Source organism: Gorilla gorilla, chromosome 1 (genome assembly GCF_029281585.2).
Source record: "Gorilla gorilla gorilla isolate KB3781 chromosome 1, NHGRI_mGorGor1-v2.1_pri, whole genome shotgun sequence".
Classification (NCBI taxonomy): domain Eukaryota; kingdom Metazoa; phylum Chordata; class Mammalia; order Primates; family Hominidae; genus Gorilla; species Gorilla gorilla.
The window spans coordinates 97499488-97571576 of record NC_073224.2 but is presented as its reverse complement, the minus strand read 5'-3'; the positions used below and the strand labels follow the sequence as shown (position 1 = coordinate 97571576).

At 38.0% G+C, this 72089-nt stretch overlaps 3 protein-coding genes across 3 annotated transcripts; 1 reads left to right on the top strand and 2 right to left on the bottom strand.

Annotated features, from left to right (window-relative positions):
* Window positions 1–31511: 31511 nt before the first annotated feature.
* Window positions 31512–32444, bottom strand: LOC101125739 (olfactory receptor 10J1-like). The gene has a single exon (XM_004027063.5). It carries the CDS (start codon window positions 32442–32444, stop codon window positions 31512–31514), a length of 933 nt encoding a protein of 310 aa, XP_004027112.3.
* A 3610-nt stretch (window positions 32445–36054) lies between these two features.
* Window positions 36055–60700, top strand: FCER1A (Fc epsilon receptor Ia). The gene is made up of 7 exons (XM_004027064.5): window positions 36055–36376; window positions 42198–42235; window positions 54797–54910; window positions 55345–55365; window positions 56420–56674; window positions 58481–58738; window positions 60246–60700. Exons 3-7 carry the CDS (start codon window positions 54847–54849, stop codon window positions 60428–60430), a joined length of 783 nt encoding a protein of 260 aa, XP_004027113.1. The 5' UTR covers window positions 36055–36376; window positions 42198–42235; window positions 54797–54846; the 3' UTR covers window positions 60431–60700.
* A 5468-nt stretch (window positions 60701–66168) lies between these two features.
* On the bottom strand, window positions 66169–67147 carry LOC101126460 (olfactory receptor 10J3). The gene is given in 3 exon segments (XM_019025133.3): window positions 66169–66911; window positions 66914–67036; window positions 67039–67147. Coding segments are annotated over 3 exon segments (975 nt in total).
* Between the last annotated feature and the right edge of the window lie 4942 nt (window positions 67148–72089).

Below are 72089 nucleotides of genomic sequence, written 5' to 3'. Positions count from 1 at the left end.
TTAGACCCCCATACATACCCCTAGGAAAGAGGCTGAATCCAGAGGCTGAACAGTGACAGCCTGCAGGCCCCACTTCCACAGCACCTCCCAAGATAAGACTCACTGGCTTGGAATTCCAGCCAGCCACTGGTAGCCGCATTGCATCTCTCTAAGAAGGAGCTGAGTTGTAGGGGAGGGCTGCCATCTTCGCTGTTCCGGGGCCTTAGCCTTTCTAGCCTTCAGGCTTTGAAGAGTCCAAGCCCACTGGGGCAGAAGGGATCCCCAAGCACAGCACAACACAGCTGCTCTAACAAAACGTGGCCAGACTGCTGCTTTAAGTGGGTCTCCAATCCCATGCCTCTTCACTGGACAGGATCTCCCAACTGGGGTCTCCAGCCACTCCCACTCATGTTCGCCCCTCAACAGAGATTTTATTTTTTTATTTAATTTATTAATTTATTTATTTTTGAGACGGAGTCTTGCTCTATCGCCCAGGCTGGAGAGCAATGGCGTGATCTCGGCTCACTGCAACCTCCCCCTCCCGGGTTCAAGCCATTTACCTGCCTCAGCCTCCCAGGTAGCTGGGACTACAGGTATGTGCCACCATGCCTGGCCAATTTTTGTTTGTATTTTTAGCGGAGATGGGGTTTCACCATGCTGGCCAGACTGGTCTTGAACTCCTGACTTCAAGTGATCTGCCTGCCTCGGACTCCCACAGTGCTGGGATTACAGACGTGAGCCACCGTGCTCTGCCTCAACAGATATTTTATTCCCCCTGGGGTGGCGCTCCCAGAGGGAGGGACAGGCTGCCATCTTTGCTGTTTGGGCAACTTAGCCAATTCAGCCTTCAGGCTTTGGAGAGTCTGAGCTGACCGGGGCAGAAGGGATCCTCCAGCACAGCGCAGCTGCTCTACCGAAACACGGCCAGACTGCTTTTTTAAGTGGGTCCCTAATCCCATTCCCCCTCACTGGGCAGGACCTCCCAACCAGGGCCTCCAGACACCCCCACTGGTGTTGTCTGGCAGACAGAGATTTGTAATCTCCCTGGGACAGAGCTCCCAGAGGGACGGGTAGGCCACCATCTTTGCTGTTTGGACAACTTAGCCATTCCAGACTTCAGACTTTGGAGTTTTTAAGGTGACCAGGGGTTGAAGCAGATCCCCAGCACTGCACAGCTGCTCTACCAAAACATGGCCAGACAGTATTTTTAAGTGGGCCCCCAATCCAGTTCCCCCTCAGTGGGCAGGACCTCCCAACTGGGGTCTCCAGTCACCTCCTACAGGTGCCTTTGGGCCTGCAACCTCCCTGGGACAAAGCTCCCAGAGGGAGGGGCAGGCTGCCATCTTTGCTGTTTTGTAGCCTTCACTGGTGATACTTCCAGGTACTGGAAAATCCAAGTTGACTAGGGACTGGAATGGGCCCCAAGCATACCATGGCAGCCCTGCAGAAAAGTGGCCAGACTGTTATGTGGATGCCCATTCCCATATCTCCTCACCAGGCAGGTCCACCACGCCCAGGCCTCCAGCCACCCCCAGCCAGAGCTATTGAGACAATAACAACTTGGCAATGCTCTGGACAGAACCTCCAGGAGCAACTGAAACCCTCTGCCACTATGTCTGCAATGGAACTAACTGCCCTTGCCATCCTTAGACAAAGGAGCAAAGACCCTAAGTGCCTTGTCCATATCTCCAACAAGCTGTGGTCAACCCAAGGAGAGGAGGCCAGTCCATCTCCCATAGGTTCCCCACACCCCTGACTGGTTGTCATAAGTCAGGGAACCCCTGGCACACATTTCCTTCTATAACCCTCCACCTTGGGCTGATTGCACTGAGCTATTGCTGACCTGCATCTCTCTGGGGTGGAGCCCCCAGGAGACAAGCAAATGACACTTTACAGATAGCAATGAAGAGCATTGAGATTCAGGAGATGGCAAAACCCAGTCTAAGGAAAATAAGAATCACAATAAAGCAATACAGGAGCTGAAGGATGAATAGCTGGTGTTAAAAAGAACCTAACAGGTCTGACAGAGCTCCATAACACAATACAATGATTTCACAATGCAAACACACATATTAACAGCAGAATAAACCAAGTAGAGGAAAGAATATCACTACTTGAAGACTAGTTCTCTGAAATAAGACAGACAGTTCTTAAAAGTACAGTTCTTATAAGTAAGAACATGTAGCAGTTGGCTTTCTGTTAAGAAACCAAAATTTGGTTAAGAATCAAATACTGCATGTTCTTACTTATAAGTGATAGCTAAATGATGAGGACACATGAACACATAGAGGGGAACAAGGCACACTGGGGCCTACTGGAAGGCAGAGTGTGGGAGAAGGGAAAGGATTAGGAAAATCAGGAAAAATAAATAATGGGTACTAGGCTTAATACCTGGATGATGAAATAATCTGTCCAACAAAGCCCCATGACATACATTTAACTGTGTAACAAACCTGCACATCCTGCATATGTACCACTGAACTTAAAATAAAAGTTAAAAAAAAGAATAAAAATTAATGAACAAAAGCTCTGAGAAGTATGGGAGTATGTAAAGGGGACCATACTATGAATCATTGGCATCCCTGAAAGGGAGGGGGAGAAAGCGAACAACTTGGAAAACATATTTCAGGATATCATTCATGAAGACTTCCCCAACCTTGCTAGAGAGGCCAACAGTCAAATTCAGGAAATACAGAGGACTTCTCCAAGATTCTACACAAGAAGATCATCCCCAAGACACATAATGATCAGAAATAAAAGAATGTTAAAGGCAGCTAGAGAGAAAGGGCAGGTCACCTACAAAGGGAGCCCCATCAGGCTAACAGCAGACCTCTCAGCTGAAACAAGCCAGAAGAGATTGGGAACTTCATATTCAATATTCTTATAGAAAAAAAATCTTTAACCAAGAATTTCATATTAAGCTTCCTAAGTGAAGGAGAAATAAGATGTTTTTCAGGTAAGCAAATTTGAGGGAATTCATGGCCACCAGATCTGCTTTACAAGAGATCTTGAAAGGAGCACAAAATATAGAAAGAAAAAACCAATACCAGCTAATACAAAATACACTTAAACACACAGTCTGGTGTTACCATAAAGCAACCACACAAACAAGCCAAAATAATAATCAGCTAACAGCACAATGACAGGATCAAATCCATACATATTAATACTAACCTTGAATGTAAACAGGCTAAATGTTCCACTTAAAAGGCAGAGTGAGGCTGGGCGTGGTAGCTCATGCCTGTAATTCCAGCATTTTGGGAGGTTGAGGAAGGTGGATCACTTGAGGCCAGAAATTCAAGACCAGCCTTGCCAACATGGTGAAACCCCATCTCTACTAAAAGTAGAAAAAAATTAGCTGAGTGTGGAGGTGCCTGCCTGAAATCCCAGCTAGTAGGGAGACTGAGGCATGAGAATCACTTGAACCCAGGAGGCAGAGGTTGCAGTAAGCTGAGATCATGCCACTGCACTGCAGCCTGGGTGACAGAGTGAGACTCTGTCAAAAAAAAGAAAGAAAAGAAAAAGGCATAGAATGACAAACTGAATAAAAAAGCAAGACCTAATGCCAATGGTATGCTGTCTTCAGGAGATCCATCTCACACATAATGATACTTATAGGCTCAGAATAAAGGGATGGAGGAAAACTTGCAATTACAGAAACATTAAACAACTACTCCTAAATGAAGTTTGGATAAATAATAAAATTAAGGCAGAAATTAAAAAGTTATTTGAAAATAATGAGAATAAAGATACAACATACCAGAATCTCTGGGACATAGCTAAGGCAGTGTTAAGAGGGAAATTCATAGCATTAAATACCCACATCGAAAAGTTAGATGTCAAATTAACACTCTGACTTCACAACTGAAAGAGAAGAAACCTCAAAGCTAGCAGAAGGTGAGAAATAACAAAATCAGAGCTGAACTGAAGGAATTGAGACAGAAAAAAAATTCAAAAGATCAACAAATCCAGGAGTTGGTTTTTTGAAAAAATTAATAAAATAGACCACTAGCTAGGCTAATAAAGAAGAAAAGACAGAAGATTCAAATAAACACAATTAGAAATGATGAAGGGAATGTTACACTGACCCCACAGAAATAAAAACAACCATCAGAAACTACTATGAACACCTCTGTGCACACAAGCTGGAAGTGATGGATAAGTTCCGGGACACATACACCCTCCTGAGACTGAGCCAGGAAGAAATTCATTCCCTGAATAGACCAATAACAAGTTCCAAAATTGAGTCAGTAATAAATAGCCTGACAACTGAAAAAATCCCAGGACCTGATGGATTCACAGCTGAATTCCACCAGATGTACAAAGAAAAGCTGGGGCCATTCCTACAGAAACTATTCCAAAAAATCAAGGACGAGGAACTCCTCCCCTTGTCTATGTGACCAGCATTATCTTTATACCAAAGCCTGGCAGAGACAAAACAAAAAAGAAAACTTCAGACAAATATCCTTGATGAACATCAATGGAAAAATTCTCGACAAAATACTTGCAAACCAAATCCGACAGCAAATCAAAAAGCTAATCCACCATGATCAAGTAGGCATCATCCCTGGATGCAAGGTTGCTTGAACATATGTAAAGGAATAAATGCAATTCATCACATAAACAGAACTAAAGAAAAAAAACACATGATTATCTCAATAGATGCAGAAAAGGCCTTCAATAAAATTCAATATCCCTTCATGTTAAAAAACTCTCAATAAACTAGATATTGAAGGGATATACCTCAAAATAATTAGAGACATCTATGACAAACCCACAGCCAATGTTGTAGTGAATGGGCAAAACCAGGAAGCATTCTGCTTGAAAGCTGGCACAAGAAAAAGATGCCCTCTCTCATCACTTCTGTTCAACATAGTATTGGAAGTCCTAGCCAGAACAATCAGGCAAGAGAAAGAAAGAAAGTCCATCCAAAAAGGAAGAGAGGAAGTCAAACTCTCTGAGTTTGCAGATGACATGATTGTATATCAAGAAAACCACATAGTCTTGGCCCCAAAGCTCCTCCAGCTGATAAACAACTTCAGCAAAGTTACAGGATACAAAATCAATGTACAAAAGTCACTAGCATTCTTATACACCAGCAATAGTGTATAGGCTCTCAAAAACACAAACAAACAAACAAACAAAACACAAAACCTGAGAGCCATATCAGAAAGGCAATGCCATTCACAGTTGCCACAAAAAGAATAAAATATCTAGGAATGCAGCTAACTAGGGGCAAGAAAGATCTCTACAATGAGAATTATAAAACACTCCTCAAGGAAATCAGAGAAGATGCAAACAAATGGAAAAATATCCCATGCTCGTGGATTGGAAGTATCAATATAATTAAAATGGCCATACTGACCAAAGTAATTTCCAGATTCAATGCTATTCCTATCAAACTCAATGACATTATTCACAGAAGTAGAAAAAAACTTTAAAAAATTCATATAGAACCAAAAAAGAGCACAAATAGGCAAGGAAATCCTAAGCAAAAAGAACAGAGCTGGAGGCATCATATTACCTGATTTCAAACTGTACTACAAGGCTAAAGTAACCAAAACAGCAGGATACCAGTACAAAAACAGGCACATAGACAAATGGAACAGAATAGAGAGCCTAGAAATAAGGTCACACATCTACCACCATCTGATCTTTGACAAAACTGACGAAAACAAGCAATGAGGAAAAGACTCCCTATTCAATAAATGGTGCTGGGATAATTGGCTAGACATAGACAGAAAATTGAAGCTGGAAACCTTGATATACAAAAATCACCTCAAGCTGGATTAAAGATGTAAATGTAAAATCCAAAACTATAAAAACCCTGGAAGACAATCTAGGCAATGATAGACTGGATAAAGAAAATGTGCTACATATACACCATGGAATACTCTGCAGCCATAAAAAGAATGAGATCTTTTGTTTTTTTTTTTTTTTTGAGGGAACATGGATGAAGCTGGGGACTATTATCCTTAGCAAACTAACACAGAAACAGAAAACCAAATATGGCATGTTCTTACTTATAAGTGGGAGCTTAATGATAAGGATTTATCAACGAAAGAAGGAAAGAACAGACACTGGAGCCTACCTGAGGGTGGAGGGTGGGAGGAGGAGAGAAGTAGGAAAGATTGGGTACTGGGATTAATACCTGGGTGATGAAATAATATGTAAAACAAACTCCCCGTGACATGTGTTTACCTATGTAACAAACCTTTACATGTACCCCCAAACCTAAAAGTTTTTCAAAAAAAGGAAGAACATCAAAGACTGAACAAATGAACACAAAATAAAATATTCTATTTTTATTAATTCTAATTTATCTAAAAGATGACTGCCTAAAGGAATAATAGTAACAATGTATTAACTGATTATAGCATATTACTGAAATAAATGACAACGATGTCATAAGAGGAATTGGAAATACTCAGCTATAAAGTACCACACCACATGTGAAGTGTTATTTTGTTACTTGCAAGATGGACTTAGGTTAGTAAAAATTTATATTGCAAATTCTATTGACAACCACTAAAAGATTTTTAAAAGAAACAATTGATATGCTAAAAGAGGAGATAAAATGCTCAATTTAAACTAGACAAAGCAAAAAAATAGGAAAAAAAGAAACAAAAACAAATGCAACAAGCAGAAAACAGATGAAAGTATCGTAGATATTAACCCCAATTTGTAAATAATTACTTTAATAGCAATACACCAATGACAAAACAGAAGTTATCTTTCAATATCAGCAAAAATATTAACTTTTCCCACATTGCTCTACAGATTCATCTCAATTTCAGTCAAGATTTCAGCACGATATTTTGTAGGAAACTGAACTTTGACAAAGGAGTAAAGGCAATTCAAAGCATAAAGGATACTCTTTTCAACTAATGATGATGCCACAACAGCTGGATGTCCATATACAAAACATTGGGCCTAATACAAGACCTTGCATCTTTTAAAAAAAAAACTCAAAGTGGATCATAAATCTAAATATAAAATGCCAAACTATAAAACTTCTAAAAGGAAACATAGGAGAAAATCTACATGACCTTGGGTTTGGTGATGAGTTTGTAGATTCAGCAGAAAACACATGATTCTTGAGAATAAATACTGATAAATTTGAATTCATTAAAATTTTAAAAAACTGATAATTTGAAAGTTGTGATTCAGAGAATGAAAAACAGGCAGCCACATATTGGGAAAAAATATTTGCAAAGCCCATATCTGATAAAGAATTTTATGCAAATTACATAAAAATTCTTAAAACTCAACAATAAGAAAACAAACAACCCAATTACAAAATTGACCAAATATCTGAAGAGATCTATCACCAAAGAAGATGGAATATAACTCTCTACTCCTGAAGTGTGGGCTAAGCATAATAACTTCCTTCCAAACACTAGAATATGTAAAGAGAGGAAAAAGAGGAACTTTACTGTGGAAAAACTTGACAAACTCTTGCTCTTCACATGGCCTTCTTCTCATGTTTGTCTATGTCTTCATTTCTGTCTCTTAGAAGGACACTAGTCATTAGATTTAGAGCCCACCTTAATTCAGGATGAATCTTATTTCAGGTCCTTCACTTAATTATATCTGCAAAGACCCTTATTCCAAATAAGGCACATTCTGAGGTGGCCCTATCTTTTAGGTAAGCACCATTCAAACCACTATAGTAATTATTGTTAAGTTCTGGCTCTGATTTAGAGCCCAGAGGTTTTGCCTGGTGAAGACCACAAGATTATTTTCTATGTATTAAGTGTCCTGAAAGAATTTGTATTTTTATCTTCTGCAAGGTAGCATAAACTAAACAGATGTTAACTTTTCCAGGAGGAAATACAGGCATACCTCAGAGAGATTGCAGGCTTGGTTCCAGACCACTATAATAAGGCAAATATGACAACAAAGTAAGCCACATTTTGTTTTGGCTTCTCAGTGCATATAAAAGTTATGTTTACATTATACTGTATTCTATTATGTGTGCATTATGTCTAGGAAATGTGTATAGCTTAATTAAAATATGCATTATTACTAAAAAATGCTAGCAATAATCTAAGCCTTCAGTGGATTGTTATCTTTTTGTTAGTGGAGTGCCTTGCTTCAGTGTTGATGGCTGCTGACTGATCAGAGTGGTGGTCCCTGAAGGCTGAGCTGGCTCTGGCAATTTCTTAAAATAAGACAACAATAAAGTTTGTCTCATTGATTGACTACCTTTCATGAAAGATTTCTCTGTAGCATATGATGCTGTTTGATAGCATTTTACCCACAGTAGAATTTCTTTCTAAATCAGAGTCCATCCTCTCAAATCCTGCCACTGCGTTATAACCCAAGTTTATGTACTATTCTAAATCATGTGTTGTCATTTCAACAATGTTCACAGCATCTTCACCAGGAGTAGTTTTCATCTCAAGAAACTACTTTCTTTGATCATGCATAAAAAGCAACTCTTCTTTCATTAAACTTTAGTCATGACACTGCAGCAATTCAGTCACATTTTTAGGCTTCACTTGTAATTCTTGCTGTCTTGCTTTGTCTACCACATCTTCAGTGACTTCCTCCACTGAAGTCTTGAACCTTTCAAAGTCATCTATGATGATTGCAATACACTTCTTTCAAAATGCTATTAATGCTGGTATTTTGACTTCCTCCTCCTAATCACAAATGTTTTTAATGGCACTTAGAATGGTGAATCCTTTCCAGAAAATTTTCGATTTACTTTGCCCAGATCTATCAGAGGAATCAGTAGCTATGGCAGCTATAACCTTACAAAATGTTTTTCTTAAATAATAGGACTTGAAAGTAAAAAAGTATTCCTTGATTCATTGGCTGCAGAATGAATATTGTGTTAGCAGGCATGAAAACAACATTAATCTCTTTGAAATGACTCCATCAGAGCTCTTGGGTAAACAGATTCATTGTCAAGGAGCAGTAATATTTTGAAAGGCATCTTATTTTTTTTTCCTGAGCAGTAGGTCTCAACAGTGGGCTTAAAATATTTAGTGAACCATGGTGTAAACAGATGCACTATTGGTCAGGCTTTGTTCCATTTATAAAGCACTGGCAGAGTAGATTTGGCATAATTCCTAAAGGCTCTAGAATTTTCAGAATGGTAAATGAGCATCGGCTTCAGCTTAAAATCACCAGTTGCGTTAGCTTCTAACAAGAGAGCCTGCCTGTTCTTGAAAGCATTGAAGTCGGGCATTAACATCTCATCTCTAGCTATGAAAGTCATGTATTAAATTTTCTTCCCATGTAAGGTTGTTTGTCTACATTGAACATCTGTTGGTTAGTGTAGCCACCTTCAATTATTCAATTAGCTAGATTTTCTGGATCACTTGCTGCAGCTTCTACATCAGTACTTGCTGCTTCATCTTGCACTTTTGTGTTATAGACACAGATTGAAAAACAAACAAAAATAAAACCAGAAAGCTCATGAACCAACCTCCGCTGGCTTCAGACTTTCTACTGTAGCTTTCTCATCTCTCTTGGCCTTCACAGAATTAAAGTTAGGGTCTTGTCCGGGATTAGGTTTTGGCTTAAGGGAATGCTATGGCTGGTTTGATGTTCTATGTTGACCACTAAAAGTTTCTTCATATCAGCAATAAAGCTGCTTTGCTTTATTTTCATTTGTGTGTGCACTGGAGTAGCACTTTCAATTTCCTTCAAGAACTTTATCTTTGCATTCACAACATTGCTAACTGTTTGTCACAGGAGACCTAGCTTTTGACCTGTCTTAGCTGTTGACATGCTTTCCTCACTAAGCTTAATTATTTCCAGCTTTTAAGTTAAAGTTAAAGAAGTGCTATTCTTGCTTTAACTTGAACTCTTAGAGGCCATTGTGGGGTTAATTGGCTAATTTCAATATTGTTGTGTCTCAGGAAATAAGTAGGCTGGGGGAGAAGGAGAGAGATGGGGGAAATACACACAACATTCATTGATTAACTTTGCTGTCTTACCTGGATACAGTTCATGGTGCCCCAAAACAATTACAATAGTAACATCAAAGATCATTGATCACAGACCACCATAACAGATGTAACAATAATGAAAACATCTGAAATACTATGAGAGTTACCAAAACATGAAACAGAGACATGAAGTGAGCACACACTGTTGGGAAAATGGTGCCAAAAACTTGCTTTATGAATTGCCACAAACCTTCAATTTGTAAAAAGCGCAATATCTGCAAAGTGAATCACAATAAAATAAGGAATGCCTGTAATAAACAGAACACTTTTCTAAAGGTAATAAACCCAAGATAACAATTTGATAAGCATACTATCTATATTTTATACTAGCACTTAACAACTAATTCTTGTCAATATAAAAAATGTAAAGGAACTCCCAGTAAAATAAAACAGTTACCTGATACAATGGAAGCCAATTCATCTTAACTGCAAAGCTGAATGAGAAATTGTGTGTTTAATCAGTAATTTCTATGAATTTTGATCTTACTGATAAGAAGCCTTTCATGACTTGGTTGCTAGTCTACACCAACCTCAGTTTGGATAATCTCTGATCCTTACTAAATACTTTCCCCTCCCACCCCTGAAGTTAATAAACTCATTTGGAACAAAAACTTTTAGTAGGAGTTTTGGATATTTGAGAGACATAGTTATCTTCAAAGTCTGGTATGCTTCTCTGTCAATGGAAGTTGGTGGCAACAGGTTTCTCTGCTTAAGACTTAATTGAGATGAAGAATCAGGAAGACCCTGAAGAATTAGCATTCTGTCTGGATAGGGGAAAAATCATATTCAGGGTAATCAAAGAATTTTTTTGGGGAAGAAAAAAAGGCAATACTTCGGAATGCCAAAAAAAGAGTGTATTATATATAGTCAGTAAGCCATGGCTATGATCAAAAACACTTACTGATGACAGAAATAATAGACCACCTACTGAAAGCAAAATAAAACAAAAATGGATGTCCTGTAAGAAAGATAAATGGAAGGGCTCAGTCCTAAAAGGCTGGCCAGCATTTGAGAGATAGTGGTTTGAACATTTTGCGTGTAAAGAATTTAAAACATAAACTTCTCAGAGTCACTTTGTATTAATGGAAGAGCTGTCACTTGAACCAAAGTCTCCCAGCTTTTAGCATGGTACTCCTTCTACTGATCACTCTGTTTTTCCATGCTGTGGCTACTTCACACCTTTCCAAAGAGGAAGACCATTTCCTCTCCCCAATGCCCATTGATATCCCCTCCGGTACCCCAGGGAAGGTAATCTCAACATTTACTAAACTATTTGCTGGTTGTTAAATGTATGCTTATTCTTTCACATACATAGTCATCACAGATGTCAGTTGAAATCAACCTGTCCTTTGACATACACATATAATTCCTTAAAATTGGTTCAAATCTACTAATCTATGTCTGATGGGAAGTAAAAAATCCTCTTATAATTTTCAAAAATTCACTAGAAGTTTTATTTATTTTTATTTATTTTTATTTTTTAAATTATTATTATACTTTAAGTTTTAGGGTACATGTGCACAATGTGCAGGTTAGTTACATATGTATACATGTGTCATGCTGGTGCGCTGCACCCATTAACTCATCATTTAGCATTAGGTATATCTCCTAATGCTATCCCTCCCCCCTCCCCCCACCCCACAACAGTCCCCAGAGTGTGATGTTCCCCTTCCTGTGTCCATGTGTTCTCATTGTTCAATTCCCATCTATGAGTGAGAACATGCAGTGTTTGGTTTTTTGTCCTTGCGATAGTTTACTGAGAATGATGATTTCCAATTTCATCCATGTCCCTACAAAGGACATGAACTCATCCTTTTTTATGGCTGCATAGTATTCCATGGTGTATATGTGCCACATTTTCTTAATCCAGTCTATCATTGTTGGACATTTGGGTTGGTTCCAAGTCTTTGCTATTGTGAATAGTGCCACAATAAACATACGTGTGCATGTGTCTTTTGTGTGCTTCCTTCTAGTTCTGATTTCTTGATTTCACTTCACCTCCCTTCACCTTACTTCCTGCGGCTATTGTCTTTTTTTAATCTCACTCCAACACAGAAGAGGAACTCAGCCTATTTTCCTCATTTGCCACAAAGCAGCAGTCCAGCAGATACTTGTTTTTTTTTGTTTTGTTTTGTTTTTGAGATGGAGTCTCTGTCTCCCAAGCTGGAGTGCAGTGGCACGATCTTAGCTCACTGCAAGCTCCACCTCCCGGGTTCACGCCATTCTCCTGCCTCAGCCTCCCGAGTAGCTGGGACCACAGGCACCACCATGCCTGGCTAATTTTTTGTATTTTTAGTAGAGACAGGGTTTCACCGTGTTCGCCAGGATGGTCTCGATCTCCTGACCTTGTGATCCGCCCGCCTCGGCCTCCCAAAGTGCTGGGATTACGGGCATGAGCCACTGCGCCCGGCCAGATACTTGTTTTTAATAGCAGAATTTGTAGGAGGAAAGGATAAAGAAAGGTTACATTACAGCACCACACTGCAAACTGTTTCTATATTAATATCTGATAATTCTTAAAATTCTTTAACCATCACCACTCATTACAATCTCTCATTGTACCAAATTTCTCCATAGGTTGTCATCTATGTCATGTTACTCAACCTCTTCCTGCAGCTCTTCCTCTCTTATTTTCTCTACTTCCAGAGGACCACCAAAATCCAGGTTAATTTTTATGCAGAGAAACTTAAAATCTCTTTGCATATTTATTACTCTATAAACAAGGACCTGGGGTGTGCAGGAGGGAGAGGAAGGGGGAGCTCCACATTACAACACTGTGGCCTAAATAGGCATTTTGTTATGGAAAAGATAATTTGCTCCAAAGAGGAGGGACAAGTGGTTGAAGAAAGAAATTTCTTTAAATGACATTGTTTTTGTGATTTTTTTTAAATATATCACATCATAAAATTCTGAGACAAGAACCTAAGATAAAATCCTAAAACCGGGATTTTTTTCTCATCAAGTAAAATAGGTAGACCAGAATTTGACTTCAGTTCTCTGTACAGGTACCTACAAAGGGTGGATTCAGATTTTGAATACATGAATATTTAGTTAGAATGAGAAAAGATGATTTTGTATAAGCGGTCTGTGCCAATGAGAGAGAAGTTTTATTAGCTTCTCATTACATCCACCTCTGAGCCTAACCAGAACCTTAAGTCTATAAGTTCATGTAAGGCTCAGCCAGATGCGTACATTTAACTACAATAAAAATAAGTCATCTTCTCAACTGATCTAACCCAGCGCACCCAGGTGCCCTATTGTACTTACAGAAAGCTATTCTGTATACAACTTTGACACTGATTAATTTTTAAAAAGTAAATTAAAAATTATCTCAGTTGGAATAGAACTTAACATTAGTACAACCCCCCTCCCCGTGCTGGCCTTGCTTTTAAAGGCCTTGTTTAGTGAACAATCTTCTTAATTAACTGATTTTCAACAAAGGTCCCAAAACAATGGAGAAAAGACAGTGCTTTCAATAAATGGTACAGGAAATACTGGAGATACATGAAAAATAATGAAGTTCGACATCATGTACAGAATTAGAATAGATGGAAGACCCAAGTGTAAGAGCTAAAACTATACAATTCTCAGAAAAAGATGAAGTAAATCTTCATAACATTGGATTAGGCAATGATTTCATAGACATGCACTAAAAGTACGGGCAACAGAAAAGAAAACAGATAAATTGGAATTCATCAAGATTAAATACTTTTGTGCATCAAAGGACACTAACAAGAGAGTGGAAAGACAACCTACAGAAAGGGGGGAAATATTTGCATATCATACATCTCAATATCTGATAAGAGATTAATATCCAGAATATGTAAAGAACTCCTACAACTAACTTTTTTAAAAAGCAAAAAAAATTCCAGCAGTTAAAATGTGAGCAAATAACTCAAATATGTATTTCTCTCATGAAAATATACAAATAGCCAATACAAGCACATGACATGATGTGCAGCATCACCAGCCATCAGGCAAATACAAATCAAAACCACAATAAGATAGCACTTCTTTGGCATTAAGATCATTATTATATTAATAGCAACAGAAACAATAGAAAATAGTAAGTGTTGGGGAGGAAGTGGAGAAATTAGAACCCTTGTGTGTAACTGATGGGAATGTAAAATGATACAGCAACTGTGAAAAACAGTCTGGTGGTTCTTCAAACAGTTAAAAATAGAATTACCATATAATTCAGCAATGCTACTCCTGGGTATATACCCAAAGAATTGAGAACAGAGAATCAAACTGACACTTGTACACCAATGTTCATAGCACACTCACAGAAGCCAAAAGGTAGAAACAACCCAAATGTCCATCAAAAGATGAACGAATAAATAAAATCTGCTACATACACAATGAAGTATTATTCTACCTTAAAAAGAAATGAAATTCTGGTACATGCTGCAACATGGAAGAACTCTAAAAACATTATGCTATGTGAAGTAAGCCAGACACAAAAAGACAAATATTTTATGATTCATTTAAATGAAATGTTTAGAGTAGGCAAATCCATAGAGACAGAAAGCAGGTTAGTGCTTGCCCAGAACTGGCAGTCAAGAAGAAATGGAGAGTTATTATTTAGTAGGTACACATTTCCTGTTTGAGATTATGAAAATGTTATGGAAATAGTGATGGTTATACAACACTATGAATGTACTTAACATCACTGATGTACACTTAGAAATTGTTAAAATGATACATTTTATATTCTGTATATTTTATCACAATAAAAATTAAGTATCTGGGAAGGTTTTTTTAATTTTTCCTGCCATTTTTCTGTAAATCCAAAATTATGTCAAAAGAAAAGGTCGTAAGAATAAAAGAAAGCCTAATAGTTTAGGATGATGTCATCACAATAGGTGGTGCATATCTCCTTTGACAAGAGCACATAATTCTACAGGGCTAATCCCAAATCTCTCCATTAAAGGACTATCTCTACCAAACTTGCCCCCAAATGAATGCTGCTTCCACTTCAGGGTGATCTTTGTTTTCTGTTCAATTGCGTATCTCTTTCTCTCCTGGGGCTTCTCTTCTACCTAGGAGTTCTACAGTGCCGCCAGCTGGTGCACATGGATTGAAACAAAAGAGTCTTAGGATGGCTTAACAATGCCCTCTCCATAGCCAATAGACAGACTGTAGACTTCAGTTTTATATGGATATAGAAAGACCTTATTGTCTTTGTCCAAGTGCTGTAGAACAAGGGGCTTTAACCATAGGTGAGGTTGATATGTAAGATTTCTCTGGAACCAGGAGAAATACTATAAAATTCATATTAATCATATGTTAACATCTGACTAACTCCACATAGGGCTTATTACTGATAGGGCTTGCAAATATGGGTTATTTACATATGATATTGCAATGAAAGATCTTACATGGTGAATTCTTTTTCCTAACTTACTTTTTTGGTTCTGTCAACTCTATTCCAGGGACATAAAAAAGGTTAGTTTATTGAGTGTAATGAGCGAAGGTTGTGAAGCCCTATCTGTTCTTTTTTTCCTTTCATACCTAGTCCCTGGGCATTTTACCCTTATACTCAAAAAATTCTTCCTGTGGAGATGGATGTGGCTAATGACAAATGCATTGATTATTTCTGTTGGTCTATGATTTGGTTTTCCTGAGTCTCTATCATTCCTCTTCGGGTAAGAAATAGAAAACTTGAATTAATAGGTGTAAATATTACTTTTTTGTGTCATATCCTCCCCAATCCCTGGTTATCTGTTCATAAGAAAGGGGTCAAACCCCTGTTTGTTCAATGTACTTGAAGCTGTCATCTCAGATGCTGAGGCTCAATCTCATGGACTTACCCCCTTTTAAGGCAGAGATGGGTGTGTAATCATTTTGCGCTCATCCACTTAATTTTATTTTGTAGGAATAGAAGGAATACAACTTTCTTCCAGCCAATTGTGACTGGAAGTACACATTCATCTATAATTTGCTAAACCAACGTGTTCCCTTTCAAATGAAGCATATTTAGTGAGTTTTTTTCTCCTTTCTCTAAAATGAGATAATCATAGCAAGAGTTGTTTTTGAGAGAACAGAAAGTTATATTCATTATGCTGCTTTACAAACAAGAAAATTAACACAGGGAGATGAAATGACTGACTCAAGGTCACATAGTGAGTCAGTGGCAGGGCTGGAAATAAAATGCAAATAATATAGAATAGGCATGCTATTATCCTTTCTGCTTTGAAAAATTTTTCCTCCCCTCACCTCCCTCATTTTTTATTGTACAGATTTAGGGTATACAAAAAGATATTTTGATATACATATACATGGTGAAATGATTACTACATGTACACAACTAAAGATACCCATCACCTTCCATAGTTACCTCTTTCCCGCATGCATGCGCGCATGCATGCATGTGTGTGTATGTGTGTGTAACAGCACCTAAAATCTACTCTTAGCAAATTTTAAATATAAAATTTAATATTATTAACTATAGTCCTGCTGTACATTAAATCCCTAGACTTATTTATCTTACATAACTGAACGTTTGTACTCTTTGACTTACATCTCCTCATTTTTTCCCCCTCCCTTTCCCTAGTAACTAACCACTGCTCTATTCTCTGTTTCTTTGTATTTGACTTAAAAATATTCCATATGTGAGATGGCACAGTATTTTTCTTTCTGCATCTGGCTAATTTCACTTAGCATAATGTCCTCTAGCTCGATTCATGTTGTCACAAATGGCAGTATCTTTTTAAAGGCTGAGTAATATTCTATTTTGTGTGTGTATGTGTGTGTGTATCACAATATCTTTATTCATCCATCGACAGACACTTAGACTATTTTCATATCTTGGTTATTGTGAATTATATTGTAAGAAACATGAAAGTGCAGGTATCTCTTTGAGGTATTGATTTCATTTCCCCTAATACCCAGAAAGGGACTGCTGCATTATATGGTAGTTCAATTTTTATTTTTTTGAGGAACCACCATACTTTTTTGCATAACGTATGTCCAAATTATAGTTCCACAAATAGTTTACAAGGGTCTTCCTTTCTCCAAATCCTCAACTCCATATCTTTCATTTTTTGGCAGTAGCCATCATAACAGATATGAAGTAACGTATCATTGTGGTTTTGATTCCCATTTCCTCAATGATTAATAATATCAAGCACCTCTTCATATACTTGCAGGCCATTTTTATGTCTTCTTTGAATAAGTATCTATTCAGATTCTTTGCCCATTTTAAAATTTGATTTTTTTTTTTTTGGCTAGTGAGTAGTGTGAGTTCCTTATATGTTTTGAATATTAGCCCTTATCAGATATATGGTTCACAAATATTTTCCCCCAATCCATAGGCTGCCTTTTGATTTTTTTGATTGTTTCCTTTGCTGTGCAGAAGCTTTTTTAGTTTGTTGTAGTCCCACCTGCTTATTTTTGCTTTTGTTGCCCGTGCTTTTAGGGTGATATTCAAAAATGACATTGCCAAAGTCAGTATCAAGGACCTTTCCCCCTAAGTTTTCTTCTAGGAGTCTTTTTTTTTAATACTTTAACTTTTAGAGTACATGTGCACAATGTGCAGGTTTGTTACACATGTATACATGTGCCATGTTGGTGTGCTGCACCCATTAACTCGTCATTTAACATTAGGTTTATCTCCTAATGTTATCCCTCCCCCCTCCCCCCACCCCACAACAGTCCCCAGAGTGTGATGTTCCTCTTCCTGTGTCCATGTGTTCTCATTGTTCAATTCCCACCTATGAGTGAGAACATGCGGTGTTTGGTTTTTTGTCCTTGCAATAGTTTGCTGAGAATGATGGTTTCCAGCTTCATCCATGTCCCTACAAAGGACATGAACTCATCATTTTTTGTGGCTGCATAGTATTCCATGGTGTATATGTGCCACATTTTCTTAATCCAGTCTGTCACTGATGGACATTTGGGTTGTTTCCAAGTCTTTGCTATTGTGAATAGTGCCAAAATAAACATATGTGGGCATGTGTCTTTATAGCAGCATGATTTATAATCCTTTGGGTATATAGCCAGTAATGGGATGGCTGGGTCAAATGGTATTTCTAGTTCTAGATCCCTGAGGAATGGCCACACTGACTTCCACAATGGTTGAACTAGTTTACAGTCCCACCAACAGTGTAAAAGTGTTCCTATTTCTCCACATCTTCTCCAGCACCTGTTGTTTCCTGACTTTTTAATGATTGCCATTCTAACTGGTGTGAGATGGTATCTCATTATGGTTTTGATTGGCATTTCTCTGATGGCCAGTGATGATGAGCATGTTTTCGTGTGTCTTTTAGGAGTTTTATGGTGTCCCATCTTACATTTGGGGCTTTAGTCCATTTTGTGTTGATTTTTGTATATGTTGTAAGATAAGGGCCCAGTTTCATTCTTCTGCATGTGGAGATCCCGTTTTCCTAAGACCATTTATAGCAAGATTCTGATGAATATTTTCCACATGAAGATGAAATCAGCTCTTCTTTCCTTATCTCCTGAAAGCAGATCATCATGAGTGGTATTTTCAGAACATTCTAATTATTTTTTATGTTACTAATTGTTTCCCTGGAAGAGTTTGTGCACCGGTCAGAGTTCCCATTTGAAGGAAAGCCAGAAATGGTAGCTGTTTTGGGAAATATACCATGTGGGAAAAGAGTAGCTCATTTCTGAGCAGATAGTACAGAAATATTAAAGCTTTTAAAACTACTATTTTATAACTTTTAAATATCTAATGTCATAATTAATCTCATTCAACATTTATAAAACTTTATGAGGTAGCTTTTTTTTTAATAAAAAATCCCATTTTACAAATGAAGAAACTGAGGCTCATGGAAGTATATAACTTCCTGAAGTTCACACAGTTAGAAAGTGCCTAGCCAAGGCTGTTAGCTCTGCAGCATCATCTCTTCTTCTGGCAAATAGGCCTCGGACCTTTTCTCATTCTCATAAAGTAGGGATGATGGTGTTCCCTTTGTGCAGGTAAACCAGCTCTCCTTTCTCTGGCTCTAGGAATTTCTGCTATTTGAAAAATCATTTCTCCCATTTTCTAACACCCCTCGCTCTTCCCACCCTAACTCTCTCTCCCCATAAAGAACCCTTTAGTCTATCTCTACTACTGTTTTTCTAGGTTGGGAGCATCCACCTAACTGAACTCAGCAACTACTTGACTGTGCCATTCCTCCCAAGTAAACATGGAGAGCTGGGAGGACTCTTGGGGACTGCAAAAGTCCTAGAAAGGGAAAGACACCTACCACCTGGCTTCCTACACTCTTCTTTGAAGGACAAAGTCTTTGTTCCAGCTGATAGGATTCAAGTTTATATATAAACGAATAGAAATGCTTTTTCCTCCTTGAGCACTTGTTTCAGGTGTTGTGACTGCACCACTTCCTGTAACTTCTCATTTCCTGTTTTCCTCTAAGAAAGCCTAACATGTTAGACAAGGAAACAGACTCTATGTCTGCATGAGGGTACAGCCTCTCTAATACTTACTATCTGTGTTTCCAGATCTTGGGAAAAAGTGAATATGAAGGACTACTATCTTCTCAGAAAACTGACATAATTCCCTACATAAGGCCACGGTGGGCTTCGAAATGGAAGAGATAGATAAGGGCCTCCGTTTCTTGACCTTGCTCCTTTAATGTGGAACCTAAAGACATCCAAGTGCATATCAGTTGAGCAAGTCTGTTAGTGGAGATCAGAAGCGCCAGCTCATGACTAAGCCACTTGGAGAGTTTACCACAGCAAGGAGGTTTTGACTGTTATACCACTTTACATGGTTTTTATTCTTATTCATACATTTGTTTCATATATGTCCATAATAGTTCATTGGTTAAGGCTATAGATCATAAAGAATATTCATGTTGAAATATAAGCTAATGAAGAGGGGCACATGTTCTCAGAACCTCCTGAGGGCTGTGTCATGGGCAAAAAAATTATATTTTAAAGAAAAAAGTTAATGAGGAACATAAAAATGATCACTTAGAAAATCCATGTGATGATTAAAATTAAAATTAAAAATAATTATAAACATTTTAAATTTTCAAAAAGTAAAGTTATAAAACTATATAGTAGATACTATGTATTCACCATGCCATATTTGTCATAATTGTTTCCTACCTCTTTTTTTATAAGTAGTAATATTTATAGATGTAGTCAGAAATTCACCTCCATCCTTTCCCCTTCCTTACTTCCTCCTTTCTCAGAGGTAACTACTATATTAAGTGTATATAGATTATTCCTTTGCATGTTTATACCTTAGTACATATGTCTATATCTATAAATATTCTATCTTAAGTTTATGTATGTATTCTATTTCTAAAATTTTTCCATATTGTCAAAAATATCTTAATCTAAAAAATATTTTATAGTACATCAAGATGTTAACACTTAACTAAACCCTAGTAAATTAAGCACTTGAAAACTCAGCATGAATATTATTAAATAAAATTTTGTAGGCTCTAAGTGCCAGAAACAAAAATCAAAATCCTCAAAGAAATTTGTGTACATTTCTGAGATAATATAAAGTAGTTAAATTTCAATCTTCATTTTAATGCATATATTTTTATCCCCAAACTTCACAGATACCTTATTTGAGTCCCTGATTTCCTAGCTTATGGCCCAATTCTAGGTGAAGAGCACCACCTTAACTCCCAACAACCAGGAACTCCCTGTATTGAGAACTGTGCAACTTCATCATCAAGAGCTCAACAGCAAGATCTCCATTCTGTCATGAGCCAAGATGTCTCCATCTCACAACTATGTTGAACTCCACAACCATCTAAATCAGTTAATGTCCTTAGTCTACTGATGATACCCAAGCCCCTAAACACATGTCGGAAATTGATTCCTCCCATGGGTCCACAAGTATGCTTATCTTATAGTCCTAACATACACTGCCATGATTTCCTTACACACATAAGGTAATAAAATGTCCTTCAGGAGAACTTAGGGCCTTTCTTTGAAGGGGAAGGGCAGTGGAGTAGGAAATAGAATAATTAAAAGAGAAAGGAAAGATCCAGTAATGAAAACAATAGATCAAAAGGTAAACAAATTAGTTTTTTAACCATATCCTGGTTCAGTTAATATTTACCATCTATGACTTTGTGTTTTGTTGCTAGAACAAAGACCTTGCCTGTAACAACACAGTATAAGAAGCCAAACAGTGAGTGTCTCTCCACTGTGATAACTGCTGCTATCCCTTTCAGTACTCCTGAAAACCCATGGAGAGTGTGATGGAGAGGCATCTTCTGGGTATCCTGCTCCTCACCACTCTCTCGAGATATGTGACAGTGAGGTAGGAACTGAGCTAATGAGCTAATTGTGAAGTTTCCTCCACATCCCAAGAGAACTAGAATATAAGACCTATTGTTGGTTTTGTTGCTGCTGCTGCTACAGTTTCAGAAAGGTATGAATGAAGGTTGGCATATGAGTAACCTATTATTCCAAAACAATCTGCCACAAAATTTAACAGCTTGAAACAACAAATATTTATTAACTCTGGTTTTCTATGGGTCTAGAAATATAGAGTAGCAGGGCTAGTGATTCTGAATGAAGATCTTTCATGAAGTTGAAGTCAATAAATGAGCGCTGTAGTCTCATCTGAATGCTTGACTGGAGAAGAATCTGCTTCCAAGCTCACTTACGTGGTTGCTGTCAGGATTCAGCTCTTTACACGATGTTGGATTGAAGGCCTAATTTTATCACTTACTATGGGCCATAAGTCTCCCTTAGTTCCTGGCCACATGGGTCTTCCCATAGAGCAGCCTGCAACATGGCAGCTGGCTTCTGCAATGATGAGTGATTTGACATAGGGAGAGAAAGTGCCCAGCACAGAAGGCTCAGCCTTTTCATAATCTAATCTTAGAAATCACATACTTCACTCCCACTGTATTCTATTCATTAGAAGTGAATCAGCCCAGCATCAGGCCAGTGCCACTCTGGAATGAAGCTTTCAGAGGAAGGAGCAGGCAGCAATCTTTGCTGTTCTGCAGCGTCTACTGGTGATACCCCAGCAAAGAGGTTCTGGAGTGGACCTCCAGCAAACTGCAGCAGACAGGCCTACAGAAGAGGGGCCTGATGGTTAGAAGAAAAACTAACAAACAAAGCAACAGCATCAACATCAACATCAACATCAAGAATCCCCACACAAAAACCCCATCCAAAAATCATCATCCTCAAAGATCAAAGGTAGATAAATCCATGAAGATGAGGAAAAACTAAGGCAAAAACACTGAGAATTCCAAAAACCAGAATGCCTCTACTCCTCCAAATGATCGCAAATCCTCTCCAGGAAGGGCACAAAACTGGACGGAGAATGAGACTGACGAATTGACAGAAGTAGGCTTTGGAAGGCGGTAATAACAAACCCCTCTGAGCTAAAGGAGCATATTCTAACCCAATGCAAGAAAGCCAAGAACCTTGATAAAAGATTACAGGAACTGTTAACTAGAATAACCAGTTTAGAGAGGAAAATAAATGACCTGATGGAGCTGAAAAACACAGCACGAGATCTTCGTAAAGCATACACAAGTATCAATAGCTGAATTGATCAAGTAGAAGAAAGGATATCAGAGACTCAAGATCAACTTACTGAAATAAGGTGTGAAGCCAAGATTAGAGAAAAAAAGAATGAAAAGGAATGAACAAAGCCTCCAAAAATATGGAACTATGTGAAAAGACCAAACCTATAATTGATTGGTGTACCTGAAAGTAACAGGGAGAATGGAACCAAGTCAGAAAACACACTTCAGGATATTATCCAGGAGAACTTCCCCAATCTAGCAAGACAGGCCAACGTTCAAATCCAGGAAATACAGAGAACACTACCAAGATACTCCTCAAGAAGAGCAACCCCAAGACACACAATTGTCAGATTCTCCAAGGTTGAAACAAAGGAAAAAATATTAAGGGCAGCCAGAGAGAAAGGTAAGGTGACTACAAAGGGAAGCCCATCAGACTAACAGCAGATCTCTCTACAGAAACCCTACAAGCCAGAAGAGAGGAAGAGAGTGGGTATCAATATTCAACATTCTTAAAGAAAATAATTTTCAACCCAGAATTTTATATCCAGCCAAAAGCTTCGTAAGTGAAGGAGAAATAAAATCCTTTCAAGACAAGCAAATGCTGAGGGATTTTGTCACCACCAGACTTGCATTACAAGAGCTCCTGAAGGAAGCACTAAATATGGAAAGGAAAAACTGTACCAGCCACTGCAAAAACACCAAAATATAAAGACCGATGATACTGTGAAGAAACTACATCAACTAATGTTCAAAATAACCAGCTAGCATGATGATGACAGGATCAAATTCACAAATAACAATATTAACCTTAAATGTAAATGGGCTAAATACCCCAATTAAAAGACACAGATTGGCAAATTGGATAAAAAGTCAAGACCCATTGGTCAGGAGACTGATCTCACATGCAAAGACAAACATAGGCTCAAAATAAAGGGATGGAGGAATATTTACCAAGCAAATGGAAAGGAAAAAAAAAGCAGAGGTTGCAATGCTAGTTTGTGATTAAACAGACTTTAAACCAACAAAGATCAAAAGAGACAAAGAAGGGCATTGCATACTGGTAAAGGGATCAATGCAACAAGAAGAGCTGACTATCCTACATATATATGCACCCAATACAGGAGCACCCAGATTCATAAAGCAAGTTCTTAGAGACCTACAAAGAGATTTAGACTCTCACACAGTAATAGTGGGAGACTTTAACACCCCACTGTCAATATTAGATCAACGAGACAGAAAATTAACAAGGGTATTCAGGACTTGAACTCAGCTCTGGACCAAGCGGACCTAATAGACATCTACAGATCTCTCCACCCCAAATCAACAGAATATACATTCTTCTCAGCATCACATTGCACATATTCTAAAATTGACCACATAATTGGAAGTAACACACGCCTCAGCAAATACAAAAGAACAGAAATCATAACAAACAATCTCTCAGACCACAGTGCAATCAAATTAGAACTCAGGATTAAGAAACGCTCTCACAATGGTGCAACTACATGGAAAATGAACTACCTGCTCCTGAGTGACTATTGGGCACATAACGAAATTAAGACACAAATAAAGAAGTTCTTTGAAATCAATGAGAATAAAGAGACAATGTATTAGAATCTCTGGGACACAGCTAAAGCAGTGGGAAATTTATAGCACTAAATACCCACAACAGAAAGCTGGAAAGATCTAAAATCAACACCCTAACATCACAGTGAAAAGAACTAGAGAAGCAAGAGATAACAAATTCAAAAGCTAGCATAAGACAGGAAATAACTAAGGTCAGAGCAGAAGTGAAGGAGATAGAGACACGAAAAGCCCTTCAAAAAATCAATGAATCCAGTAGCTGGTTCTTTGAAAAAATGAACAAAATAGATAGACTGCTAGCTAGACTAAAAAAGAAGAGAGAAGAATTAAATAGACAAAATAAAAAATGATAAAGGGGATATCACCACTGATTCCACAGAAATACAAAATACCATCAGAGAATACTATAAACACCTCTAAGCAAATAAACTGGAAAACCTAGAAGAATTGCATAAATTCCTGGACACATACACCCTCCCAAGACTAAACCAGGAAGAATCCCTGAATAGACCAATAACAAGTTCTGAAATTGAGGCAGTAATTAATAGTCTACCAACCAAAAAAAGCCCAGGACCAGATGTATTTGCAGCCGAATCCTACCAAAGGTACAAATAGGAGCTGGTACAATTTCTTCTGAAACTATTCCAAACCACAGAAAAAGAGGGACTCTTCCCTAACTCATTTTATGAGTCCAGTGTCATCCTGATACCAAAACCTGGCAGAGACACAACAACAAAAAAAGGAAATTTCAGGCCAATATCCCTGAAGAACATCGATGTGAAAATCTTCAATAAAATACTGGCAAACCAAATCCAACAGCACATCAAACAGTTTATCCACCATGAACAATTTGCCTTCATCCCTGGGATGCAAGGCTGGTTTAACATATGAATATCAATAAATGTAATCCATCACATAAATAGAACCAATGACAAAAACCACATGATGATCTCAATAGATGCAGAAAAGGCCTTTGATAAAATTCAACGTCCTTTATGCTAAAAATTCTCAATAAACTAGGTATTAATGGAGCATATCTTAAAATAATAAGAGCAATTTATGACAAACCCATAGCCAATATCATATTGAATGGACAAAAGCTGGAAGCATTCCCTTTGAAAACTGATCAATTTTCAAGGGCATCAAGGATGCCCTCTCTCACCACTCCTATTCAACACACTATTGGAAATTCTAGCCAGGGCAATCAGGCAAGAGAAAGAAATAAAGCATATTCAAATAAGAAGACAGAAAGTCAAATGGTCTGTGTTTGCAGACGACATGATTGTATATTTAGAAAGTCCCATCATCTCAGTCCAAAAACTCCATAAGCTGATGAGCTACTTCAGCAAAGTCTCAGGATACAAAATCAATGTGCAAAAATCACAAGCATTCCTATACACCGACAATAGACAAGCAGAGAGCCAAATCATGAGTGAACTCCCATTCATAATTCCTACAAAAAGAATAAAATACCTAGGAATACAACTTACAAGGGACACAAAGGACCTCTTCAAAGAGAAGTACAAACCACTGTTAAAGGAAATAAGAGAGGACACTAACAAATGGAAAAGCATTTCTTGCTCATGGATAGGAAGAATCAATATCGTGAAAATGGCCATACTGCCCAAAGTAATTTATATATTATATGCTATTCCCATAAATCTATCAGTGGACTTTCTTCACAGAATTAGAAAAAACTACTTTAAATTTCATATGGAACCAAAAAAGAGCTTGTATAGCCAAGACAATCCTAAGCAAAAAGAACAAAGCTGGCGGCATCATGCTACCTGTCTCCAAACCATACTACAAGGCTACAGTAACCAAAACAGCATAGTACTGGTACCAAAACAGACACATGGACCAATGGAACAGAACAGAGACCTCAGAAATAACACCACACATTTACAACCATCTGATCTTCAACAAACCTGACAAAAAAAGCAATAAGGAAGGGATTCTGTATTTAATAAATGGTGCTGGGAAAATTGGCTAGCCATATGCAGAAAATTGAAACTGGACCCCTTCCTTACACTTTTACAAAAATTAACTCAAGATTGATTAAAGACTTAAATGTAAAACCCAAAACCATAAAAATCTTAGAAGAAAACCTAGGCAATACCATTCAGGACATAGGCATGGGCAAATACTTCATGACTAAAACACCAAGAGCAATTGCAACAAAAGCCAGAATTGACAAATAGTACCTAATCAAACTAAGGAGCTTCTGCACAGCAAAAGGAACTATCATCAGAGTGAACAGACAACCTACAGAAGGGAGGAAAATTTTTACAAGCTACCCATCTGACAAAGGTCTAATATCCAGAATCTACAAAGAACTTAAACAAATTTAGAAGAAAAAAACAACCCCATCAAAAAGTGGGCAAAGGATATGAACAGACACTTCTCAAAAGAAGGCATTAATATGGTCAACAAACATATGAAAAAAAGCTCATTGCCACTCATCATCAGAGAAATGCAAATCAAAACCACAATGAGATACCATCTCTTGCCAGTTAGAATGGCAATTATTAAATAGTCAGGAAACAAGAGATGCTGGTGAGGCTGTGGAGAAATAGGAACACTTTTATACTGTTGGTGGGAGTGTAAATTAGTTTAACCATTGTGGAAGACAGTGTAGTGATTCCTCAAGGATCTAGAACCAGAAATACCATTTGACCCAGCAATCCCATTACTGGGTATATACCCAAAGGATTATAAATCATTCTACTATAAAGACACAAGCACACGTATGTTATTGTGGCACTGTTCACAATAGCAAAGACTTGCAACCATCCCAGATGCCCATCAATGATAGACTGGATAAAGAAAATGTGGCACATATACACTATGGAATACTATGCAAGCATAAAAAAGAATGAGTTCATGTCCTTTGTAGGGACATGGATGAAGCTGGAAGCCATCATTCTCAGCAAACTAACACAGGAACAGAAGGCCAAACACTGCATATTCTCACTCATAAGTGGGATTAGGACAATGAGAACACATGGACACAGAGAGGGTAACATCACACACTGGGGCCTATTGGGGGGTGGGGTGCAAGGGGACGGAGAGCATTAGGACAAATATCTAATGCATGCAGGGCTTAAAACCTAAATGATGGATTGATAGGTGCAGCTAAGCACCATGGCACATGTATACCTATGTAACAAACCTGCATGCTCTGCACATGTATTCCAGAACTTAAAGTAAAAAAAAAAAAAAAAAAAAAAGAAGTGAGTCAGACCACACCCAAGGGGAAGAAAATTATTTTTTGACTTATTTTTAGAGCCACCACAGATGATGTTGAATAAGGATATGCCTCACATAAGGAACTCTTACAGCTGGAGAAAGGAGAACTGGCTTTGCTTGTATGGAAATGTTATTACCTCTCAACTGAGAAAATAAGAAGAGGTATGTGGTATTGGCTGGAAAAGAGAACTTGTTACAGTGGTTAGGGCATTATCCTTCTGATCCTTCTCAAATGCTCAGTCAGGATAACGTGAGAGAAAATATGAAATCTAAAAAGTAGGTTGGAGTTTAAATCAGATAACCAGTTTCTACCAAACTGAATTGAATAATCTTTGTGAAATTGCTGAACTTTGATCCTCAGAGTCTTCATCTATACAGTGGGAATGAAAACAACATCCATTTAGCAAAGAGTTGTCATGAAGATTGGGTGAGATCAATTAAAGGCAATATGTACTTTGTGATACATACATGTTATAAAATTATTTTTTATTAGCCATAAAAGCCTTAATGTTTCAGTACCATTTTTTTTCTTTTTATTACTGCCACTAAGGACAACCTCATCTTCTGAAGTTTGAGACATCATTTCTTTATAGCATTACTATCAGTAATGAGTTTTTCAAAATCTCACTCTCTGGCTAAGCATGCTATTTTGCTCTAGGTTTGTATACTGACAAGCTTACAAATCACAAGCAGGTAGATAATTAGATCACAGGGTACAAATGCATGGTTTACCTTTCCATCCTCGTAGTTCCTGTTGTACTGACTGAAGTTCTCCCTCTCTTTCTCTCTATCTTTATTAAAGTGTGTCATCTCTTCCTAGCTTCCTCTTCTTAAGTGCTCTGTTAACTATTTTTCATCCAGGATGAGCATTCTAAAAAAGGCCTGTATCTAAGGAAATAGAAATTCATGCTGTTTTTCCATTTCCTGCAATGAAGCAAAACTAACTCAATTCAAGACCCCATAGTGCTTCTAGGTTCTGTCTCCCTTAATTCAGTTAGTCATTTTTCTCTAGTTTATTTTCTAGACCGTAGTATTTGTTAAATTTGCTTTCCTAAGCAAGAAAAAATAGTTGATTTTATAATGATTAAGCCCTTCTCTTCTCTTATGGATCTTAAGAGGAAATAAGTCAATGATAAGTAATTCCATGATCCTAGTGTTGCAGCTGCAGGTAAACAAACAGTGGAAAACTTGTCCTGCCTTAATTGGCATACAAGAGCAAACAGGGATTGGAGAAGAAGGCAAGAATACTATAACGGTCTGGGCCATGTGGTTTGCACACTATTCTATTCCTCAGACTTGGCACTGACCACAAGTGTTGGTTCATCATTGCCAAGCCAGGAATCAAGATGAGCCATTGAAAGTCTATCTAACTTCAGCCACAACTGTGCCATGGGAGAATCTCAGAATTTGATCAGTGGTGGGAGAATGGAATACTATCCATTACACTCAATGAGTTAGCTGTGTTTCATTTTCTGTGACTGGTGTTTGCTATTTTATCTGGATAAAATCTTCAAGGAAGATGGAGCTGGGAGTTGATACAGAATATCTTTAACTTACCCTTCTAACAGGACAAGTGGACGAAAACATGGCTTTTTAACACTGGTATTTTGCTTATACGGTCATTGACATAATGCACTCACAGGCACTTTGCAAACTCTAGCATGCTAACTTCCCTCTGTTAGGAGACAGCCTAGGGTTCACAGTGAGAGCAAATCCGAATTCACTAAATTTTTTTACATTATCTTTTCTCCACAGACATGTGAGGGAAGGCATTTATTTTCCCTCAAGAATCAGCTACAGTCTATGTGTCCCTGATTCCCAAGGTGAAGAAGCCCCTGAAGAACTTCACGCTTTGCCTGAAAACCTTCACAGACTTCACCTGCCCTTATAGCCTCTTCTACAGCACTCGGTCCCAGGACAATGAGCTGCTTCTCCTTGTCAACAAAATGGGAATGTATCTGCTGCACACTGGAAATGCTGCGGTCACTTTCAATGGCCCCACCCCCTGCCCTCGATCTCCTTATGCTTCGACCCATGTCAATGTGAGCTGGGAGTCTGCCTCTGGAATTGCTGCACTCTGGGCAAATGGGAAGCTGGTGGGGAGGAAGGGTGTGTGGAAGGGGTACTCTGTGGGGGAAGAGGCTAAGATCATCCTGGGACAAGAGCAGGATTCCTTTGGGGGTCATTTTGATGAAAATCAATCCTTTGTTGGGGTGATATGGGATGTGTTTTTGTGGGATCATGTGCTCCCTCCAAAGGAGATGTGTGACTCCTGTTACAGTGGCAGCCTCCTGAATCGGCATACCCTGACTTATGAAGATAATGGCTATGTGTAACTAAGCCCAAGGTGTGGGCTTAAGTCTCATTCTCTTCGGTCATGATTTGTGTTTTGTGATAATCACATACTCTTTGAAATTAATGCATTGATTTTGTTTTCTTTTTCTGGCTCTGTTACGATAGTGTAAACCATATTTTAAAAAGACAAGGGATAAGTAGGATTTCAATATACATTGTTTATTGTTGCAAAAATTATTTTGGGTGAATTGCACCATAATTTTCTGCAGTGCCAAACTATAGGAACTCAGGGGAACACACTACTTTCAGTACTGGTCACCAATCTTACAGAGCCCTGTACCACTGTGGGAGGTCCTATGGGGGTTCTGCGCACTCACATTCAGCAATCTATAAAACTGATGTGACTACTGGGAGAGGCTTTCAGAAGTGGGCTAATATAGTGAGCAGGAACCCCAAAGAGGGAGTCTCAAAAGGGGTTCTCACAGGAGCAGGGTTGTGAGAGTATTTCCTTGGTACTCACTGCAAGGGAACTCAGAGATCTCCCGGGAGAACACCTAGATAAAGGCAAACATAAGCTGCCCTGGAGGTTTCTCATTATATCCACTCAGCTTGCTCTCCTGCAGGTAGTGCTCTGAAGGAGCAAATCTTTTACTGTTTCAGGGAATGTTTCATAAACATGAAAGTTTCCTTTCTTGGGTCTTCCACCTTTAGGGATTCCCAGATCCTTTATTTTAAAGGCACTTTCAATGCATATTCAAAGGGGACACTTGGACAGTTTTGGTAGGTGACAGATACAGATTGATGTTTTTTCACCAGCCCTTTATGGACCGGAAGGCATATGGCAAGTTCTGTCTTTTTTTCTCCAGGCCAAATAAATCTAAAATCTTAATCCTTTCTCACAAATCAAAATAACTTTCTCCTTTAGAAGACAATAAACTCCCAGACTCTTGTTTAGAACTGTATTTAAACTGTATTTAAACTGAATTTAAACTAGGTACCCAACTATACACAGAAAATAAATTCATCCACCTTAGAAATGAAAAGGGTAAAGGCAAGGCATGGACTTCCGTGTAGAAATGAAAAGGGTAAAGGCAAGGCATGGATCAGATTATGTTCTACACAGAGAAGAATGAAAATCATGGGCTAATTTCCAGATCTAAGTCAGCAAGCGTTAGTTGGAAGGCGATAAAAATAAACTCAATTACAAAAAATCCTCAGATATCAGATATCCCTATATTTGTGAATTCAATATAGCATGTGTTACTCCCACAGAAAGCATATATAAGCATAGTGAAAATCAGAGGTTGGATGTGACCATGTTGCTTACTAACACTGAACATACTGGTAACAGAGTCTCACCAAGGAAATAGTTCTAATGTGAGCCTCAACAAAATTGGAAAGCAATTTCATGGGTCTCCAAGGCAGATGAGAATGTTTAAAGCTTATAATATGTTTTCTGGAATGTCAAAATCTGCTACTCTTGTCAATGCTTAAAGTCGAAAGTGATGATAAGTGGGAAGGTGGTTTTGACTGTTTTGAAGACACCCTGTACACCAACCATGTCCTCTTTAAAGTTTTAGAGCACAATATCTATATGACATTTAGGTTGACCTGTCAACCTAGTACTTCAAATAGGTGTTATGCAACCCACTTTTCTGCTTTCAACAAACGATAACAATCAGCTACTCCTTGCTTACGATTCCCTACAGCTTTGCCCCTGTGAGCAGCAACTGACCACTCGCCTGGTGGTAACCTGTGTGGTTAGTAGAAGGTAGAGGAGAATGATGGTAAAAACAAAGTCAAATCATGGAGACTCTTGGTTCCTTAATGTCGCATTACCACCAAATTTTGCAACTCTCTTTGGTTAGAGCATGAATGATAGGATTCAATTTTCTCGAGCTTAAAAAAATACCCAGACTATGATTAACTATATGTCAAACTGACAAAGATTCTAGGCAAAAGGTTTTTTGCCAATAGCACGGTGAAGGGCATTCTTGACCTCCTTGTTCCTCAAAGTGTACACAACAGGATTAAGTAGTGGAGTAAAGACGGTGTATGTCACTGAAATTAGCTGGTCCTGATCCCTGGTGTTCTCTGACTTGGGCTTGAGGTAGGCAATGGAGGCACAGCCATAGTGGATGATAACCACAGTGAGGTGGGAGGCACAAGTTGCAAAAGCCTTCTTCCGGCCCTCAGGAGAGGTGACCTTGAGGATGGTAGAGATGATGAGGATGTAGGAGATGAAGACCAAACCCAGCGGCACCACAATAACCAGGGAACTAACAACAAAATTAATTAGGTCATGTAGAGTGGTATCAACACAGGAAAGTTTCATAACTGGGTGGATATCACAGAAATAATGGGCCACCTGTTTATCACAAAAAGGCAGCCTGAACACAGATGAAATCTGAACTATGGCCACAAGCAGCCCAACACTGCAGGCCCCACATACCAGCTGGGCACACACTTTCTTGTTCATGATGATCATGTACCTCAAAGGGTTACAGATGGCCACATAGCGATCATACCCCATTGCTGTGAGCAGAAAGCAGTTGTTGATGGCCAAGGTAATAAAAAAAAACATCTGGGTGGCACAGCCAGCCAAAGAGATAGGTTGGCTTAGACTTAAGAGACTGGAGAGCATCCGTGGTACAATGACTAATGTGTAGACAGTCTCTGAAGTGGAAAGCATACTAACAAAGAAGTACATGGGGGTGTGAAGGTGACGATCAATGCTGATAATTGTCACAATTATGACATTGCCAGCCAGGGTTAAAAGATACAGGGTAAGAAATATCACAAAGAGGGTGAGCTTGTGTTCATGAAAGCTGGAGAAACCCTGGAAAACAAACTCCCGTATCACTGTGTGGTTCTCTCTCTTCATTGGATAAATAAACAGATTGAAAATACAGACTTAGGTCAATTAATCAGAAGACATCAGTGCCCAATGCTTTGAGCAGGTGAATCATCTAAGAAGATAATAAGGATTCTGTTCGTGGATGGATGCCAAGTTATTGGGGACGACTGTTCACCTATAGATATAGATAGAAAAACACAATAAGAAAACAATTTCATGCATGGCAATGTGTGTGTGTATATATATATGTATAGGAATAAATAGGGATGAAAAAATGGAAGAAAAGACACCCGGGGTAAGTTTGAAAAAGATTTCTTGGTGACCTAACACATAAGTGTTAGAGAAAAACTAGGCTAAAGAAATAGGAAATGCATAGTTAAATTTGAAAGGAATTTTCTTTTATATTACAGTTTCAGATTTTGTTTACCTAAAACAAATTTTTCAACCTCTTCCACTTTGTTTAAACCACAATTTCAATTGTCTCTTTAAAGATCTTTCTTTCTGGGTTGCCAAACAAGACAATGTTCTCTGCTCCAACATAAGTGTTTACTTTCTCCCTGTTGCTCTTGTCTGCTTGTTTCACAAACTCTTTTCATAAGTCATCAAACAGTTTCAAACCTGACTGTCCCCCCAGATTTTTTAAAACAAGAGATGTTCCTCTCTTTTTTCAATGCTTGACTTGAGTCTCCTCCTCCTCAGAAAGTCTTCTCAGGACTAAATACAACCTGTCAATCCAATTCCCCGTAGTGTTGGTAAGTGTTTCCCAGTAGCTTGGTTCCGGGGACTGTGTTTATTTCTATGCATTTTCTAGCTTATACTTAGAGGAGAATTTTCACAGGTACTCTGCCTCACTAGTAGAGTAAACTGTCTTTTACAATTTCTTCAGAATTTTAAACTTTAGGGAACCGAGTTTACACATTTCTCCCTCTGTCCCCTATCTGGGGAGTTATTGGGCATCAAAAATCTCTCATTTTCAAAAAAAGTATAACAATAATAAATAGTTCCTATGGCACTTTCTAGTTTATAGAGTTTTTACATGTATTATGTAGCATCATAACAATCCTGTGTTTTAGGTAATTATTATCCCTCTCTTGGTAAGACACCCAGGGTTAGATGATTGCACAAATTAACTCAATCTTTTAATTCTAAGACTAGTGTGATTTGCCCTATACCACAAGTGCCTAAGAAGCAACATAATCACAAAATAAATGAGAAAGAAGATACTTTTTGTTGCTTTTATCAAAAAGAATTAATGCATTTATCCTTGCTCTTGAGAATGAGATTACATTGGGAAAAAAATGAAAAACTGGAGAATCTTAGAATGCTTTCTCTAGATAAATAAATATTATTACATTAGTGACAATCCATGTCCATTCTTCTTGGCTTGATATTTTCGCTTCCAATTATTTATTTTAAGGAAATAATCAGAGATACATATTAGGATGTATATCTAAAGACATTTTTATATTATTTATTGGTGAAGTCTAGAAACAATGTAAATGAATAAAGGAATAATTGAATTAATTATAAAATATCCATCTGATGGGAACTATGCAGCCATTAAGAATCTACAAAGTGCTGACATGAAAAAATACACTATATAAGTAGATTGATTGACTGATTGAGAAATAAATTACAGACCACAAGTCTGTAAAAATAAAAAGAACCAGAAAAGAGAGGAAAGGACAAGAAAGGGAAAACATTCAATGACACATATGCCATTAAAAAAGTAAATGTAACAAAATGCTAAAAATATGTTTTTCGAGTAGTGCATGGAGAATCTATCATCTATCATCTATCTATCTATCTATTTATCTATCTATCTATCTAATATCTTTTCTATTATAAATACTTTCATAAATATTTTTAATACATACATACTAATATATTATGAATCTAATATTTAATGAAATATTTAAACATTAAATATTAATGCAAAAATTAATAATAAACCATATTGTAAGAAAGTATTAATGCTGACTATTAATTACTACAGTGGGATGCAAGTACTTGATTGAAGGCAAATTTCAGAGTTTTCTTACTAAAGATTTTGAAGAACCAAAAAATATTAAATAGTTTCAAAATACTGAGAAAAATATGAAGCAAAATATGTGTTTATTTTCCTTGAAGATGTAGGAACGGGCCAGTTCTTAACCATTCCTATGTAACTGATATTCATGGTGTATTACTGAGCAAGATAAACCTCAAATGTCTATGTAACTAGAAAGTCAATCCTATCTACACTAAGAAGAATGAAAAAAATAAATAGGTGACAGAGGAGAAAAGATTGCACTAAGTTTGTGCATTCCTGCAATTGCAACTCCTTTCTCATCATCCCCTTAGGTAAACAATGACTCACCAAGATAGCAAAGGTCCTCATGAGTGATAATGCTAGATTAGTAGGATCATGATAGCTGAAACAAAATGCCAACTTCCTTCTGTGGAATCCTTGTCACTGAGAAAAACAACATTTTGCAACACTTTCTGTTCCCTTGTATTTTGGATTGTTAGCTAAAAATATCTCTCTACCCCTAAAATTTTTTTTTAAATGTTCTTCTAGAGAAATCATTTTCTGCCTAGACCTGACAATGAATTCTGGGCCAGAGGTTAAAATTATTCATTTCATTGTTCAAGTCTTTCCAATTGGAAGCAAGCTAGAAAAGCCCAGGTGCTTCATAGTTTTCAGTCCTTTGAATATAACTGAATCATAGGACCTTAGCGTTAGGTGGTAATTTTAAAAGCACAGCATTTCTCATGAACAGTCCCTCAAATTCTGCTTCAATGCTTCCAATGATTGGAAATTCATTACCTTGTAAATAAGCATTTCCTCTTTTTTTTTTTTAAAGATACAAACTCTTCTTGAAAAATAAAACCAGGTTTTTTAAATTATAAAAGTGCTCATAGGGGAAAAACCGTGGGTACAGAAGGATATAAATGGAAAAGTTCATTTTCTCCTCTACATTTTCTTGGCCAGAGGTAAAGATGATTCATGGGCTTTTGTTGTTAGTATTGCTGTTTATTTCTGTCCAGAAATATTTTATGTACAATCATGCATATTTTCACATCATTTCAATTTTACGCAAATGGAATTAGGCAGTACATACCAATTCACAACTAGGTTTTCCCATATATTACATCCTGACTACTTTCCATAATAGTATTGTGATCTATCTCACTCTTTCTATTTCCAATGGTGCATATTATTTCATTATATAGATTAATATAGCTGTACTATCATCACTTCTATTTTGATCGACTTTAATTCTTAGAAAATATTAATTCCTATCAACTCGATATTTATCTCCTTGCAACTTACCACCTCCCACATCATTCCACTTTCTATTTTCTCTTCAATATGATTGCATTTCAAATATTTGAAGATCATTATTATGTCTCTGTTACATGTCCTTCAATCCATTACCACAGCAAGACAAGCATGAAGAAATGCAATATTAATGGACATGAGATTCAATATAACCAATCAAATACTGAAAACCATACAGGGAAAATAGTAAGATTTTGAAAAATGCACATGGTGTTTCATTTTCATTTACTTCTGCCAAAAGCACTCGCTGCTTCTGACCTTGGCGATAGGAAGGAGAAGGAAGCACTTTCCAGATAGTGATCTTTAAAAGGCATGAAAGGACTGAGTCTACTCAGAGAAAGCAGGTGAAAAAACCTTGTATTCAAGAGGCATTTACAACGGAAGCAAAAACACACAAAATGAGAAAAATCCAGTTCTCCCTAATATCAAAGAGAGCCTCAAATTGTTGCTATGTTCCTGAGGCTCGGGACATTGGCTCATTTGGCTTGAGAAGTGGCCCAGGGAAAAAAATACAGTCTCTTAAACTGCAGATTTCAAGAGCTGTGTATATTTATTTTCCCCAAGGAGAAGAGAATCCCTCTGCCCCAAGTCTCCCAAGATCATCCTTTTGAGAATTCCTCCATGCTACTAAGAGGTAAGGAAGGTAGAATCTGAAGGCTGGTCTCAAGAGTTTCATTAGAAATGTGGGTCGCTGATGAAGGAGATGTTTTCATTTGCCTACTGACTGTTGGGGATTGTTGGAGTGTAGAAACTAATACTGCATTGAGTTTTAATAAACTAAACCACGTGAATACTGGGTAAGCATACAGAGGGAGGACCTTAAATTTAAGTTTCTCAGTATTGGAGAGCAGCTATCTTCCTGAAACTTATTTATATAAATAATATCAGGGTAATCAAAAGGTTATAGGGGCCAGGACATCTGTCATCCCACTTCAGCCTACAGCAAATTTCCTTGAGTCTCACTGACATACATCTCAGCCCTGCTTTTCCATTTAGGGAGATCCATCACCCATACCACACTGGGAAAGGGGAGAAGACACTGTCAGAGCCCTTCCTTGTGCTCCCTTTGGTTCATTCTCTGATCCTGCTGGAGGGGGAATGAAACAGCCATGAACTTCCAATAAGTTTAATTTCTGGCTCAGCACATCCTTCTCCATTCATACAGTCTCTGCACCCATGTGAGATGTTTGAGTAACATTTCAGCCACTCTGTAAAAGGGGACAAGCCCACAAGGGCCTTCAACCCAAACTAAGAATTTTTAAATTATGAATTGGCCCTGTTTTCTCTCTGATTACAAACATAATGCTTGTTCATTATAGAAAAAACAGAAAAGGAAAAATAATGTAACGTAAATCACTAGTGATTTCCAATTTAGAAATCAACATCATTAACATTTTGATGAATAGGTTTCTAATATTTTATGCATTCATATGTGTGCACCTGTCTATATACACATGTATTTATGTTTATGGTAAAAATGGAATGATTATTACTTTTGTAGCCTTTCTTCTTTTTAATAATATGAGATCATGCTATACAAACTTCCTTATATCCAGTTTACTTTTTCTCTTAGCGATGCATTTTGAAACTTTCCCATATCAATAAACATTTTCCTACATTATAATTTTTAAATAGTTGCCTTGACTTTTATTACAGGAATGCTCTTTATAATAATATGGTTTGTTTGGATCAAGATTCAAATGAGCACTGCTTATTGCATTTGATTGTAACTCGTTAAAGTTTTTTTGAGTCTAGACTAGGGTTTCTCAACAGTGGTGCTGTTGACACTTTGAACCTGCTAATTTTTGTTGTGTGTGTACGTCTGTGGGTGTGAGGTGAGTTAGGAGGGGAGATGGTCTTCTGTGTTACAAGATGTTTAGCAGGATCACTGGCCTCTACCCACCCAGAGGACAGATGCCAGTAGAATCCTTCTCTCTTTTCCCACTGTACTGGAGAAAATAAAAATGTCTCTAAACATTACCAAATATTGCCTGGAGGGCAAAGGTATTTCAACATCCCATTGTCCCCATATTTTAAAAAGTCTCATTTACACATTAAAAAGCCAGGTCAAAATCTTACTTTCTAGATGGCATTTACTCATAGTATCATTAAATTTGTTATATCTTCTGTACTTTTTATAAATTGGAAATTAGTTTTAAAGGCTTAATTAGATTCAGGTTCAGCTTATTAAATTATATTAGATATATTAAACTGGATATACTATAACCTGTAATATAGTATATTAAACTATGGACTATATTAAACTATATATAAAAACACACATAAAATTTGGCATATATATCAGTTTAATATATATATAAAAATTATAAATTTGATAATCAAGTAAAGTTGTCTGATTTAACAAAAATACAGGACATCCAGTTAAATTTTAATTTTAAATAAATAGCATAATTTTTAGGATAAGTATATTACAAATATTGCATGGAATATACAAAATAAATTATTTATTGTTTTTTGAAATTCAAATTCAGTGCAGCATTCTGTATTTTACCTGGGAACTCTAATCAGGAGACACATACTGTTTTGTTGTCTTACTCTAAGCAAAGCTGATTTCAAAATACTACATTGTACCTCATAAATACAATTATTATTTGTCTATTAAAAAATAAAATTTAATCCAGGCACTGTGGCTCATGCCTGTAATCCCAGCACTTTGGGAGGCCAAGGCAGCCGGATCACTTGAGATCAGGAGTGCAAGACCAGCCTGGACAAACCAACATGGTGAAACACAATCTCTACCAAAAATACAAAAATTAGCAGGACGTGGTGGTGCGCCCCTATAATTCCAGCTACTCAAGAGGCTGAGGCAGGAGAACTGCTTGAACCCGGGAGGCAGAGGTTGCAGTGACCCGAGATCATGCCACTGCACTCCAGCCTGAGTGACAGAGTGAGACTCTGCCACCAAAATAAATAAATAAATAAATAAATAAATAAATAAAATTTAAACGCATGCACAAAAACTAACTGATCAATATTTCAGGTGGCAACAGCTTGCTCCTCCATTCAAATGGATCCCATCAACCTTTATCATTTAATTTATTGATAAATTTTGTCTAAATCATTTTTTTTTTGAGACGGAGTCTCTCTCTGTCGCCCAGGCTGGAGTGCAGTGGCGCAGTCTCGGCTCACTGCAAGCTCCGCCTCCCGGGTTCATGCCATTCTCCTGCCTCAGCCTCCCGAGTAGCTGGGACTACAGGCGCCCGCCACCACGCCTGGCTAATTTTTTGTATTTTTAGTAGAGACACGGTTTCACCATGTTAGCCAGGATGGTCTCGATCTCCTGACCTTGTAATCCGCCCGCCTTGGCCTCCCAAAGTGCTGGGATTACAGGCGTAAGCCATCGTGCCCGGCCTAAATCATTTTTTAAAATTAGGAGTTGCAAAACGGTGCTTTCTTAATCATGCCATTTCTTTTACATTTAGTCAATGGAATTATTTTATATAGAAGAGGTTTCTTTCATCATTTAGCTTGGGGTGCAAACTAAAAATGAGTAAAATTGGAATTTAAGCCTCAATCTTCTAATTCTGATCTAGTGTATATTCTATTACATCCAGTGAAAGAAACTATTCTGACTACAAATAGTCATAATCCAGCAAGCCTATGTCCTGTAATTAGCAGATATATGAGATGTCAGGAACATATTATAGGGAGAGGAGGCAGTACCTGCAAACTGAAGCAAATTTATAAGTGATTTCCTAAGTACAAAAGATTAATTCTCTAGAAATAAGGAGTAAACGATGGTGCCCAAAAGAGAAAAGAATGATGCACAATTGAAAAATCTAGGGCATTTTTTCATTTCCCTCCATGCTGGCCACAAATTCTGAATAACACATTTCAAAATAACCCATGCTTCCAACTACATAGCCATGCATGTGCCATGTAAAACCAAATTGCTTATGGCTTCTGAGAGGACAAGAGTTTTGGTTCACAAACACACTGTAAAAGGCAGGGCAAAGAAGACTCTCTTTTCTTTAGCCATGTGACTAAGGTGGCACAAAGAATTTCAGCTTCCTTTTTACTCATTGACTTTATTATACTGTATTTCTAGTTAATTAAATTTACAGTCAAATATTCTGTGGTTAGAATTGTAGAAAGAGTATTAGAAGTCCATCTCTTTCCCATACTTTACATATTCTCAAGAGGACTGGCAGGCCATCGGTCATAAAAGAAAATATTCTGTGATACTAATTACCATAGAAATTAACTAAAGAGTATGTCCTGGATGCTGGTTTTCCTAAGTGCAGATGCAAAGACAAGATTGGTGGTTTCCACAAAGGATGAATAATTGGAGATAAGGAGTTGTCCAGCATTCTCTAGTGCTCTTTTAGAAATATATATATATAAATATGTACATGTAGATAAACATTTATAGATGTCTATATACACATAGTTATATATATTATTTCATATATTGTATATTATATATAAATATATAATATATTATATATGTATATAGGCATATTTATATATGTATGTATATTTATATATAAATATAAAATTATATATTATATATGTGTGCAGATAGATAAAAACTTGCCTCTGAGGAAGGAAAGGATGATTTATTAGGTTGTAACATCTTGATATAATAATCAATGAGTTAATTGCTCATTTGCCTCTCTAATAAATACATATTAAAAATCTAAGTATGCTTTCTGCTGTGCTGAGTATCAGATAAAGAGCAATGAACTAAACTAATATAGTCATTGACTTCAATGAGGATGTGATAAGGAGCTAGACCAGGAAAGATGCAATTTTCATATATTGTGATACATGCTATGATAAGGTAAGAATGGAGTAATATGGGAACAATAAGTAATCTTCTGGCATGCATTTTAATACATGAATTGCTTACATTCACTGGAAAGTGAAAGCCATATGGAAATGACTGGTCTGGTACACTTACTGTTAAAAATGAATACATTCACATTCTAAGTTATTTTGTAAGTTTGAGTAATGTCTCAGAGACTGGTCAGCTCCAGTGAGTTCACCATTGAGATCTAGGGCTTGCATGGTAGAGACACAGACCCTGGATCATGGGGGCTACACCAAGATTTTTCTGATTACCGAATTCATCGGGCTATTCTTGGTTCTTTCCCTACTTCATAACTGAAACATTTAACACTATTAATCACTCTCCCTCTTGAAATGCTCTTCTGCCTTGGTTTTGTGACACTACTACCTCCTGGTGTTTCTGTTAGAGTTTACTAGATGTGGTCATTCAGCACGTAGTGTGCATCTGTCAGTCTGCGCTGCAGAAGAGATGGTGAATGTCATTTACTCTGGTAATTCAGTTAACCTGGGTTGTCAACAGAGCTCTACTGCACTCTTATCATTTCAGTATGTGATTAACCTAAATATTTTAACCATCCACTAACTCTATCTCATCTTTCTAATTTAATTCTCTCTGTGTTACTACCTGGTATATTTTGTTCAATAATTTGTTCACTTTTTAATTGACTTTCTCCCCATGATGGACTATAATAATCCTTGAGGGCACCTGTTCTCTCATCCTTTCCTTGGTCCTGTATCTTCAACTAAAGCAGCAGCAGAAACAACAACAGGAGCCTCATAATTTAGTACTGCATTTTCCACTAATTAATTGTTTAGATATATAATTCTCACAAAACATTCTGAGGGGTTCAGGCTTCTCAATCCCTAAAATGAAGAAATTTAAATTGATTATGTCTATGGTCCTTTCCTTTTTAACATTTTTCCTATACTTTAAGACTTATGATAAAAACTGATTAGGAAACTGGAAATAACATGTCTTCCCCAAGTCACTTCTAACAAATATCCCATGGTTATCATCAGTCCTGCCATCTTTCCACTATTCTGCTTCCAACTCCTTTCTTTCTTTGACTTCCACTTTCAAATCTATCACCACCTCCTGCTGCTCTTTCTTTTCTGCCAGCTCAGAGTCAGAGGCACAGAAGGCAAGGTTACTGTAGATCTTGAACTGTCAACCTGGCAGGCAAGATAGGAGAATGAAGGACTCATCAACTAGCCAGTAGCAGTCACTGCTCTTTAGAAGCCACCTTAGGACCAAATTGTTCAAGTAACTGAACTGTTATCTTCCTGAACTCCTGCAATTCTAATTGCCAGAAAACATCTAGATGTTGGGCCTGCAGAAGACCTTAGCACACTTGTAGTACAATCTTTCCATTTCATACACACAACTGTGTTGAAAGAAGTCTCAACTTGTGAGGTGTAAACATGAAATCATTATTTTTGAAATTACTACGACTGCTGTGGACCCATTCTTCTTGGGCAGGAGGCTCCCTTAATGTCTTCTTAGACTAATTTCATAACCTTTTAATCACTTTATGCTACTAAAACAGTCTCATTGGAGTTATTAGTCACAATCAAATCTAATTAATTTTGATTTTATAAAATTAATCAATTTAATTTTATCTTCTGTTCAAAATTCTTTTCAGTCTCCAGCATCCTCCACCTGTCTACCACCGAGCATGGGGTAAGTTTATGGCTCCAGTGGCTTGTTATGTGTTGGGAGGTAAAGGGTGATGGCCACACTACTCACATCCCTCCCTCTTCCGGATATCAGCCCCTTCCTTGAGAGTAGGAAGAAGAAAGCAACTCTCCATGCCGTATTAGCTGTCGGATCCTTGTTTTGTTTTAACTGCTATTCCTGTGTGAACACTACCTCATAAGTGGAGGTCAGATTGTGGTGGTGTAACCTTTTCGCTAGTTGTCACCATTTCTCTAGCATTATTCATTGTTCTTTCTCATTTGCAGTGATTCAAATATAGGTGCTCTCATGGGCATACCTTTGTAGGTTCTCCAGAAGAACCTATGTCCCATGCATCTGCACAGCAAAAAGAATGACCTATTAACTTATGGTTCAATCAATTCTACTTTCCTCTGCTCTCATTGCAGGCCGCCCACTCCAGAGCCTCTTGTTATTAGAGTTCCCCTCACCCAGAAGAGAGTCCCCTTTGAGGGAGAGGGACAATATGGCTTAAGTTCTTGTCACTTTCCTTTATGCCCACTTAACTCAGGGGTACTTAAGTAGGTGCCACACAATGGAGGCTAACTCTAGCGCCCTCTCTCTCAGGTCCATTACTTCTAACCTGCCTTTTTGCTGCAAACTCTAGCAGTGTCAGATTCTCCATCAGTACCCTAGCAGTGTCAGATTCTCCATCAGTATCTTGCCTCATAAATTTTAAGTCAAAAGATGACCACAAACTCTCAACTTATTGGAGGGAATAATTAAGTTATCCCAAATGTTGTGGCCAAAGTGCTGGAGCACCTTGTTGAATGCCTTTCTTCCTCATGTTTAAGATCCCTACCATTCAGACCTCTAAGCTTCAAATCCCGGCTTTGCCATTCACTAGTTGTATAATCTAAACCTCTCTACCTCATTAAAAACAAGGATGCTGATAGTACCTATTTCATAGGATTCCTGTGAGTATTAAATAGGATAAAGCACAATGCCTGAATACAGTCAGTGTTCAAAAAATATTAACAGTTACCTGTGCTTATTTTTTTATTAGAACACATCCTAGTTTCTCCATTATTCTTCCTGCTTATGGAAATCAAGTTTTTAATAAAGTCATTGTGGTTTGGATGAACTCCCTTCTTCTGCATTTTTGTGTTCTATGCAGTATTCCACATATTGCTATGCACATGGCAACTGCTTAACAAATCGAGAAATACATTGCAGTTTCTCTGATATAATGCATTTTTCTGAAATGCAAATTAGTCTATATGCTATAGGCAAGCCAAAGAATAACCTCAATATAACATTGAAGTTGGTTGAAACAAGATTTTTTTCTAGCAAGTTAATATTTTGAACTACCAAGGAACAGCTAACACAAATCTTACTAGCACAGTGGAACATGGCAAGGAATAGAATATTCTGCACAGTAACTATTCACTTCAAGGTTTTCTCTTGGCTTAGTTTTACCACAAGTGTATCTTGAGAGCATGTTTGTTCTCTGGTTTTCCCCTGCTTTTGTGTATTTTCTCTTTGTCATCTTCTTCCACCGACTTTTGAAAGTGATCAAGTCCTAGATTTACCGTTAATTTTATTTATTACAAATTTAACATATCTTTTTAACTGCATAGTTCATTTGGTAGAAATACTAATGTTTATGTTAGTGCTCTGATGGTAGGTTTTCATGATCTGTAACAGTCTTTTTTTCCTCTCAAAGACTTGTTAGTTTTAGTTATTTTTGCAGAATGCAAAACAATTTAAAAAAATAAATGTGTGTTACATGTTATGGCAGAAACACCTGTGTTATGTTTAAGAAAGATTTAAATTGAATGAGTGAAAGCCACTTCTCTCTTCTTGATTACGCAAGGGCTTAACTTCTTCAATTATTTAACTTATACTTCCCTTATTCCCTCTCTGCTTACTGAATTATTCCTGTTAGCTAACAAATACAATCCAGCATCTTATATAAAACAAGAATCCTCCCTTAACCCCACATCTTCCTATACCACCATCCCACAGCAAAACTTCTCAGAACCTTGTCCGCACATGTTGCCTATGCTTCCTCAATTCCTATTCACTTTTTTAGCGCACTTCAGTTTGCTTTTTACACATATTACTCCACTGCCATTGCTGAAGTCCCAAAAACTTCCGTAGTGCTAGATTCAGAGGATAATTGTATTCTCTATTTTACTTCACCTCTCAACAAGATTCAATGTAATTAACGATTTCCTCTAGAATTGTACTCTCTTCTTGGTTTTAGTGACATAATTCCCTGTGAGTTTTCTTACCTTACCAGCTGTTTTCTCTAGCCTCTGTTCTGGGTCTTCTGATACTCATCTTCAAGATATTGAAATTTCCTAGAGTTCTGCTCTGAGACTTTCTCTGTTGCTTAATTTCTTTTTCTCTCTCTTCAGCTGACCTCATCTTACTCAGTGGCTTTAAAGTATGCCAGTGATTCTCTACTTTCTCTACTTTATATCTCTAATATAGACATTTCTACTGGTCTCCCAACATTTTTTTTGTAACTGCCTATTTAGCACAGACTCTTAGATACAATAAAGATGCTTCAAACTAAAACACTTCCCAACCGGAACACTTGGTTGATTTCTCCCCCAATTCTACTACTTCCCTTAAATCTAGTACTTCCTCAGTCTTCACCATGTAATTACTGTCTACCCAGCTATTACAGCCAGAAATTTAAGAATCATATTTTATACTTTCTGTGCCCTCCAATCTGTCAGTAAGTCCCATTAATATATATACCTCAAACCCATCAACTTTTCTTTATCTATACTACCACTTCTCCAGACTATCATCATATTTTGACTCTTAACCATTTCCCAATATCTGCTCAAAAAACCTACAGATTACATGATGACATACCTATCTATATATAGATAGATCGGTAGACATTGAGAGAATGTGGGTGTATACACATATACTATACATATACATGTCTATGGTTTGAGTGTTTATCCCCTCCAAACTTCGTGTTGAAACTTAATTTCCAGTATGGCAGTATTGAGAAGCAGGACCTGTAAGAGGTAATTGGTTCATACTGATTCTGCCCTCATGAATGGATTAACCTAATTATGAATTAATAGATTAATTGAATAATGGGTTATCATGGGAGTGAGACTGGTGGCTCTAAAAGAAGTGGAAGAGAGACTAGAGCTTACACGCTCAAGCCCCCCCTTGCCATGTGATGCCTGGTGCCACCTCGGGAATCTGCAGAGAGTCCCCACTAAGAAAGAATGTCCTCACCAGATAGACCCCTTGACCTTGAACTTCACAGCCTCCAGAACTTCAAGAAATAAATTTATTTTCTTTATAAATTTCAGTCTCAGGTATTCAGTTATAACCACAGAAAATAGACTAAGACATACACGAAGAGCCATCAAACTGTATTAAGCAGGGGAATATATATACATACACACTGTGTGTGTGTGTGTGTGTGTGTGTGTGTATGTGCATTCTTTTGCTTCACACAGTCTGGTGGCTCTTTCTTAGCTTTCAAATAAAATCCCAACACTTTTTCATGTTCTGCCAGGCCCTCATGATCTGGCCCCTATGTGTATCTCCAATCTCATTTTATGCCATTGGCCTTCTACTCACTATGCTTCAGGCCTAATGTCCTTCTCTTAATTTCTTTTATTTTATTTTATTATTATTATACTTTAAGTTTTAGGGTACATGTGCCCAATGTGCAGGTTAGGTACATATGTATACATGTGCCATGCTGGTGTGCCACACCCATTAACTCGTCATTTAGCATTAGGTATATCTCCTAAAGCTATCCCTCCCCCCTCCCGCCACCGCACAACAGTCCCCAGAGTGTGATGTTCCCCTTCTTGTGTCCATGTGTTCTCATTGTTCAATTCCCACCTATGAGTGAGAATATGCGGTGTTTGGTTTTTTGTTCTTGCGATAGTTTACTGAGAATGATGATTTCCAGTTTCATCTATGTCCCTACAAAGGACATAAACTCATCATTTTTTATGGCTGCATAGTATTCCATGGTGTATATGTGCCACATTTTCTTAATCCAGTCTATCACTGTTGGACATTTGCAACCTACTCATCTGACAAAGGGCTAATATCCAGAATCTACAATGAACTCAAACAAATTTACAAGAAAAAACAAACAACCCCATCAAAAAGTGGGCGAAGGACATGAACAGACACTTCTCAAAAGAAGACATTTATGCAGCCAAAAAACACATGAAAAAATGCTCACCATCACTGGCCATCAGAGAAATGCAAATCAAAACCACAGTGAGATACCATCTCACACCAGTTAGAATGGCAGTCATTAAAAAGTCAGGAAACAACAGGTGCTGGAGAGGATGTGGAGAAATAGGAACACTTTTACACTGTTGGTGGGACTGTAAACTAGTTCAACCATTGTGGAAGTCAGTGTGGCCATTCCTCAGGGATCTAGAACTGGAAATACCATTTGACCCAGCCATCCCATTACTGTGTATATACCCAAAGGACTATAAATCATGCTGCTATGAAGACACATGCCCACATATGTTTATTGCGGCACTATTCACAATAGCAAAGACTTGGAAACTTCTCTTAATTTCTACAATTCTCCAAAGTCTTTCTTTTTATGGGGACTTTCAACTTCCCACTGCTTGAAAATTCTTGTTCCAGCCTTTGTCTTGTTTCATCCTATCTCGTACTTTAAGTCTCTACTTAAAAGTCATTTTTCATCAAATGGCCTTTCTTAACCCTGTTTAAAACAGATTGTCCTTGTACGCCTATGGAGCAACATTATTTACTTTTTACAAACGTTAGTCACAAGCTGTCACTGTTCTGTTTACTTATTTATTTTCTGTTTTCTCCAATAGAAAGTCTTCTCCCCAAGGGAAAAGATCTTGTCTGCTTATTATCTCTCTTGTATCACCAGCAAATGACAGAGTGCTTGGAATATAAATACTTGTTGAACAAAGAAATGAAAATATATGATGAAGAATGTTCCTATGCTGAAACTAAATTTTTGTGTTAGGTTTAGTGACAGAAAGATCAAGTAACAGGTCTGTATCCATATTTAAGCCATTTCTTTATTTGTCCATAATAATTCAAGCTCAGAGATTGCCTGTTTGAAAAAGTATATTATAAAAAACACTATTAATAAACTTCAAGACATAGTTTGCTCATTCTGAAAAATTAGAAAATATAATTAGCCAAAATTCTACAAGCAAACTATGATCAAATGCTAACTTTAATGAGATAGCCCTTGATAATTCTGAAGTTATCTTTTTTCTCTTAAAGATAAATTGGCATCATGAGATTATTGAAATATATGGTTGATTAGTATAAATTCAATTTAGGAATTGAGAATATAAAAAATTATTTATTTTACATTCTCTGCTATAGACTTCTAATTAACTGTTGCCCCTTGGGTCATGCAGAGAAGATTTTCTTCATATATCTTTCTGCAACGTGACTGTGCTATTACCTATGATAAAGAGGGTTGTTCTGTGTTTGGCAGCCTATTCTAGGGTGGGCCTTGTGTCAGTTCCTTCTTTTGTCCACCTGTCTCTGAACAACATAAAACCCTCATTCATAGGTGCAGCATGACTTAATTTGTCGGTCACTAGATGCAGTTGTAAATTGCAAACAAAAAAATGGAAATGCAGATGTTGAAATAAAGATGCAATTTTTGGTTATGAATTGGTCATCTGAATGATCCATATTTGTATTCATTTATTTATTATCAATGAAAAATGTACAAATTTTCTAATTAAAAAACTTACAAATTCCTAATTATAATAAACACTATTCTATGGGAATGGCCACCAAAATGTCCCAAATTTTATGTCACTGCATCTATTTCTAATATTCAGTCTAATATTCTAATCACAGACACTCAATATTCATTTGTTTTCTTGAACCTCTATGATAATATGCAAGTGTTTCCTGTTTTGGAAGAGACAAACGAAAAATTGTGATGAATATCACTGGAAACTGCGGATCAGGGCCCCTATTCCATGTTTCTCTGGCCCTTTTTTCTTCTTCAGAATTTAGCAGTGGTTTTCAATCCTATCAGATCACATTTGATAGCATGCATTTATTCCTGTGTTTGTAAGGCATAAACCTGTAACCATACTACAAATAGTGAGAATATTGCTGTGAAGCTGCATACTCTATGCACTCCCAACAATCAATAATAGAAAATAAGTGGTGATCAATGATGCTAGAGAAAAGAATAAATTATATTTCTAGTTTGTCTATAAAAATGATATTACAATATCTCTGTCTGAGGAAGAGGAGATCAAATAACATGTAATAACAATATTTTGAAAAGGAAGAGGATAGTGGAATATCTGTTTACTTTTTGATGAATTTTATAATGTTTATGTCATTTGTCAGCTGGTATATTTTTAACCTTTTGTGATTAACTTTCTTGTCCTAAATAGTAATTTTAATATCTAATATTGTATTCAAAAATTTCTACTGGATTTTTTAAGGAAGCCCCCTTAAACTGTTTAAGTTTCAGGGCCTCAAACTGGATCTACCTCTGCTACCTACACACACATGTATTTTTTAATCAGTAAAATTCCCAGTTTTAATATAAAGAAGAAATAAAGGGAAATAACATTATAATAAGAAAATATGTCCTTCATGAATATGAGTGCTACAAAAACAGACTGATATGAGAATAAGGTATTGGTGACACAAATATCATGAACAGTGTAGCTACAGGTGATCTGATTTTCTGAAACAGTGAAAAATTCAAGGATGTTTTTCCAGTAAAAGCCAAGAATAATCTTTCCTCAATATACATGGTAGTTTCTTTTCTGTAAAATACAGTATGTATGAGAAATGCAAAAGATGCTTTTGTGTTTTTCGCAGTCGTGTTTAAGGCTCAGATAATTATAAAATATCTGGCTGCACATTGAAAAGATGAGCAGAATCAGGCCAATTATTTAGTATGCAAGGCTGCCTTCAGTATTGCAGGGCATTTATTTGCCTGCTAATGCTACAAATGTCTCCTGTATACTCATCATTGAAACAAGCAACCCTCAATACACATACATACATTCTCATGCATAAACTTACATTTCCTAAAGGCCTTTTGTAGGTGGTAACACAGAGTATGATGAGAAAGTTTCAGAATGCGTCCTACCCCTCCCACTGTTCCCATCCTCACTCATACCCTCTTTCACGCACTAGAAACACACGGGTCACAGAACTGTTTAGCCAGAGTCCTGAAAAATTAGGTCTTCAAAAGTTGCCTATTAAAATGCAAATATCCTGGTCTGGGCTAAGATCTCTCATCCTTATCTGTTAACGGCCTAAAAGGATTCCTTTAAGAGATTTCTCTTTCCATTTTGAAACTGTGTAATTCTGTAAGGAAGCATAAAATAAACCTGGCCTACACTACATTTGGCTTGAGGGCTGACTCTGCACAATGGGGATTTCTCTGTCTAGTACCACACCTGAAAATGATCTTCAAACTTCGTAACTCCATTTCTGCAGACATGCTGTGTTGGAGGTGTGGGTGTGGTTATGTGTGTGATGATGTCTGTCTCATTGACATGACTACTGCTGTGTGATCCTGGCTGCATCCTGTGAGAACAAGGTTTTGCCTTCTGGACCCACCAGTGGCCTTCCAGGTTCTTCATCCTCAGGACAGACCAGGAGGATGGGAAAGGAGGCTCTCTCTCTGCTGCTCTCAAGTCTAACCAAAGGCTTCTTGCAAAATAATTATAATATTCATGAAAACTAGTATATGTTCTGTTCTAACCACCTCACCACATTAACTCATTTTATGCTGATAACCACCCTTAAGGTAGGTACTATTACTATCTCCATTTTACTGGTGAGAAGGCTGAGGCAAAAAGAGTTTGAGTGGTCACAGCCGAGACTCAAACTTTAGAGCTTGTTCCTAGCCTGAACTCTTAATTAATCTTGCACTTAATTTCTTTAAATTATCTATGGCTAAATTTTTATTTTTATTCTTTTAATTTTTAAAAATTTAGTGTGATATTCTGGTATTTTTTTTAGCTGGGTATGGTGGCACTTCCCCATAATCCCAGCTTCTTGGGAGGCTGAGGTGGGAGGATCACTTGAGCCTGGCAGTCCGAGACTAGCTTGGGCAGCATAGTAAAAACCAGTCTCAAAAAAAATTTTTTTTAAAGAAGGAAAACTGTTTTATACTACAACTTTCCTTAAGGATCTTCCTCAGTGGGCTTATAATATTGTTCTCCCCATTATGAAGAAAATGTCAGCTCACTTAACATCTGTATCTGTTGGAAGACATGAAGGTAAGTTTGAAGCCCTTTGGGCTTCTTGGCTGAAATATACTATTTATAAGGTAGAGGTCATGATCAATTTGTTTGAGTCCACCTTATGGTTCAGATTGTACCCTTAACTACAAGACACCACAAAGATGCTTCATCGGCAAAGTGTGAGTGGCTGATTACATATCTTGAAGACAGGCAGCTTGATATCTAGATGCCCACACCTATGCACTATAAAAGAGTGTAGATTATGCTCAGTGATACACCTTGGATGTTTTGTCCCCTCCAAATCTCATGTTGAAATGTGGTCCCCAATGTTGGAGGTGGGGCCTAGTTGGAAGTGTTTGGGTCATGGAGGCAGATCTCTTATAAATGGCTTGGTGCCTTCCCCATGGTAATGAGTTCACATGAGAGCTGGTTGTTTAAAGGAAACTAGAACCTCCCTTTTCACTCTCTTCTTTAGTAGTCCTAGGAGTTTCCATTTATTTCCTTTGGATTTATTACTTTTAGACCCATTCAGATCAAGACAAGAAGTAAAAAATATTAAAGTCACTGACTTTCTTGTGAAAATCTAACAGGCAGTCAGCATCTGCTATTGATGCTCTTTCTTGAGCAGAAACTCCTGTTCAGGGTAGCAAAAGAAAGTAAATGCAGCTGATATCCTCCTGGCCCTAATAACATAGAGGAAAAAGGAAAGAATCCCTCTCTCCTTTCTTCTTTTTAGGCATGTCCATGAAATATACATAGCTAACATACCAACAGTACCAACATTGTGTGGCTGTGAGTTGAGATGTCATGGCCTGAATCAAGAAAGGGAACTTACAGAACAGAAAGTTGGTTTAGATCAGTGATTTCCTATCTGTGGGTTATGGAACCCTTGAATCCAAGGAATTTCTGCATGAGGACTATGAATCCATGTGCACTTAATCACAAAGTGTAGACTCAATGAATAAAGACATCTTTATCTATCTATCTGTCTATCTATCTGTCAATCAATCATCTATCTATCTGGTCATGAGCATGGGCTCTTAAGACATATTGCCAGGTTCAAATTCTAATTCCTTTACATAGCAGCTGTGTGCCCTGGGACAAGTTACTTAACCTCTTCATGCTTTGATTTCCTTATTCTTAACTACATAGAGTTGGTAGTAGGAGGAAAATAGATAGGACATGTTGCATATTTAGCCTTGTATTTGATCCTCAGGGAGAGATCAACATTTGTTAGGTACATAAATATCACGAGCAGACAGACATTTTGCACTTTCATCATTTCATATTCAATTTTATATGGACCTCAGCTTGTTTTAGAGAACTTTGAGAGTGAGAAGGAAGCCAGCAGATTGATTTGGTTTTTCTGCTTCCCGGTTTCGGAGAAGGACATAAAGGCTAACACACTGTATAGGCTGAGCCTTGATCCTCCCTCTGCCAGGCACGTCCCGAAACACAAAAGTTCCTGCCCAAAGCCTTTCACGCTAGATCCAGTTGCAGGGGCACCTCACAGTCCTCAGGCCCTGTAGCTCATGTACAGCCATTTGTTTCATTTTTCCGCTGCTACAAAATGAAATATAGATTAAGGCTCCCAACATCAAATAACAGGTCCAAGTTTGGGCATAGTGATACTCTTTATGTATTGAGCATGCCTGTACCCAGAATCAGAAGCAAGAACTGAAATTTAGACACACCTTATTGATTTCAGTGAACGTGTGTTCCTGATGTGGACAGGCTGGGTATGAGAAATTAGTAGCAGCACACTCCACCCAGATAATGGATATGAAACTTGAAGGACTTTTTTTTATATATAAGATAAAAAACCTGTGGAATTCAGCTGTGTATCAGCCCATTCTTCCAGGGAGGAATAGAGCTCTTGTTTAATGTTAGTGTTAATGTGTTCCTTCTGCGTTCTTGTTCTGTCCTTTTGGGTACCTGTAGTTATATGCTATGGAAATTAGGGTATGGCTTTTTCTTTCCGATGCTGTTAATGGTTTGCTTTTTTGGGGTGGGGGGTGGGCTGGGAAGATGGGTAGTTCGGTTGCTTTTTAGGCTTTAATGAGCTGCTTTTATTGGACTGCTACATTTTTGCTGTTACTGCTACCAAAGCACTTCCTTTATTTCAATACCGGACACTTAAGCAAAAGCTTTAGAATGATAAATCCAAAGTTTCAGAAAGCTTTAGAAATGAAAGTGGCCTCCCTAACTCCAAAGCTTATACTCTTCGAACTAGGAATAGTACCTCTCGATGAGCCCTGCTCCATCTCCCATCTAGGTAGGAGCTATTTAGATAACGACTTCAGAGGAAGCCTTTAAATAGACTATTTGAGTCATGGTAAAATGACTCTCTCTGAGGGGCAATTTGATTGTAGGTTCACTGTCCTAGGAAAAAGGAACCCAAATTTCCCCTGGCAAAGTCTCAACAAAGTGGTAAAGTAGAATCTTTCCCCGTCTCTTCCAGGGCTTAGGGCTTCAAATATTGCCCTCTGACAGCACCTTAAAAACTACATCTTCCCTATTTCCTCCTCCTTCTCTTCTGCAATCCTATCCAACAACTTTCTGCATTCTGTTCTTTCCTGATTATGCTCTCTTCTTCGTGACTGTGGAGAGGATTGAGATTGTGTAGATATATTAAACTAGCATAAGATGTTGTTTATCAAATTAAACATACTATGTAGATTGACAATAACTTTAATCCAGTCAAAATTCATATTCCTCCTATAAGTCTTTAATAAATAATGATAATAAAGAAGGCAAAAAAAGTATTTATTGACCATATTTCACATGCCAGATGCTGTGCAATGCATTTTACTTCTTTTTTATCTTATTAAATCTCATAATATAATCATGACCTGGATACCATTATTGTCCCTATTATACTGGTAACCTTCAATCACATAAAAAGTAGGAACATTTGAATTCAGAGCTTAAAACACAAACAACTTGTACATCTCAAAATAACTTGCTGTTACCTTTAAGGTCTGTCATTAAAACATAGCATGTCCTGGGCTCAGTACCTAATCTTTCTTATCTGAAACTTAAATTCATATTTATTAACCTTTTTAGCCCTATATTTTCTAATTCCATAGAAAACTAAAGGTTTTGGTTAGATCTTCATGTGGAATGACTGGTTTCATTCAATAGACTTAATTCAGCAGTCTGTGGGGAAGAGCAAGGTATGATAGAATGGTTCCTCAAGGGCTTCAGATGTGAAGTGGGTTTAAATATACTGTCCCTGTCTTCTTCAGAGTTTTGGTAAAGATAAAATAGAACACTCATTTAAAAGCAATCTTTGCAAATGACAAGCCACTATAGACGTTAATAGAGTTTTCATTTCCAGTATTATCATTAATATCAGATCCTGGAAGAATGTTGAGCCTTGACCTAGAGCAAAAAAACAGAAGAATTAGTAAAGGAATCCTGGCGAAAGGCCCTGCTGTGTATTTAAAGGAGAAAGGGAGATCATGTTGGGAAATTATAATATTAAAAGTAAACAAAAGCTAGGAATTAAAATAAAATAAATTATATGGCCTAGATCCCCATAAGTAATGGTTTAACGTCTGCCTTCCCGTGTTCTGAGCCAGATTAGGGCACAGTAGAGAAAGAGGAGTCTCTGAAAATGTTTCCAATTTGGCTGGTCAGACAGCGGATCATCAGTGAATCAGATGAAAATTTGTGGATTTATGCACTAACTGATCAGCAGGAAATTAAACAAGAAAAGTGTTGGTAGCTCTGGTGAATCCCAAAAGAATCTGGCAGTTGCTAGCCATGCTCCTGAATATGTATAAACAGTACATCATATGACTAAGAGTTTGACTTAGGGGTTAGATTTTATGTGTTTGAACCCCAAATTAGTTATTTAATAGTTGGCACTCCAAGACAAGTTACTTAACCTCACTAAGATTCAGTTTTCCTGTTTATAAAATGTAGATAGTGATAGTACGTACTTCATAGGATTATTGTGAAAAATAAATGAAATATCAGATTTATTTAGGATAACACCTGGCATATGTTTGGTATTCAGTAATTAGTTGCTGCTGTTTTATTCTGCCCTCCCTTGCATCCCACTTTTCTAAGTTGTAAACTAAATAGTTGTACACTGATTGACAGATTAAGAAAGGCTTGTGATTGTGCTAGACCTATGCCTCTCTCTCACCAGATTCCAGGTGTATATGTGGAGGTGGGATAGGGAGTGGAGTAAGTGGGTAAATATTAAATTGCCCAGTTGGGCACCATCCTGAATATTATCTCTAAAGAAAGAAGCAAAACCAGGCACAGCTGATGGGTTAACCAGATATGATACAGAAAACATTTCCTTCTGCTTTTTGGTTTTAAGCCTATATTTGAAGCCTTAGATCTCTCCAGCACAGTAAGCACCAGGAGCCCATGAAGAAAATGGCTCCTGCCATGGAATCCCCTACTCTACTGTGTGTAGCCTTACTGTTCTTCGGTAAGTAGAGATTCGATTACCCCTCCCAGGGAGGCCCAAATGAATTTGGGGAGCAGCTGGGGTAGGAACCTTTACTGTGGGTGGTGACTTTTTCTAGGACATGTGCAAACTATTGGGCATTTCCCAGGGACTCTGTAGTGGAGCCAAGCTAGAAAGCAGAGGCAAGTGGGCTGAGCAACACCTAAGGAGGAAGCCAGACTGAAAGCTTGGTTCCTTGCATTTGCTCTGGCATCTTCCAGAGTGCAAATTTCCTACCAAGGAAATGAGGGTAGATGAGAGAAAGAAGGTCTTTCTTCCCCTGATTCTGATTCCTGAAAAGACAGTTGGTCCTTAAAATTCCATGGGTGTAGATCTTATCCCCACACCCAGATTCTAGTCCTCTGGCGATAAAGAAGACTGCTGGACACTAATGTATCCTCTCTGGACTTTTGCAGCTCCAGATGGCGTGTTAGCAGGTGAGTCCTCTGTTCTTGTTCCCTTGGTGTTTCAACATGTCTGGGCATTGCTTTCCTCTCACTATTTTCTTTGTCCCATCACTTCTGCTTTCTAATGAGTATGAATCTGTTCCTTGGCCAGCCTACTTTCCCTCTCCACCTTGCCTTGTCTTTCTTTTTTTCCCTGATTCATTGCATTCTCTCAAGTCATTCTCTCCTCTGTTTTAGTCAATAACCATGTCTGTTGCACATATACATGTCTCATTCTCTCTCCTAGACACTTTGGCATGATCTCACTCAATAATTACATTATTATTATTATTGCCATTTTATAATTGAGGATGCTGAAACTCAGTGATTTTCTGGTGGCTACATGGTTAAGGAACTGGATTTCAACAGAAGTTCCTTGGCTCTAAGTCCAGTTCTCTTCTGACTATATCACCCTTTTGTTATCACCACGTATCTACTTCTTTGGTCTCTGTTCAAATTTGCACTACATCCCCTTGTTCCAGGAAGCCATTCAAGACTGACTTTCTTAGTGCCTCTCACTACTTTCTGGAACTGACATATGTTTTTCACTCAGTATATAATTCACAATTAAATGGTCATAAATATTCAGAGCTTGGAGAAACCTTATATTTCATCCAGTCCAGTAACTTTATCCATCCATAATTCACTCATTCATTCACATAATAAATGTTTAATGTAACAATGGTTGAACATGGCAGATAGTGTTTCTACCTCAAAAGAGATTGCAGTCCTCATTTACAGATACTGAATTGAAATTAACAGAAGTAGAGTGAGTCAGCTCAAATCACATAGTGAATTGGTTTCTTTGTTTTTAAATCTCCTGCATATGTGTCCTGTCTTTCTCCCTGTGTTGGGCATTCCCTGGGGCACCAATACTATTTTCTCCTTCCCCTAGAAATCAAAACAGGGTCTTATCACCAACAGAATAAGGACAGGTTGACCACTGATTGTCAGAATATTGCTTCGTTTGTACTTTTAAGCCTAGACAGTTTTCAATGACTTTTTTTCTCTCTACATGTCTTTTCATATTTTTATCTTCTTGAAGTCCCTCAGAAACCTATGGTCTCCTTGAACCCTCCATGGAATAGAATATTTAAAGGAGAGAATGTGACTCTTACATGTAATGGGAACAATTTCTTTGAAGTCAGTTCCACCAAATGGTTCCACAATGGCAGCCTCTCAGAAGAGAAACATTCAAGTTTGAATATTGTGAATGCCAAATTTGAGGACAGTGGAGAATACAAATGTCAGCACCAACAAGTTAATGAGAGTGAACCTGTGTACCTGGAAGTCTTCAGTGGTAAGTTCCAGGGATATGGAAATACAGATCTCTCATGTGAGGGATGGCTCATCTGAAGATGGGAAAAAACAGGTTATTCCAAGGGTTAGGACACCAGAGTGGGATTCAAGGCCTCTCATTTTTAAGACCCCTGCATTGGCTGGGCACAGTGGCTCACGCCTGTAATCCCAGCACTTTGGGAGGCTGAGGCAGGTGGATCACGAGGTCAGGAGATCGAGACCATCCGGCTAACATGGTGAGACCCCATCTCTGCTAAAAAAATATATATATAAAATTAGCCGGGCGTGGTGGTGGGCACCTGTAGTCCCAGGTACTCGGGAGGCTGAGGCAGGAGAATGGTGTGAACCCAGGAGGTGGAGGTTGCAGTGAGCTGAGATCACGCCACTGCACTCCAGCCTGGGCTACAGAGCAAGACTCCGTCTCAAAAAATAAATAAATAAATAAAAAAGACCCCTGCATCTCTTTTCTTCTACCCCCTTCCCTTTTGATTACATGTATGCCTTCTTTCAATATTCTAGTCATCTCTCAATATTATTCCTCCACCCTATTTTCCTCTATCTTTTCTGCCTAGATTCAGGTATATATATGATGTGGTCAAACAGCATGACATATATGTGAACATTTCAAAGAGCTGTGTATCTGGAATAGGATCAAAAGGTTTGACTTAAAGTTTTGCTCTGCATAATCCATATGGCATGACCTGAATATTAGGTTGTACTCTTCGTTATGAAACATATCTGGGTACATTTCCTTATGTCCTCTGTTGTTACTTAAGAACACATATTTCATGCTTGTTTCATTTTTATCACTCCTACTGCCAACAAATAGCATAGCATGCTTAGGCACATGTGGCTTAATTAGCAAATGTTGAATAAACAAATTAATGATTTTGAATAGTGACCAATAGGTCTCTTTTATACTCTATATTTTTCTCTTGAGTGAAAAAAAATGTTTCAACCTCCATATGTAAATTCCAAACACAAACTAAAGCAATGTAGAATAGCTTCTTTATTTCCTGGAGTAGGTTCTAGAGAAGTCCTCAAGGATTGGTCCTAAATTAATTATGCTTATTATGCTAGCGATATTTCCTTTCAAAATTCTCCTTTAATGAATGCTTTTTAATTTTTACAAAAGCATTAACCATAGAATGTGATTCTTGTCTTTCACTGACTCATTAGTGACAAATATTTGTTGAGTACCTACCAAATCCTAAGTATTGCTACCAACTCCTAAATACTGTGTTGGGCATTCAGAATAGAATGTAGAACTAGACAGGGTCCCTGACTTCTTGGAGCACAGAGCTGTATGGGAAGAGGACATTAAATAAAGAATTACATAAGTAATTAATTTAAATTATACATGTTTTGAAGAAGTTTTTTTTTGACAACTATAATTAACACTAGAACTGGGAAGTTTCTATAAGGTAAGAGAGGACAAAATAGACACTCTCCTAAGCTAAAATTCCCAAGAAAGACTGTTTATTTTCCCCTAACTAACTAGAACTAGCAACAGAAGATCTGAAAGGAATTCTGGCTTTCAAGTGTTCCATGTATGGACTCAGCAGGGAGGTCCGAGAGGCTTTGTGGCCCCAGACTGACTTTTCAGGAGGGGAAAGGATTTATCAATACACAAGACAGGCTCTAAGCATTATTTTGTGCCCTTTAAAAATCCACTTTATGAGCCAAAAAGTGAGTTAATGATAATTCATAGTTTCTGACACATGCTCTATGCGTGGCTCTCTTTTCTCTATTCATTCTCTCTCTCTTCATTTATTGTTAAATAAATAATGTAATGAATGTTCTTCAGACTGGCTGCTCCTTCAGGCCTCTGCTGAGGTGGTGATGGAGGGTCAGCCCCTCTTCCTCAGGTGCCATGGTTGGAGGAACTGGGATGTGTACAAGGTGATCTATTATAAGGATGGTGAAGCTCTCAAATACTGGTATGAGAACCACAACATCTCCATTACAAATGCCACAGTTGAAGACAGTGGAACCTACTACTGTACGGGCAAAGTGTGGCAGCTGGACTATGAGTCTGAGCCCCTCAACATTACTGTAATAAAAGGTGAGTTGGTAAAGGAAAGGAAAAGCATCCATAGCAGGGGAAGGAAGAGAGAACTTCTGAGCCTAAGCAGCTGCAGCTTGTAGAAGGGGGGCACCTGTGATACACTGGAAAGCCTACTAGACTTGCAATGAGGAGACCTGGGTGATAGTATATATCTCAATCTCTGTTTCAAAGTCTTGACTTGTTAAATGGTGATAGTAATACCTGCTTACACTATGAAATTTTTATGAAGATTAATGTGGTAATATTTGTGAAATGACTTTGTAAACTGTTAAGCACTACCCAAGCATAACAGATTGTGATTACTATTTTGATCTCAAAGTCATCTGTTGCTCCTGGGGAAAACACTTATATTTATCAAATTGAAAAAAAGTTTCAAAGTTGAATGAAGAAAGGATATAAAGAGCTTGAGGAGCCCATTCCAGCTTAGGAGGGCTGGGAAAGGAAACCAGCAAGTCAGTGAGCTGTGTGCCTGTGTATTGAGGGAGGAGGGAATGGACTTGATATGGAGAGGGTAGGGAGGTGGACTGCCTCTATGGCCTGTAAGAAAAACTGCTCTCTCCAAACTCTTTATAAGAGAGGGAGCCTGTGAAGTATTCACTTTTGAAGGAGAAAGTTAGACTTTTCCTTCACACACTTTGTACATAATAATGTTTAAAAAAGCATGAGGTCAAAATACATAATTAAGTCCTAGCAGTTCTCTGTTAACTAATTTGAGACTGAAGTGCTATGTACTTGTCTCTAGGCTTCCAGTATCTTCATCTGTAAAACAGAATATTTGATCTAGATTCCATTAGAATCATTTGATAACTTAAAAAATATATTGATGCTCATGTCTCATTTCTTGAGATTCTGTTTTAATTGGTTTGGAGTGCAGCCTGGGTATACGCATTTTTCACAGGTCTTTCACATAATGGTAATGGGTAGCCAATATTGCGAATCACTTGTCTAGGTGATCTTTAAATGATTTCTGGATGTAATATTCTGAGGCTCTATAATTTGAGACTAATCACAAAAATCGGTACAGTTTATAAACAGACTAACAGAACCACAAAATAATAGAATTGGAAGGCAATTTAACTAGTGCAATTTCTTCATTTTGCCTAACAGGCATGTAAGAAACGATGATTGATTAATTGAGTAATAGGCATTGATGACCCTTGTCCTCACTTTGTCCCCTTTCCACCCCTTAATTATATGTGAATTCTGGTCTTGTCATTTCGAAGAAGGGGTTTATCTTTCCTATTGTCTTCCCCTCTGGGCACGGCACACTGGCTGCTGGAGTTAAGAGGAAATGCTTAGGACTCCCTGTGGCTCCAGGGAGCACCAACAGAGCAACTCAACCTAGTGTTAATCTGAGTGTTTTCTCTGTGCTTCTGGATGCCACATCACGCTAAAAATGAAGGACAAAGCTTGGTCTTTCTCTTAGGGAGGATGAAACTCTGAACCTCATTCTTCAGTTCCCAAGATGAATTATGTTTCTCATTGCATCTGTGTTCCACTACAGCTCCGCGTGAGAAGTACTGGCTACAATTTTTTATCCCATTGTTGGTGGCGATTCTGTTTGCTGTGGACACAGGATTATTTATCTCAACTCAGCAGCAGGTCACATTTCTCTTGAAGATTAAGAGAACCAGGAAAGGCTTCAGACTTCTGAACCCACATCCTAAGCCAAACCCCAAAAACAACTGATATAATTACTCAAGAAATATTTGCAACATTAGTTTTTTTCCAGCATCAGCAACTGCTACTCAGTTGTCAAACACAGCTTGCAATATACATAGAAACGTCTGTGCTCAAGGATTTATAGAAATGCTTCATTAAACTGAGTGAAACTGGTTAAGTGGCATGTAATAGTAAGTGCTCAATTAACATTGGTTGAATAAATGAGAGAATGAATAGATTCATTTATTAGCATTTGTAAAAGAGATGTTCAATTTCAATAAAATAAATATGAAACCATGTAACAGAATGCTTCTGAGTATTCAAGGCTTGCTAGTTTGTTTGTTTGTTTTCTACTAAAGGCAAGGACCATGAAGTTCTAGATTGGAAATGTCCTCTCTTGACTATTGCAAGTGCGATCTAGGAATGAAAAGACATAGGAGGATGCCAGTGAGGTGGATCATTTTTATGCTTATTCTTCAGCTTACTAAATATGAACTTTCAGTTCTTGGCAGAATCAGGGACAGTCTCAAGACACAGGACTCTCAGGATGAAATACAGTCCAGGATTCCTCTGTGATTGTTTTGCCCCTCCCAAATTTATATCTTGAACTTATGTCTTGTATCTTTATACAGCACCTGAACCAAGCATTTTGGAGAAATTCCGGCTAATAATAATAACCAAAACCTTCGGCTCTGAAAACAGTCCAGGACTGAATAAGATCTTGGGCAAAAGAACTAGACAATTTCGGTTTATTTTCCCTTTCATTTTATGTCTTCATCATAGTCATTGGAGGCTCATTATTCTGTCATGGAGCAAATGGGATTAAGTTTTTACCTATGATTTATTTTTTAATTTTTTGTAGAGATGGGGTCTTGCTATTTTGCCCAGGCTGATCTCAAACTCTTGGCCTCAAGCGATTCTCCCACCTCAGCCTCACAAAGTGTGGGATTATAGGTTTGAGCCACTGCGCCTGGCCAAGTTTCTGCCTATAATAAAGCCATCCATTAGAAAGAGACTAAACCACACAGAAAAAGACATCAATTCAAATCCTGACTCTTCTACTTTCTAGATTTGTGATCTGGAAAAATTTTCTTATCCCTCCATGGGCTTTAGTATTTCATTTGTGAAAAAAAGAAAAGGATAATAGTCATCCTGTCCACCTCTTAGAGTTCTTCTGACAGTCAAATAAGAGGCTGTATTTGAAAGTTCTTTGTAAATTGTAAACATTTATACAAATTTAGGAACTTTTAGCACCTACATGAGATCCAGTCTTTGCCACCACTACCCTCTACCCCCCATGATCCTGCCCATAAAAATATTTATACTCAGGGCTTAGAGAAAGCACTAGGGAAGATGGGCAACATATTGCTGGTGCTGGCTGTCGATTCATGGAAATCAGTGAAAGATCAGGATGCCTATAGCTTACCCGTGCCTTAGAACAATTAATAGTATGAGGAAGTGTGGCTGGGGAGAAAACTTTTAAATATGCATGAGACCCACAAGTCCCATTTTTTCCAAGGAATGTTTTTGGGTCGCAAAGAACAGGGAAATTACTGAAACATTTCTTTCCTCTTTTTTTAACTTTGGATAGGGATCTGGTATTACCTTTCTTCACACTCTCCTCCACTTAAAAAAAAAATCATTTAAAAGAGGCAAGAAAAGGCCAGAATCCCAGTGAACACCCTTGTTACTTAGCTTCATGTAGTGAATAAGTCTGGCCAATGGAGAAAAGATTTCTCTTGGAGCAACAGGCCAGGCAAAGTTTCCCTAGGAGACTCCCTGGTGTTGCTTCAGGATGCTTCCTCTGCCACCTCCCCAAGGTCTATCTTATGTTTTAGCCTTGGGACCAGGCTTTCCACCACATTAACCACACCTTTCTCCCCAGTGGTCTTCACAGCACATCAGCATTTCAGGCATCAGGCTAAACAGCAATTTACCCCTCTATTTCAGACAAGGGATTGAGGCCAGTGATTCAGAGTTCAAAACTGAGAGATTTGATATGGATAGAAAGTCCGGGCTTGATCAGCTTGAGATACATTTTCTGAGAAATTTTCTAGGTTCTTGAGTATCGCATTTCACTTTTATCTCCCCTTTACCCTGACTGCAAGATTGAGGGGACTACGGATAGAACACAGATCTGGATATTCAAGCTGCTAACTAGCTGTGATTGGGCCAAGTTACTTGCCAGCCTCTGAGATTCTATTGTTTCTTTGTTAAAACTGGGAGTCTGGTGGAGGTGATCTCTAAGGTCCCTTGAAGCCCAGATATTTTGTAATTTATTACTTTGAGTTCATATGCAGTAATTATCCAGGCACTAAGGCTCAGAATGCATTCCCCAAGAAGCTCCAGTGTAAAATTTTCCTTTATCCTTCACACATTGGGCTCTTCTTTCACTGTGCTCTTCTGTGTACAGTATCTAAATTCCACATTTGTGCCAGACCTGTCTGGGTTTCTGCCCATTTATTTCTACCCATTTTCTTCTCGATAGTCATACATCTCTTGGTCCAGAGGGAGTGTGGAACATAGGGTCAGGGCTTGAGTATTTTGTGGACTCCTAAAATATGGCATTTATGAAGATGGCTTTACACATGAAACATTTTTTATTATGCCAGAGATGGAGTACATGTGTTATAAAGATGATTGGAATAGAAATAATTCACTCTAGATTCACCCTTCTCACCCCCTTTATCACCTCCTGTCTCTTACCAAATTGCTCAAGGCCAGTTCATAGAGAAAAATTTGCTCTCCCATGAATTGCTGTTCCAAATTGGCAGACAAAAATCTTTATGAATTCACAATAGTTAGGGGCCGATTTCTGAAAAGCAAGTCAGTAGCTCCCCACTGGTGGCCAATGGAAGACGTAATCCTGTGACCACCTTCAGAGTGGAGACGCAGACAAATGGTGCACCTTGTCAGTATGTTGAGGAGTTGAGTACTTGAAGAAAGACTCTGATCTTTCCCTCTTCTCATTAAATGGGAAATGGTGACAACCTGGAGATGGAAGTTTTATGCTGAGGATGGCAGAGGCACCTGCCAGCCTAGGACTCTAGATAATCTTAGAGAGTCGGGCTGTCTTCCTGCCATAGCTGATCTGCCCAGCTCCGGACAGCTACTTATCAAGTCAAAGTCTCTTTCTGGAACTTCATCAATCACTACAACATTCCCACCACAAACCTTTTACTCTATCAATGTGCTCACCACAACAATTCACTTATATATTTCACTTATGACAATGACACTCTTCCCCTTCTTGAAAATTAAATGACATAAGTCCACTTTCAGTCTTTCCTGTTATTTCCAGTTTTCAAATATCATTGACAATGGTCAGCAATCTCTCTGCAAGGTAGTAGCATCAGGCTGCGATGAAATGGAAACTGCTCACAGATAATTTTTTGAAAAGAAAAGAATGACTTCCTATGGATTCTGAGAAAAGTTCAGATTTTAATTTTTTAACCAGTTTCCAAGAAGATAATACTGCACTGCTGCCAACCAAATTGAATCATAGTAAATATTGTTGAATAAATAGAATAAAATTATTTTAAATTAAAATATAAGAGCCACTGATTTGCATTTAGTAGAATATATCAGGGCTGAAAGTTTGATTTCTCCAATTATGTTAATGGCTATTTTAGAAATGAGATCCTAAAATGTTGCAGGTTGAGGTCCCCAGAAAACAGACATTGAGACAGAGATTTGAACACAGCAAGTTTATTAGCTCTCAGCATGTACACTTGTGAAGAAGTGAAGAAAGCAATATTGGGCAAAAACAAATAAGTTGAAATGTGAGGTAGTCAAGCTCCCTCTGGCACTGGGAGAGCCCTTCCTACTTATCTTAAGGTGAAGCAATACCCTAAATAGACAAACCACTGAAGGTAGTATATCCCTGGGAAGGGAGCATGGTCTTGGAAGAAGCAACTATTTAACAAGGACAATTCTTGAAGAGGAACTCAACTGAGAGCCATTAGCCCAAGGCACTCCCAGCAGCTGGAGGAATGCTTGTGTGGGTCCTGAAGGAGTGCAATGCAGGTGATGTGCTGCAGCATTCACCAAATACAACTTCAGATAGAAGACAGTGTGACATTGGCCAGCAGACCTTTACCTGATGGCTTCTAATTAGATTAAGCAGAACTACTAAGCAAAATCTAATTGTCTCTTGACCAATCTCACAGAAACGAACTATATCATTTCTAGAAATCTGGACACTAAAACAAAGATATTTTTATCTCCAGTCAGACTTCACATGACAATTTTTGGCAAAGAAAGACATGTTAACTTGACTTAAATAATTTATTTCCAATGAATTGTCCCATTTTCAGCATCCAGCAGACTTTACCACACTATCAGAAGTGATATCTTGCCTCTACAGGTTCACCCCATTGGATTGGATGGATTCTGGATACTGTAGGACTGTATTTGAAACTCAGGGTATGCTTATTCCTCAGTATAGAAGGCCAGAGTGCAGTGGAAAGATGAGAGAGAGAATATCCTTCCTTGCACCAGAACACATATTTTCACCTTCTGTGATGCTCGGGCATAAAATGCTGTTTATAACTCAGGTTTAAAGTTGGAAGTATAGAAGAAGAAACTTCTGAAAATTCACCCCTGCAGGCTTAGGAGCTCACTGGAAAATTTTTAAGTCATGCATCAGATTTCTGTTCATTAATAATTCTTTTCAGAAGTTGTAGTTAAAGTGCTTATGTTTAATAACACTATTTCAGAGAGTTTTACATCAACCTGGGAAAAGGAACTATTCTTTTACTGATCCTTTCAACCTCCATCCTTTTTACTCTTGTGTTGAATGTATGAAAAGTGTTAGCCTTTTCAGCAGTTCGTCTTTTCAATCTGAGTTTTCTGATCCGGGCATCTCAGGAATATGGACAGTTCACGTCTGTGTTCTCTGTAGCTGATGCTTCTTTGCTCTTTCCCACATCTGCACTCTTTACTCCTAGGTCAGTTAGAGCAGTTCCATCAACTTGGAAGTTCTGCCTCTAGCTTTTTTTTTTTTTTTTTTACAAGAAAGCCTGCAACATCCACAGAAATGCATATGTGTGTGTGTGTGTGTATCTTCTAACTTATTTGCTTAAAATGTGGCACAAATTATTCTGACACCCTTAACAGTCAACTAGAAAATCTTTCTGGGATGATTTCCAAACATTTTCCTCATTAGCTTTTTAGAACCCTGCTGGACTTTATGTTTCTTTTTTTTTTTTTTTTTTTTGAGACCCAGTCTAGCTCTGCCGCCCAGGCTGGAGTGCAGTGGCACAATCTCGGCTCACTGCAACCTCCGCCTCCCAGGTTCACGAGATTCTCCTGCCTCAGCCTCCTGAGTAGCTACAATTAAAGGCGTGTGCCACCATGCCCAGCTAATTTTCGCATTTTTAGTAGAGATGGAGTTTCACCACGTTGGTCAAGCTTATCTCGAACTCTTGACCTCATGATCTGCCTACTTCAGCCTCCCAAAGTGCTGGGATTACAGACGTGAGCCACTGCACCTGGCCAGACTTTATGTTTTAATGGAGTTGTATAACTCAAAATATTCTCAGGGTATGTGTAACTGTGTGCATGTGTATGTGAGTGCATAATCCAGGCATGCATTTTTTTTCCCTACATTCATAAGTATGCTAAGCTATTTTCTAACTGTTCTGGAGCAGGGCGTAGAAGATCACAACAACCTCAAACAGAAACCTCCAGTTTTAGCACTCAGTTAATTTAGTCTAGTCTTCTTGATCCCATACATAAGGGCATTATTGAAAGAGCATTAAAAATTAGTACATATTTATAAACGCAAAGGAAAAGCCTTCACAACCTCTCTTCATTAAGGAGACAGAGTCTTTTGCCCCACGGCTCTGTGCAGAGCATCTTTGACCTCCTTGTTCTTCAGGCTGTACACAACAGGGTTCAGTAGGGGAGTGATGAGTGTAGGTCACTGAGATGAGTCTGTCCTGTCCCAGGGAACTCTGGGACTTAGGCTTCAGGTAGATGATGGAGGCACAGCCATAGTGGATGATGACCACTGTGAGGTGGGAGGTGCAGGTGGCAAAGGCCTTCTTCCGACCTTCAGCTGAGGCAATCTTAAGAATGGTGGAGATGATGAGGACATAGGAGATAAAGACCAGGCCCATAGGTAGAACAAGGACACAGACGCTGACAACAAAGTTGATTATCTCATTGACAGTGGTGTCTGTGCAGGCCAGCTTCAGCAGGGGTCTCACATCACAGAAGAAGTGGGAGATGACAAAGCCATCACAGAATGGCAGGCCAAACACAGATGTTACTTGGACAATGGCCATGCCAAGGCCAATCCCCAGTGATCCAGAGGCCAATTGGATACAGGCCCTCTTACCCATGATGACTGAATACCTTAGGGGGTTGCAGATGGCCACATAGCGGTCATATCCCATGACTGTGAGCAGGAAGCAGTTGTTGATGCCAAAGGTGAGATAGAAGAAGAGCTGAGTGGCACAACTTTGGGTGGCAATGGGCTGATGAGGATTCAAGAGACCAGAAACATATGGGGAATGATGGCCACAGTGTAGCAGGTCTCAGAGATGGACAGCATGCTCAGGAAGAAGTACATGGGGGTGTGAAGATGATGGCCCAGGCGAATAATGGTCATGATAATCACATTGCCAGCAGGTACAAAGTTAGGAATACAACAAAGAAGACAAGTTTGTGCTGCCACCTGAAGCTGGAGAAACCTTCAAAGAGGAACTCAGTCACAAAAGTGGAATTTAGCTTTGGCATCAAGGTAGGTCTAGGTTTGAAAGAGCTGGGCAGAGGAAAGAAACATATGATGAGTTAATCATGAAACAGAGTAGGCTGGACCAAGGCTTTCAGTAAAAAGCATGTCCATCCTCTGAGCAATGCCCTAGACCTGTTGTCTACTTGCTCAGAATAATCACCGGTCCCCATCCTCTTCTTTGGAAGCATAGAAGGCTACCCTGGGACCCTGGGATTGAGAGCAGAGATAGTGATCAGAAGGTGGTAACAAACTGAAAGAGATCTGTAGAAACAACTCCCTGGTCCCTTTTTTTTAAAATTATTATTATATACCTAGAGGTATATGATCCAGAGGTGTGCTTGCTGGATCATATGGAGGTCAGAGGAATATCCATACTGTTTTCCACAGTGGCTACATCATTTTACATTCCCACCCAGAGTGCACAAGGGTTCCAATTTCTCAACATCCTCTCCAACACTTGTTATCTTTTGATTATAGATTAAAAATAAATAAATACTAGCCACCCTAACTGTTATGAGGTGATATCACATTGTGGTTATGATTTGCATTTCCCTGATGATTAGTGACACTGACCATATTTTCATATATCTGAATTAAAATCAAAATCTAGAAGAGATGTTTGCATTCCCATGTTCATTACAGCACCATTCACAATAGCCAAATTGTGGAAACAACCCAGGTGTCCACTGGTAGATGAATGAATAAAGAAAATGTGGTATTTACATAGAATGTAACATTATTAAGCCTTAAAAAAAAAGGAAATCCTGCCCTTTGCAACAACAGGGATGAGCCTGGAGGACATTATGCTAAATGGCATAAGCCAGTCACAGGAGGACAAATACTGCATGATTCCACTTATACGAGGTATTTAAAAAAGTCAAAGTCATAGAAGCAGGAAATAGAACGGTGATTACTGGGGAACAAGAAAGGGGAAGTGGGGAGTTGTTGTTCAATTCATGTAAAGTTTCAATTATGCAAGATAATTAGTTCTAGAGAGCTGCTGTACAGCATAATTCTTGTAGTAAACAATATTGTAATATGCACTTAAAATTTTTTAGGATGGTATATCTCATATTAAGTGCCTTACCACAAAACAAAACAAAAAGCAAAGGGACACGAAGAAATGTTTAAAGGTGATAGATATGTTTGTTACCTTAATTATGATGATGGTTTCACAGATGTTTGTATATGGCCAAACTCATTAAATTGTACACATTAAATATATGTAGTGTATTATATATCCATTGTACTTCAATAAAGCTGTTTAAAGAAAGAAAGAAACAACTACCTGGCCATTGAAGGAGTGGGCCTAGGTCAAGGAAGAAGCAGGTGATACATCAAATGTGCCCAGCTCTAGAGTTCCTTCTCAATACACTCCTGAATTACTTCCCAAGGATCCAGTGAGGAATAGCGAAGAATAGAAGATGTGAGACTGATTGGTATCCTTTTCACACTGTCAGCAGTTTCCAATGCCAAATGCCCTGTGAGAGTCCTGAGAATGCTTCTCCTCCCCAGAACCCTAGGTCCTGGTCTTCACTTATCTAAGCCCTGCATCTACAATACTCAGTGACCATCAAACAGTAGAAAAGGGAACACTTCTACTGATGACTTTTTCTAGAAACCTTGTAATAAATATCACCTAGGATCATAAAAAATGGTTTGATATGGCATTGCAATATTTAGATTGTCTCGTTGAATTCTAATCAAAGGTAGAAAAGACAGCAAAATGAATCTGAGGGTGACTCTTTAAGTAAGGAATAGGTTTTTCTAGTATGAGAGCAAAGATAATATTCATTTAATCAGAGAACGATGAATCGTCCTATTTTTTTTTACTTCACTTATGCATATTCCAAGTTATGTTGGGGATACAAATAAGCTGATCCACCTTCCTTTTGTCTTACCTCAAGTAGACCCAGCATGAGAGGTTGTACTGGCGCAGATTAACCTTGCTCCTTATACCCACATCTACTCCTGATAATACTCACCATGTTTAACCATCATCTCCATTCAGAAAGCTGAGGACTGTCCTAATCACCACCCTTCCCTTTTCCACACAAAGACAGTGCCTCCTGAAATTCTCTCTTCCTGTCCCCTCCACTTCATGCTTTCTACCAACGCCCAACTACTGACTGCCATTACCATCCTCTGTGATCACCACAAGGCCTCCTAACTAATCTGTCTCCTTTTGGTTGATCTTAGTCTAAGTCTTCCTCCTGGATGTTGCCATTACGCTTTTTTCAAAAACCTGTTCATGGAGCTGTCCTGCGTAAATTCCTCAATAGCTCCTCGGAATCTTAACCATAATATTTAACTCATTTGTAAGTTGAATATGTTAGTATTTCATAGAGTTGCCATGAAAATTAAATGGCTTACTTGTTTGAAGAGTTTGACGCAGCATTTGACAAATAGGAAACCCTCAGTAAATACTAGTGTTATTAGAAGTTACAGTTATTTCTTTTTCATTTTCCCCAAATTAGCAAGTTTAAATTTCTAAGAAGATCAGGGGCAGGGGTGGAGGGGCTTCAATCTAATATTTATGGATTTGTAAACAAGTATGTGATTATCTTAACCTTAACTTTGTAAGTATTATAATTTCCCTTCCAGTTGCTCAAACGGAATTTTTTATGCTCTTTCAAAATCTTTCTTGAAGTGCATTGACCAAATCCATGCACTGCTGCATGTATTATACTAACACAGGTGTGGATTAAGTTGAATATAATTTTCAGTTCTGCCTCTAATCCTCTAATCCCTTTCCTGAAGATGCTCAATATTTTACTTCTCCCTCCGGTCATAGTAGCTCATCCAACTAATATATCTAGAAACAATCTGCAGTGACATCTAGATCCCTTGCCTGGGTTATAATTGAATTGATAGCATGGAGCCCATCGTTGTAAAATCACAGTTTCCTTTACACTTGAATACATTAAAATTAATTCACATTATTTTCATAATGTAATTGTATTTTATTAACCAGAAGATCTTATTCAGGTCTGTGGCCTCGAACATTTGCCTCCCTCTCTTCCAGATAGTTATTTAAACTGCTAACACTCACCTCAAAATGCTGTCCCAGCTCCATCTAAGAGAATAATCAGTACAGGGATGCAGAGTGGAATGCGGAAATTTAAAATGTAGGCAAGGATAGGATTACTCATCTAAAGTCTAGGAAATGTAGGTGAGGAGGAAAAACGAGAGATAAAAAAGTAGAGAGGGTACAGATAGACAGAAACCTCAAAATTCAGGTAATGTCTTTGACTTTGGAGTTTGTATTGCCTTTCCTTGCTTTCAAATAAATTACAAAAAATGAGAAACAGGCCTGTTCCTGGCCCAATCCTAGATGAGTGTACTGTTTACAATTTTTCCCTGGAGAAGAAAACTTACTTATCCTCTTGTTTCCTGAATTTTTAAAAATCTCCTGTGCATTTTCATTCTGTGCATGTACCCAAACATCACATGTACCCCGTAAATATGTACAACTATTATGTATAATTTTTTAAAACGAAATAAGCCAGGCACAGAAATAAAAGTATCGTATGTTCTCACTTATATGTGAGAGCTTAAAAAGTTGATCACATGGAGGTAGAGAGGAGAATGGTGGTTACTAGAGGCTGGAAATGGTGAGGTTGTGGATGAAGAGAGGTTGGTTAAAAGGTACAAACATAGTTACAAGGAATCCATTCTGGTGCTTGATAGTACGGGAGGTAACTAGAATTTATTTTATATTTCAAAATTTCTAAAAGAGAAGATTTGAAGTGCTCCCAACACAAAGTAATAATAAATTCTGAGGTGATGGATATTCTAATTACTTTGATTTTGTCATTACACATTGTATTAATATATCAAAAAATCACATGCACCACATAAATATGCAGAATTATATATTAATAAAGCAAACTTTGAAATCTAAAACAAAAAGTCTCCTGTGCATTTCAATTTGCTTAAACTAAAATCGTGCTTGATTTTACTGAGCGAAACAACTTCTTCAAGAGTTCAATGTGTTGGGAAGTCACAAAGTATAAGTACTATGCTAGTGCTAGGAAAATAAAGATGACCCAATTGGTCTTTTTTCTCATGGAGCTTAGATTCTTGGACAGCCTTTGGTATAGGATCCAATTACAGCCTTCCAAGTACTTTATGGCCCTCTTCTCTATTCTATTCATCTACGTTTCCAACATCTTAGAAATCACATTCTTTCTTATTAGAGCCCGTGTTCCCCCTTCTTCCATAGACTATCACTGGCTATGCAATAACAGTATACACTATCATAAACATTCCCCATCCCAGCCGTTAAGTTTCCGTAATGGTGAGCTTAACGTTAAGCTTCCTTCAGAGTTTCACTTCTGAAACTCACCACATAGCCTGTTTCTTGAGTCTTCTAGAGAGTTGTGCTTATACCTGAATTATATCCTCAACTCTGGAAATTTGACTGCCTGCAATCATAGACTATGGATTTTTTTTATTACTGATAGTTATACAATGTTTCCCAGATTTTTGTCAATGCCTTTTCTAAGATTATTTAAAACACATCGGTTATTTAACTAACAATCACTTTATGGAACTATGCTATTTTACTGAAGAGTCTATGAATTTCCTTAACAGAGGGTCACTAATGTCATACTGAGCAGACATTAGTTTTTCCCCCTTTGCTGGCTAATCTTTAGATAGCACCAAGAATGTGATAACTAAAGGAACTATTTAGAGAGGAAGGAAATAATGCCTATCTCAGTCTTCCTGTGTCCAACACCAGAAGTGAAGTCACACTAAGTTCCCCTAGATTCTCACAAGCCCATCCACTGGAAGGATTTCATCTTTGGGTCACAAAGCATTAACTTTGGCTTAGGTGTTTTTTAATAAGGTACAAATTGTCTGTCCCCAGTGTTAGATGTTTCTGTCTCCAAAACAACACTTACTACTCCCAAGTGATAATGGCAGAAGACACAATCCAAA

What these genes read in the sequence shown, in the direction of transcription:
- LOC101125739 (XM_004027063.5), bottom strand. Translation starts at nt 32,444, where the DNA reads ATGAAGAGAGAGAACCACACAGTGATACGGGAGTTTGTTTTCCAGGGT.
- FCER1A (XM_004027064.5), top strand. Translation starts at nt 54,847, where the DNA reads ATGAAGAAAATGGCTCCTGCCATGGAATCCCCTACTCTACTGTGTGTA. An exon ending in TCCAGATGGCGTGTTAGCAG is followed by an intron (nt 55,366 to 56,419) that starts GTGAGTCCTCTG and finishes ATCTTCTTGAAG; the next exon opens with TCCCTCAGAAACCTATGGTC. An exon ending in CAACATTACTGTAATAAAAG is followed by an intron (nt 58,739 to 60,245) that starts GTGAGTTGGTAA and finishes GTTCCACTACAG; the next exon opens with CTCCGCGTGAGAAGTACTGG.